The sequence below is a fragment of the Ruditapes philippinarum genome, unplaced genomic scaffold (assembly GCF_026571515.1).
Source record: "Ruditapes philippinarum isolate M1 unplaced genomic scaffold, ASM2657151v2 ctg4840_1_1_1_1, whole genome shotgun sequence".
NCBI classification, from domain to species: Eukaryota; Metazoa; Mollusca; class Bivalvia; order Venerida; family Veneridae; genus Ruditapes; species Ruditapes philippinarum.
The window spans coordinates 1-67,640 of NW_026853483.1; the positions used below are offsets into that span (position 1 = coordinate 1).

General features: G+C 33.2%; 2 protein-coding genes and 2 long non-coding RNA genes across 6 annotated transcripts; 2 read left to right on the top strand and 2 right to left on the bottom strand.

Annotated features, from left to right (window-relative positions):
• The first annotated feature begins 40,546 nt into the window (after positions 1–40,546).
• LOC132737004 (uncharacterized) lies at positions 40,547–41,811 on the top strand. Its single transcript, XM_060724232.1, has 2 exons — positions 40,547–40,848; positions 41,127–41,811. Exon 2 carries the CDS (start codon positions 41,257–41,259, stop codon positions 41,809–41,811), a length of 555 nt encoding a protein of 184 aa, XP_060580215.1. The 5' UTR covers positions 40,547–40,848; positions 41,127–41,256.
• Positions 41,812–42,673: 862 nt separating this feature from the next.
• On the top strand, positions 42,674–47,248 carry LOC132737005 (uncharacterized). Its single transcript, XM_060724234.1, has 2 exons — positions 42,674–43,106; positions 43,668–47,248. Exons 1-2 carry the CDS (start codon positions 42,716–42,718, stop codon positions 46,496–46,498), a joined length of 3,222 nt encoding a protein of 1,073 aa, XP_060580217.1. The 5' UTR covers positions 42,674–42,715; the 3' UTR covers positions 46,499–47,248.
• Positions 47,249–51,985: 4,737 nt separating this feature from the next.
• On the bottom strand, positions 51,986–56,243 carry LOC132737006 (uncharacterized). Its single transcript, XR_009626659.1, has 2 exons — positions 55,001–56,243; positions 51,986–53,825 (listed from the first exon to the last, which is right to left on the bottom strand). It is a non-coding gene; the product is annotated as an uncharacterized LOC132737006 (long non-coding RNA).
• Positions 56,244–62,143: 5,900 nt separating this feature from the next.
• On the bottom strand, positions 62,144–66,629 carry LOC132737007 (uncharacterized). 3 transcript variants are annotated; one of them, XR_009626662.1, is made up of 3 exons: positions 65,968–66,345; positions 65,123–65,713; positions 62,144–63,757 (listed from the first exon to the last, which is right to left on the bottom strand). It is a non-coding gene; the product is annotated as an uncharacterized LOC132737007 (long non-coding RNA). The 3 variants fall into 3 exon arrangements; XR_009626661.1 differs by having other exon boundaries at positions 65,123–65,246; positions 65,968–66,291; XR_009626660.1 differs by having other exon boundaries at positions 65,123–66,629.
• Positions 66,630–67,640: the final 1,011 nt, after the last annotated feature.

Consider the following 67,640-nt stretch of genomic DNA (forward strand, 5'->3'; position numbering starts at 1 on the left):
ATAGCGTTCTCTGATTTTTGAAAAACAACTTTAAAACAAGCTTTTTTGTTTTTTTAAAATTGGATATTTTTAGGAAAACTTTGTTTACCCCTTTTCAGGTTTGTTAGTCGAGATCACTTCAACGAATGTATCATACGAGTTATCTCATTAAACTAAATGTGAAACGCCAGAGTTTAGGAAGCTCTTGGGTGGTAATAGGTTTTTTAACCACATTTTTATGGTGGCTGATTGACGCCATGTCTTATTTTCGCTTCCTCGCCTCAAAACTCAAAAAATTGGCGAAAATTTCGAAAACACGAAGGGACGACGTCTCCTTGTCTTTTACTTTTTCGGAGTTAGAGGCAAAAATGCCTATTACTTTATTTATTCACAATTTTTCGTTACGTGATGATTTTATCTAAGAGAAAAACTAAAACTATCTCTCATGATAAACTTATGATTGTATTATTAAATTTAACTTTTCAATTTTATAGAATCAATTTAATTTCCTGCGCTAATCTATTCGACAAATAAACACGTCATTTGATAACATTAGCGAGTTTTTACATATGTATTTTAACATGCTTATTATAATTTTCTGTGCTTTACATATGAGGATGATTGTATAATTAAAGTAGTTTTACTCTGAGCTACGCCCCACCCTATAAAAATTACCATATGACTTCCTTCGGATAGTGATCACGTGGTCATGTTTACTACGTTGTGAATGAAATGAGTTTAGTTTGTTTATGGACAGGGCTTCCATATTTGTTACATTGGGTTTAACGTCACACCGGACACAGTATATGTGTGCAACCCGTGCCACTTCTGCAGGGTATGGTAGAATATGGCATGAAGCGAAAAACAAGAAAAAAAAGCATTTACAAGTAGTAAATTGGATTATAAGTGTTCTATTTATGGTGTTATTTAGTAAGCGTAAAGAGCGGCGTCACTTATGAATACTAACCGATTTATTGTTTGAAATCACGCCCAATGACCTCTGACATCATTATCTCAAAATACAATTTAAAGTGCGGAGTCTGGCGCATAGATATCAACAACATATAAGATGAAAATAACATTGACTTAAAACAATCCTTAAGAAAACAGCATTTCTTTCACGTTTTCAAACTGGAACATAAGACGATTTTTTAAAGTTATTCTAACCAAACATGCAATGACTGCGACTCATGTTATGGTAACTAAAAGGTCGTCTAAGAAAAGTCGGCTAAGGAATGCAGTACTTAGCCTTGATGGATATTTTACAATATTTTTCCTTTAAACAATGGTTTCTCACCGCTGCTGTTGGGTCTTGTCATATATAATATTTATATGTCTTATATGTTACTTTCTGGGAATAGAGGTTTTTCATAAATACGAATGATTTAGGAAAGCAAAGACGGTTATTGTTCTGCAATTATTTATAATAAGGGTTAAAAGATAATTGTTTTAGCGGCAGTATTTGGTAGTTATTTTCCTTCTAGATAGATTAACTATATAAAAAAGTACGTTGGTCCTCCTTCTAACCGAGTTGTTCGTTTCCGCTATATAGTTTCATGATTCAGTCTTACATTTTTCACTGTTCACATGATATTCACATGATGATTTATTTAAAAAATATGTACCTTGACTATAATTGAAATGAAAGTATGATTTACAAATATTGTTTCTCTGACATTTGCAAGCTCATTTTTATTTATCCATAGGATTTGGGATTAACATGGATTTTCTCTGTATATTCTTTCTCTATATATTTGGACATAACAATGTTCATGTTTATAATTTTAAGACAGTCAAGGCTTTCCATAGTTATTAACATGCTTATTATATTTTTGTACTTTATATCTTTTAACGACAGTGAGGATGATTGAATAAATCAACTCTTTCTAACCTGGGCTACGCTCTATCGTAATATTGCGGATATTGATCACGTGGTCAGTCTGTTTACTACGTTTATGAATGAAATAGTTTTGTTTATCTGTTTGATTGGGTTTCGCGTCATACCGAATGTAGGTCATATATGGTGACGTTGGAGGAAGACATGAATGAACTAGTTAACCGACAAAACTGTGTCAAATTATGCAATATAGCATGGAGCGAAACAAATAAAAATGCATATATATAAGTTGTTAATTAGATCTAAAGTGACATTGTGTTATTCTATTCTATTTATGGTATTCTTTAGTGAGCGTTTAGAGCGGCGTCACTCGTAATAATTAATTAAATACTTGGTAAACCTGTATTTTACAATATTTTGCCATAAAACAATGGTTTCTTATCGCTACTGCAGTTGGTCTTGTCATATGTTATATTTACGGTATGAGAGCGTTTTGATTCCTTAGAAAATGTGCTTCCAATTTGATATAAACAGCACATATTTTGATGACAAATAGTCATGCACCATCCATTCATGAAAAGCTTATAATGCTTCGTTTCCGAGGGATCACACTTTCTCTATATATTTCCTCAATAGAAATACTTTCCTACAGAAAATGCCTATTTTTAAGGTTAAAGTAGTCATAAATGCAATTACATATACCGAGTATTGTGCTAGGAGGGATTGTGAATTAATGATAAATAACTGACATGTATATAGAAATCTGACTGGTTGACTTGCTGTAATATATTCATGTTCATTTACATAATATTTAAATTTGAAATATGCCATGTCTTGCTGTAACATATTTATGTGCATTTATTATTATTATTTATTTAAATTTGACATATTCCATTCATGCTCAAGTAAATTTAATTTCAACCTACAACACGAGGGACATGATGTCCATGAGATTGCTCACCTGAATATAAAAAACTCTCGATGACAAGGAACAATTAATATTGTAACCTATTGACAAAAGCAGATATAAATCAAAATCTTAAACTGATATCACAAAGTTTCACATAATTTGTATCTGTAACAGTGCATGTGTGTAAAAACATGACTGGTTGATATTGCTTAGGGAAAACAAATTTCTCAAAGATGCGTTTCATATAAAGAAAATAAATAAATAAAAATAAAAGTTTTAAGATTTTTAACTATATACATACAAGAGGGCCATGATGGCCCTGAGGTCGCTCAACCTGATATATAGGCCCCCCCCCCAACCCCCCAACGTTGCAGAGCCAATTTAACCCAAGGGCTTTTATTTGCACAAACTTGGTAGACACCCATAAGAAGATGTTTCATGCTAAACATTTAAGCTTCTAGCTCATTGGGCTTTTTCAAAAGAAGATTTTTTTAAAGATTTTACTATACACATATAGTTAAAAACAATGACACCCCTGGGGCCGGGCCAGTTTTGACCCCAGGGCTTTTATTTGAACAAACTTTGTAGACACTTACTAGAAGATGTTTCATGCTTAATATCTAAACTCTAGCTTTTGGGTTTTTTCAAAAAGAAGAAGTTTTTGCTAAACACATATAAAGAAAAATCAAATGACCCCCCGGTTCGGGGCCAATTTTGACCCCTGGGCTTGTATTTGAACAAACTTGGTAAACACCTATTAGAACATGTTTGATGCTCAATAACTTAGCCATAACTCTTTGAGTTCTTTAAAAGAAGATTTTTTAAGTTTTTACTATATGCATATAGGGAAAATCAATGACCCCCGGGGCGGGGCCAATTTTCACCCCATGGCTTTTATTTGAAACAAACGTGGTAGACAACCATTAGAACATGTTTCACGCTAAATATCTTAGCTCTAGCTCTTTGGTTCTTTTAAAAAGAAGATTTTTTTAATTTTTTACTATATGCATATAAGGAATATCAATGACCCCCCGGGGCGGGGCCAATTTTGACCCCAGGGCTTTTATTTTAACAAACTTGGTAGACACACACTAGAAGATGTTTTATGCCAATATCTAAGCTCTAGCTCTTTGAGTTCTTTAAAAGAAGATTTTTTAAGTTTTACTATATGCATATAGGGAAAATCAATGACCCCCGGGGCGGGGCCAATTTTCACCCCAGGGCTTTTTATTGAAACAAACTTGGTAGGATCACCCATTAGAACATGTTTCATGCTAAATATCTTAGCTCTAGCTCTTTGGGTTCTTTAAAAGAAGATTTTTTAAGTTTTACTATATGCATAAAGGGAAAATCAATGACCCCCGGGCCGGGGCCAATTTTGACCCCAGGGCTTTTATTTTAACAAACTTGGTAGACACTCACTAGAAGATGTTTCATGCCAAATATCTAAGCTCTAGCTCTTTGAGTTCTTTAAAAGAAGATTTTTTAAGTTTTTACTATATGCATATAGGGAAAATCAATGACCCCCGGGGCGGGGCCAATTTTCACCCCATGGCTTTTATTTGAACAAACGTGGTAGACACCCATTAGAACATGTTTCACGCTAAATATCTTAGCTCTAGCTCTTTGGGTTCTTTAAAAGAAGATTTTTTAAGTTTTTACTATATGCATATAAGGAATATCAATGACCCCCCGGGGCGGGGCCAATTTTGACCCCAGGGCTTTTATTTTAACAAACTTGGTAGACACACACTAGAAGATGTTTTATGCCAAATATCTAAGCTCTAGCTCTTTGAGTTCTTTAAAAGAAGATTTTTAAGTTTTTACTATATGCATATAGGGAAAATCAATGACCCCCGGGGCGGGGCCAATTTTCACCCCAGGGCTTTTATTTGAACAAACTTGGTAGACACCCATTAGAACATGTTTCATGCTAAATATCTTAGCTCTAGCTCTTTGGGTTCTTTAAAAGAAGATTTTTTAAGTTTTTACTATATGCATATAGGGAAAATCAATGACCCCCCGGGGCGGGGCCAATTTTGACCCCAGGGCTTTTATTTGAACAAACTTGGTAGACACTCACTAGAAGATGTTTCATGCCAAATATCTAAGCTCTAGCTCTTATGGTTCTTTAAAAGAAGATATTTAAAGTTTTTTCGTTCGGTTGCCATGGCAACCAGAGTTTTGCATGGAATTAAATTCTTTGAACAATTTTTAAAGATGACTACCAAAGGAACATTCCTGTGAAGTTTGGATGAAATTGGCTTAGTGGTTTATGAGGAGATGTCATTTAAAGTAAAAGTTTACGTACGGACGGACGCCGGACGGACGCCGGACGAAAAGCGATCACAAAAGCTCACCCTGTCACTTTGTGACAGGTGAGCTAATAAGGAATCACCAAGGTACAAATTTGCGGACAGAAACGGCAATGGCAACACGGACATGACTGTAAAAGTTACTCTATTTTTCTTTCAAAAAGAAGGCGAGCTAAAAAGTAGCAATATTTTTTTCACATTTATTAAAACATTTTCATGCAACCTTTTTTTTTATATTTTTAAAGACATCAGAATCATAAGAAAGCACTTTGAACTTGTTACATATTAGTATTTTTTTTTATTAATATCATTTCTTTGTAATGTACAATATTAACTGACATAAACAATATAGATTGAAAACAAGTAAATAAACAACTTTAACAATATAAAAACATACATTTAAAGATTGAACTTTTCCTACACACTTGGAGTAAAATGCATCAATTTTGCATCATTTCAATGTGAATGGCAACACATTTTATACTTCCTTTTTTGTCATATTCCTGAGTCAGTCCATTTAACGTCAAAATTTATGAAAATTTTCTTCCCATTTATGGGGACTTGTATATTTTATGTGAAAAATTAAGCCAGACTTAACACTACAGACTGGAAAGCAAAGTTTCGAACACAACTTATAAGTGATCATCCTTATAGATGAAAACATAGTTTTTTTTAAAAAATACAAAAAATACATATATTTCCCCCCAAAATTGATTATTTTTCAGTATATAATATATATAAAATATTCACATTTAACGATGAAGCCAAGTCCTCCATTAAAGCTTCAGAAATCATTAATATTTACAACCGTGACAAAAAGGTAGGAAATGTAAAACCATTAAAGCAATCACAGATTTTGCAACAAATAACTAATATCAACAGTCAACGACAAAGTCTAAATTATTAGAAATATATATATACTGATGATGTATATGTACTGAATTTGTCTGTTGAAGAAAACAGAAATTATATTACCAATATTAGTTGATTGTTAGAGAGAAGTTATATAAGCATTGCTGTGAGCCCATGGGAGGCCATTAAACCGTTGCAATAGAATCTTTACATATGACCAGTGCAGACCAAGATCAGCCGGCATTTCTAAACTTTCTGATCAAGGCCTGCACTGTTCCCAATTCAGTAAGTTCATATTTTGAAAATGTCCTCAAAAATGAAGAATGGTTTTGTCAAGATTAAAAAGATGGAGAGAGACCAGTAACAAGTAACTTTACTAACACCAGTTATGTAATAGATATTACATAAATTGTTTAAATTAAAAGGTTAGACACTTTTCTTTAACTGTAACTATTCCTTGTATTTTTAAAAATGTTAAAAAAGACAAACAAAAAATTACCAATTAAAATGAACAGAAAGTATTTCATTTTTTTCTGGGGACACCATTTTCATATCTTTATATTTACTGGTATATTTCCAACCAGCCACTCCCTAATACTGTCCCCTTTGTACATAAATATATAAAAAAAAAATTTTTTTCATTCCCTTTAAAATATATATCCAATTGACTTCCATTCGGTTCTTTTTACAAACGTATTAGAGAAAAAATCTAAAACATCTACATACAAATTAAAATACATTTCACAATACTTAATGTATATGATATCCAACAGTGAACCTTTTGATAAAATTATATTTGTTGACAGAAATGGGTTAGTGACCACTTACTTTTTTTACAAGTTAGTCACTATACTATTCTAAAGTACATGTATTAGGATGTTCATTTGAATATAAACAAAAAACGAACTAATTATAATGTATGAAACAGTACACATTTAAGTACAGGTCGAAACAAAAATGTAAGGATGTTTATTTCTTATATATATGTAAAACAATAATATACACTTATATATGAATGATATGGCAAAAGCACAGAAAACAATAAAAAACAAAAATAATTTCATTTACCACAGTAATTAAATAAAGTAAAAAAAACAACTTATGACTGACTTTGATCTGTTTCGTTCTTGGTAGTGAAACATGTGGTGGATTATTATAATTTGTGTAACATTTTGCCTTCAGCTTTCGTGTGTCTTTTATTGTATTCTTCAGTAACCGACATTATAATTATGACACTTAATAAAAGTACTTTTAAAACAGATATGTCATTGTTGTTTCCACTAGTTTCGAGCTTGCGTAAATTATATCATGATAACAAGACATTTCTTGCAACTTCACTTGATTAACATGTCGTGAGGTCAACGAAAGCTGGAAGGTTATATCAGAGAAACATATATCAAACAAAGCTGATAACAATTATTTGTTACGTACAATCTCCAACAACAAGAAAATTGTTTCATATTGAAAAAAAAACATACATAGCTTAGACCTTAAAGTATAGATGTGTAACTTTGCATTCCCTTGCTCAAAACACTTTGAATGTATTTATTATAAAGGAAATCAAAGTCATTTCAATAAATGTAATTAATCTTACATTTTTACAATGTTGAAAATTCATGTTAAAAATATTTTTTCATAAATAGCTTTGAAATACACTTAATTTAACAACTCTAGTATAAAGATGTCATAGTGGTATAAAGGATATATTTTCACCTTTTAAGCAATTAAGACAGGTTATCAATGTCCTCGTCTTTTTTCCCTAACAAGCTATACATGATTGTCTTTTGGCATAAATTGCTAATATAGCTTAAGGCTGAATTAATATGACAACTTTTTATCAACTTATATTGGTAATTCTCATATTTTAAATTAGTTAAATATTTATACATGCGAAAAAGAATATGAATTAAGACTGCAAACATTGTCAGTTAAACTTGAAATATGTAAGTTGAATTCCAATTATTCATTTTAGGGTCAATAATGTATATATTATTTATAGAGTAAGACTCTTCAAACTTATTTTTTTTCTTTTTGTTTTTCATTTTTATATGAATGACACAAAGTACACAAAAGAATCTGAGTGCTTTAATTTTGAAGCATGTACTTCTGCACTTTTTGAAAGAACATCACTTAATAAATTCTGCTTTAATAAATAATTCATACTCTAAACATCCTTGTTGCTGATAATCAAGAAGTCATAGTCACTTAAGATCAATTCAAATATTTTGTTTTTAAAGATAATTTTACTCAAACCAAGAGGCTACACTCCATGCTCGTATTTTTCTCCCACAACTCGGACAGTGGAGCAGTTGAAGAAGGCAATTTTGGCACAATATCAGGTGACCACAGTCCCTTATAACAGCGTCACGGATATTACTCTTACACATCAAACACTTGACTTCATCTGGCAGTTGCTCTCCTAATCTTTGTGGGATAGCTGCAACTTCATTCTGTAACATAACTACATTTTGATGTGGCTCTCTTAATCCTTGAAGTTGAGCTCTATCTTCATTCTGTAATATAACTGTTAAGCAACTTGCTTTCAATTATTGTAAATTGTTTTAAATTATTAAAAAAAGGTTTTTCTTTGACCTAAGGGACATGATTTATTTTACCTTTGAAGGCGTGATGTTACATGCCAAATATCTAAGCTCTCATCATTGAATTTCCTTAGAAGTAGTTTTTCGAAACATTTTTACTATGCAAATAATTAACAGATCCCAAGTACGGATAATTTTTACCAAAGTGACATGACTTACATAACTCTTACATGCCATGTATCAACGTATCAAAGTTAAGCTCTGTATATTGCAGTTTCAAAAAAGAAGAATGAAATGTATTTTCCTATACAAGTCTATATTAACTAAATGTCCCCAGGAACATGACCAGTTTTAACTCCAGGGGCACAGTAATAATGATAATTTATATAAACTTGTACAAGAGCACAAGGTGATCCTCCTTCATGCAAAGTTCTAAGCTCCGGGAATTCCATTTTTTTCAGAAGTTTTTAAAGACGTTTTTAGAAAAATACAAGTCTTTGTAAACTAAGGGACTCAAGGACTGGGCTATTTGACCAATGGGGCGTTACTTAATGTAACCCAATTTATATTCGCGAATAAAAATTTTCGCGTTTTGCCGAGGTGGGATATATTCGCGATTATTTATTTCAGCGTTTTCTTGATTTCCGAAAAAAATATTCGCGGATTGGAAAGTCCGATGGGGCCCAAAGTGATGGGGCTGGCTGTAGGAGACAATTCAGAGCTCTTCCAGCTCGGCTGGAAAAAAGCTGAACTTCTAAAATAAGTGCGAGTACTTTGTATGCATATACTTAGTATAGAAGTGTAAATATGAAGAAACTTAAATCTGACACATGCTCCGTATAGTTCCCTATACGGAACGTGATTGACAATAGCCGTACTAGTATTACATAGACTGTTTTAAAATGTGGATGTTTATTTTGATTGCTATATTGACATAGAGTTCTTTTGATATTTATGAAATAGTAGTAGTTTACTTAGTTTGTGTTTTTATTGCTTTATGGCATAATCATAACAATTCATTACTTCATAACAGGTGCCCGTAAACATCGAATATGTCCGGTCAAGTAGCTTTCCATGAACAACGTCTAAACTTCAATTTATTCGCGAAATCGTGCGGACTTATTCGCGCAAACAAATATTCGCTCTTCGTGGCCATCCGCGAATAAAGCGAATGTTAATTGGTCGCGAATATTTGTTGGGTTACAGTTAATAACTTTTGTTCTATGACACTTGGCAATGATACATGCCAAATATATCAGCTTTGGCCATTGCAATTTCACAAAAGACGACTTAAATAAATGTGTATTTCCTGTGTAAGCCTATTTAAATTAAGAAACACAAGGACCAATCTTGACCCCAGAGGCATGATATATAGAGGACCACATTGTAATTCAATTGTAGTCTTTGGCATATTTTAGCAAGACGGCAATAATGGTCCTTAACCACTCTCCATGGAATATGGATCCAGTTACTTAGACATTCCTACGTTCCATGCAAGATATCTAAGCTAAAGCCTTTATAATTTTAGTCATGATATTTTAAGATTGTTCGTAATACATGTAAGGTAAACCCATGACCCCCTTGGGCGCGATCATTTTTGACATCATGAGTATTAATTGACCAAACTTGGTAGATGTCTATTACACGATGTTTCATGCCAAATATCTAAGCTCTAGTATTATAGTTTCAAAGGAGGTGATTTTTGAAGATTTCTCTATCATACATCTGTAGGCAAACCATGTCCTCCTTTGCAGGGACAGTTTTGTCCTCAAGGCTGTTATTCAAATAAGTTTGGAAGAGGTCTACTACCTGATGTTTCATGCCACTAATCTGTTTAACTCGATTTATCTAAGCTAGCGCGGAGGAAGGTAGTCTAGTACTGGTGTAACTCTCCAGGAACGATTGTTAGGAAATTACCCGCCTATATGACTGAAATACTGTTGGGAAAAGGCGTAAAATGAAACAAACAAACAAACATCTAAGCTCTTGCTTAAATTGCTCCTGAGATGATTTTTTAAGATTTTACTATATACATTAAAGGAAAATCCATGACCCCCTTGGTGGGACCAATTTTGTCCCAAAGGTTTCATTTGAACAAGCTTGGAAGAGGTCCACTACATGTTCAAGCAAATCATCTTTTATAGTTTTAGGGATGATTTCTTAAGATTTTGCTACAAAAATGTACATATTTATACAATGTACATATAAGGGCAGGGCCAATTTCGAACCCAGAGTTATTATTTGTGAAAGCTTAGTAGATAAAGTTCGTGCCAAATATCTAAGCTCTAATCTGTATGACACCAGCGTTCATGGTTTTCAAAGAATTCAAAATACTTAAAATGGAAAACCAATGACACCCTCAAGTGGGACAACTTTTGACCCCAAGGCTTTTGTAGAGGGCCACTACAAACTATTTCATTCCGTAAATAATAGTATTAGGTGAATGTGGTCGTCTACCTTTATGCTCAATTTACTACATTAAATGCATCAAATATTGGTGTAAACTTTTACAGATGCCAGTGACGCGTTATCCAAGAAGCTGTTACAATATGTTAAAGTTGCAAGACAATATAGGGAGAAAAAACTGGGTTACACATGTACGCGAACTTTTATACAAATACGGATATGGTTATGTTTGGATAAGCCAAGATATGGGAGATTTTAATATGTTTATATTTTCTTTTAAACAACGTATTGCTGACTGTTTGGAACAAAATTGGTCTGACGACATCCATTCCTCTACTTGATGTGATACATATACTACATTTAAATCTTTATTGAATGTTGAACAATATTTAACTATGGAACTGACATTTCTTTTTAGGAAATCACTTGCGCGTTTCAGATGTTCAAATCATAGGTTAAACATACAAATTGGGCGCCATTATGGTATTGAGAGATCAGTTAGAACATGTCCATGCTGTTTTATTAATAGTAGCCGTGTAGTTATTGAAAATGAATATCATGCCTTTTTTTATTTGCCCCAAGTTTGATAGTATAAGACAACAATATCTGTTTAATTGGATAAGGGAAGACTAGAACCAGTTAATTTCTCATTCTTAATGAAAACCGAACATCTTCCTACATTAAAAAGTTTAGCATTGTATGTAACCAAACTTATGACTAATATTGATAAGAATTGATTGGTTTCAAATATTAATTTTTTTCCTTGACAATTACATGAATGTCTATTGTATAGTGTTTCATAACAAAAGTCTGATTTTCTTTTCTTTTTTCATGCATTAATAGGACTAGTTTTTGTATATTTTTTTTCATTTTCGGAACTTGATCCTACGTGTTGTGGTAATAAGTTTATTCTCTACCTTGTTGTTATGGAATATGCTATTATTTTGTATTTCATAACTTGTGACACAATCAGATGTACACGTATCTTTTTGTTATTATATTGTGTATTGGGGCTGATGGCCTAGAATTACATTACAATAAACTTGAAACTTGAACTTGTAGAGGGCATCCAAGGCTCATTCCTCTGAAGTTTTGTTTTAAATAACAAGTGGTTTACAACAGACACCAGACTAACTGCCATCATGGGAGCTCACCTCTAAGAATTTTGAGCTAAGGTGATCTAATTACAGATCAGAGAGGATGTAAGACTGCAGAATTAAAATAGTTCAATGCTTTAGCTTTCAAAATCATTAAAACAGCTGTAAATATAATACAGAAATCCAAATATTATGTAAAAAGTACCTTCGAGATATTGATTTTGTCTTAAATTGATGTTTAAATTGTCCTGTCTGAGTGATATAATTGGTCCTTGTGCATAATTGCTGTTTCCACTATATTCTTCTTGGTCTCTGTCTGCTTCCCCATTGTCGCCCGTCTCTTGTCTTATTATGCTGCGGGATTGATCGTCTCCATCTCCACTATTTGGTACCTGTAAAAGTATTTAGGAAAACAAATGTAGCACTGTCTTATTTGTTATAGTTATAGATTATCAAGTAATTAAAGAATACATGCATAAGTATTTATTATATAACAATTTATTTTAACAATTTGATATAACGGACATTTTCATACTACAACAAAAACGCTCAATTAAGACCACCATCGGGACAGGAGCAAACTGGTCTTAATTGCGGGGTGGTCTTTGTGGATATTCTTATCATTGCTTACACGTCTATTTAAGACATTTTGTATACACAAACAATAAGTATTGTATATCAACCTTCTAATACAATATTAAAGTATGATAATTATAATATAAATTCTGATGGGGGAAAACACATTTCTGAAGAAATTTAATATCTAACCTTATTTCATACAATATCCCAATAATAACAGTTTTTGAGATCTTGTGAAATAAGAATGTTATTCCTAAGAGCATTCAACTAGATGATAACAACTTAACAACACGTTTAAGATCTTGGTAGGTGTTGATTTTATTATCTGTGGTCTCAAATAGTTGGGTCAAATAAAGAACAAAACAAATAATTTGGACTGAATCTGGTGGTCTTTAAAATGAATAAGCGAGGTGGTCTTAATTCTGGATCATGTTACCGTTGACATAAAGAACAGAAAATTCCGTTCTTTAAAAAATGGTCTAAAACCCCTGGTTTAATTTCGGGTGGTCTAAAAATTCTACTGTATTTTTGGGTTTTCCTAAAAAATTTTTGAAGTAGATAATCGACCAAAGATTCCCAGGTTGTCAAAAATAAATATTTATCAAAAATAAATTTTAAATTGGTTAGAGCGGCTCAAAATTAAGCATTTTATCAAATTGTTCTGCTTGCTAATGAACAATTACCTATAGTTAATGTCATTCAAATTGTTAAATTGTAATTATCATAAGTTTTTCCATTGAAAAATTATCGATCATCACGGCTTTAAATCCCAGATAGCATCTACGTTCAAATGGTCAGTTTTCATTGTTTTTAATGCCCCCTGAAGGGTGAGCATAAAATCGCCACTTTGTCCGTCCGTCTGTACGTCCGTCCGTCCGCTATTCTTGTCCGGGACCACAAGAGGTATATGAAACTTTGTAGGTGGATAGATCTAATTGAGTAGGTGTGCAGTGCACAAGAACCGTAACTCGGCCGTGCCTAATTTTTGAATAATTGCCCTTTGTTTGTTTTTACACTTTGAACATTGTCCGGGACATAACTCTTAAACTATAAAAGATATCAACATGAAACTTTGTAGGTAGATAGATTTCATTGTGTAGAAGTGCAGTGCTAAAGAACTATAACTCTGTCTTGCCTTATTTTGGAGTTATTGTCCTTTATTCTTTTTTACACCTAAAAATTGTCCGGGACATTACTCTAAATTTATAACAGATATCAGCATGAAACTTTGTAGATAGATAGGTCTCATTTGGTAGAAATGCAGTGTTGAAGAACCATTACTCTGTCTTGCCTTATTTTGGGAGTTATTGCCCTTTGTTCATTCTTACACTTTGAACTTTGTCCGGGACATAACTCTAAAACTGTTAGAGAAATCAACATGAAACTTTATACGTAGATAGATCTCATAAAGTAGATGTGCAGTGCTAAAGAACCATAACTCTGTCTTGCCTTTTTAAGTTATTGCCCTTTGTTTGTTTTTACTTTCTGACTTTTATCCGGGACATGACTCTCAAACTGTAAGAGAATATCAACATATACCTATGTTTGTAGATCTCATTGAATAGTACTACAATGCTCAAAAACCTAAACACAGCCTTGTCTAATTTTGGAGTTATTGCCATTTGTTCATTTTTACACTTTCAATTTTACCTAGGAAATAACTCTGAAGCTATAAGAGATATCATCACGAAACTGTATAGGTAGATATGTCTCAATGTATAGAAGTGCAATGCAAGAAGCCATAACTCTGCCTAATTTTGGAGTTATTGCCCTTTGTTCATTTTTTTATTCTTTCCTGTGTCCGAAACCTTTCCGGGGAGCATCATCCGGTTCTTGCTTTGTAAAGTCTTCTTCTAGTTTGCATACTCATTAATTCAGTTACGTTTTAAGTGCCGTACGGCTAGCCTCTACAGATTGTATAGGCTATAAATTTTGACTAGAATTACGGGCCTATGCAGTCCTGCTTGCCACTTCCTTAAACGTTCCATCGCTTTTATCTTTATGGGTAAAAAGAGCCAAACTCATTTTACGTCGCAGATTAAACCATATATGCACTTCGTGGAAAAAAAGTTTTATTGATCGACCACCCGTTTTGATCACAGGTGGCAGTATCAGTGTTTGGACACCCCACCCCTATCTGCCTAGATCTGGACCTCTACTATAACCCTGAAAAAATTCAACACTCTAATTTAGGCTTATAATAAGGTACCAAATACAAAACTATCGATAAAATTATGAAAAAAATTTCCACTATCAAAATTATAGTTACAGAAAGGTGAAAATCCTACTATATGGGGGCAGGGGACCTAAAAGTGAACAATTTTGTATTTCAGTGTGGCCAGACACACAATTCCAAATATTTCAAAATCTGTTCCACATGCAGATAACCAGTTGCACAGCATTATTCAAGAATATATGATATACATTGAAGAAAATAATAGTTTAATACTTAAAAAAATGACTGACAGAAATTTATATTTACCCCCACCCAGCCAAAATCACACCTAAAATATACCAATATGGGCAATCTTCATGAAGGTGCAGCATCCGCCCGATTCCTTTAAAAATATCACTTACACACAGTGAAAGAAATGGCATTTTCAAAAATGACCAATAAAGTGTCTGTCATACGTTTAGATTTTTCACAAAATTTATCCGGAATTTCTTACTTGTTTGGCGTCAACTGTCAAGGCTTGATTTTTAACTTTTTCACCTCTATTCGGAGAGTAAGCTACCAAAATGTTTAGTTTCGGGTAAAAAAACAAAAATACTTCTCTTTTCCTACACACAAACAAGAAAGAATTACAATGACAGAGAAATATCAGAAGTTTCCAGTACCTCCAAAACACCATGTCTGAGTTATTAAAAAAACTGACAGTGGCAATCATTCGGATATGTCCCCTGCCCCCTATGTTCATTTGCCAAACAATGTGGAACACGGGAAATCGTCGTTTCGGCGACTGAGGCGTTTCCTGCAGCATTTTGCTGCATTATTCATTAACATCAATACAAAGAACTAGATTTCCACAGCTTACTTAATTCAAGTCCAGCGATATCAATATTCTATAGATTTTTTTTCTGTTTCACTGTATTTTTGACTTGTCGCTGCCATTTTGGATTTTGATACCTGTGTGATATACGCGACGTCCAATTAGGCTCATCCAATCAGATCGCGTATTACAACCCAGGTGTCAGACTGCAAAATGGCTACGACAAGTAAAAAAATAATCGATTATTTGATCGACTTTTGCCACGATTTTATGAACCTTTATCTAAAACACAGGCACTCGGCACGCGTTGGGAAGGTGTTAAAAGTAGTTCTATAAAAAATATTGTATATATCACTGTCGGGTACGTGAAACGGTGCAGATTTTCCGTTATACGGTGCTTCCATCCAATATGGAGGAAGGTAAACAACAAGAAGGTACGTGTCATTTATTTTCTATGTATTTAGACAAATCCGTTTTATATTGTAAAAGAACAGTATTTGAATTACCTTAAGGTCTTCAGCGTACCCGTTTATATATTATGAGATGACGTGAACGCTGAAGACAGCCCCGTAGGGAAAGTCAACCAATAATCGTGCCATCGAACATGCCATGAAGTAAAGTGAAGCATACCTTGATAAAACTATACATAATCTGTTTATAAGCCAAGGATGGACATATGAAACTCTTATTACGAACATAGACTACGTAATAGTTTCCGACAGGTAAAAGTTTCGGCACTTGGCCGCCATATTGTCAAAATGTTTGACCACGTGAATCTTACGAGATTGACCTTTACGAACCCATGTGCTTCCAATATTTTTTAAATTACTTTTTAAAGATATTTAAAAAAGTTGATTTACTGACTTTTGTATTCATATTTAATTTAAATTTAAAATAATGAAAATAAATAAAAACATTATCTTGAATAAAAATATTGAAATCATGTCAACATAATTTTAGTGTCCAACTTTATTTGTCATCCAATGAAAACGCTGAATTTCTTAAAAATTCTGTGCGTTAATTTTCATAGAAGTACAAAAGTCGATACTATATCAAATGCCGTCCATAGTCCACTTCTATTTTTCATAGTACTTCATAGAACCGCATAGTGACGTAATAAAGTGAATGATAAGAGGCCAAATAAAACTTGACACTAGATTTGTTAGTATTCATCCGTGCTGTTCTACAGAAATTAGAAACATTCTCCTGTCGCTATCGCTCCCGTCGGAGAAGTTTTTAATTTCTGTAGAACAGCGCGGATGAACACTAACATAAATTATACATAGTACACGACTCTATTCTAATCGATATCCGCGAATGACGTCATACGAGGTATCGCGTGGAACCTAAATGTCATGGCCGACTGTAGTCGGCGAAATTGATTTTTTACAGTTAAATAGGCAATTAAATGACGGTATTAATATTTTGATAATTTAATTGGTATAGAACAATGTTAAAAATAATTGTTTTCTCGTAAAATGCATAAGAAATGATTGGGTCAAGTGTATTTGCAAGTGAAAAATAAGGTTAAATCAACTCATGTTATTCTGGTTAGGTTTCGTAACGGTTCTAATCCAAAACTTGAATGCCGCATCAGATGAAAAACAAAAATGTTAAATAGCGGCTTATAAAGTTTTGGAAGCCAGAACTATATTTGAATATAACGTAAAAATAAATTCACTATAAGATCGATAAGTTCACAATATATATTACATATGATATATATATATTTTACTTAAAACTTTTGTTAATAAATGTACATGAAATTTGAAACGAGAGAAGTGTTAAATTTTAGAGTCAATCTCCGTACAAGAGACACTTATATTGAAAAGAAAACTCTTTTTTATTACAGTAAATGTATAAAATCATCTGTACAATTTAAACATTTGTTCTTTCAATTTGTAATGTTGAAATTTGACTACTTTCTGTTTCGTCTCGACGACGGTGCAGACACCTAGCAACGGTGCGGACATTCACGACAGTGTATATAATATATAGACAAGGGGTTGAACACGCCAAATCGGCCGAATGTCATGTAAGAAATATCCTTTATGGTATTTTAGAATTTTTACAACGGCCGATTAGATTCCGAGAATTTAGATTTTAACTATAAAATGACCAATGAAATGTTTTACATATAATCCTTGCTTCTCTTTAAATTTTACAGGGGAGAGAACTAGAATAAGAACATTACGTCCTCTTGAGTCTATATAAATTACCAGCCTAATATTGACCGGGTGATATTCATTTCGAGGATGATACATCGAAATAACGTGACGTCACATTAGGCTATATGGTAAAACGTTTACGTAAGGTATAATAAAATTGATATCTATGTTCAATAATGGCATCATTGGATACTAATAACATTTATAATGAACGTTAGGAGTTATTAAGTCCTACGTAAGTTTAACAAATTCCTAATTATGTATTTTAGCTGCTACGAAGGAGTTGGCCTTTTATATAAATATTATAAATGTGCACCAGGACGAACAAAAAAAAAGAAACTAAATTGAGTCTTATATACTCATAAAAAGTACTTGAAAATATTTGTCATGATGTATAATTTTATTAAGATGCGGTCTAACGAGAAGCTCCGCCTATGATCAAAATATAACAATAGCCGCCGACATGTCCAGGACATTTGAACCTTTCAGAAGGTCTTGTCCAAAAGCTTATTTTGTCCAAGAAGGAAAATAATCAAATGTTAAATTACCAAGTTAAAGCCAATTATAGCAAAGTTTAGTGGAAATTCAATAATTAGACCTTCAAGGTCAATGTTATACACGAGTCAAGGTCAATTCAGTTTTATATACAGAAATCTTGAACTTAAAGATGTTGTATCTTAATAAGAAGATAATCTATAAGTAAATAACAAATTTATAGTAAGATACAGCAAAAACAAGAGAATTTCATTAACTTTATCATGATGGTCAAGGCCAATTAAATGTCACAGTCACATCTAAATTATTCAATTTGTTTGTTTGGTGTCAAGTCTTCTTTTGTTCAAGTATCAATCAAACACGTTCATAAATAACAAAATTATGACAATTGAACCAAAATAAGATAATTTGACCTTGAAGGTCAAGGTCATCTAAAGCTCAAGGTCAATGGAGTTCAATTTTTCAGAAAGGCTTGTCCAAAAGATTGTTTTGTCCAAGAATGAAGAAAATCTTTTTACTCATAACAAAGTTACAGTCAATTATAGCAAAAGTAAGTGAAAAATGATAATTTGACCAATAAATGAACCAATGTCAATTTGAGTTTGACATACATAAACGTTTTATCCTAAAGCATGTTTTGTTTCGATATGAAGATAATCCATTCATTAAAACAAATTTATATTAATAGCCAGTGAAAGCAAACATAATTTTCAATTTTTTGACCTTCAAGGTCAAGGCCATATATTAGTGAAGGTCAAGCTCTGTCTTGTTACTTGAAGGTCCTCCTAGAAAATTGTAATGTTCAAGTTTTAAGACAGTCTATTCAAAAATATTTAAGTTAGCCACTAATAGCAAACAGAAAAAATATAGCAAATTTAGATATTTAACCTTGAAGAAAAATATGCCAACACCGAAGTGAGGTACTGGGCAACTGCCACACGACAGACTGTCACAAATTTCTTTGTGAAGGATAATAATCTGGAAAACTACACCATCAGATGTCGGAAAAGAAGATCAAACCCCGTGTCGTCGTTTTTGAAGCGACTTTTTCTCATACATAAATCATGCAATTTTATATGATAGTTCACCATGTAAAAAGAGAAAAGCATTCAATATTATAAATAATTACCAAATTATAAATCAGTAAAAGCAAAATAATTTACATTGTCGGTCCAGTTACTGTGACGAATTAAACATTGTACTGTATTTCGATTTAAGAAAGCAGTGTTCAGTAAATGTACATATTTCCGGTTTATTGTGCACAAAACAAAATCCGTTAGGTCAACAATAATAAATATGTAGTTTAACACTGTAAAAACTGGTACATTTGTAAGTATGAACTGTTTTAAACATTTCAACAGTTTTAACAAATTAAACATAATCACGTAATAGGTTTTATAAGTTTTGTTTAGTGATTTTCAGTGGCTGACTTCTAACAGATGGGGCGCAGGAAACTGTCACAGTATCTGAGAACAATGACTTTTGTGCAAAAAGACAAGTTAACCCAGCTGTCCAAATTTTACCATGAAAATGAACGGCCTTTTGATTGCATCAGGGCTGAATCTCTTACAAATTATGCACTTTTCAGCATCAGTTATTTCATCCTCAGGACTTAAGCTGTCCTCTACATGCTTAATTGTTTCCTCGATTTTTCTTAAACCAGATGTGCTTGTCACTGAAATTTTTACTTGTACAGGCCTCTTTGGTGTTTTGTTGGTTTCAGACACATTTGATTCTGACTTTTGGATTTTCGTGTTTTTTTTTTTTTTTTGTTTTTTTTTTTAAATGAATCAACAATGTCATCCTCAGTTATATGTTTACCTCCTCCTTCTTTGGTTAGATTTTTTCCTTTATTTTTGCAGCTGCATCATGTTCAAGGACTTTGCATCCTTTCCCTAAAAGGAAAGTTTCAACCTTTTTTTCAAAACGTGTCAGTGCTTGGTGGATCATGACTACTAAAAAAGAAGTGGCTTTGACATTTTGCTCATCTCAGAAATTACGGTACATATTATAAGGATATATATTTCTGAATGAAGCTAAAATGTTAGAATAAGTAAGTGTGCTTGTATAGACATAGTATGCAATACAACAAACATCAAATTTTGTTATTACACAGTCTCTTAATTCACGTAAGTATTTGTGACAAGCAGCATTCCAAATTATTTGGAAGAGACATTAAGTACCATGACATAGTTTATCAATTTAAGTGACTTTACTATACATTAATCTCATCAATGTTTATTAATGTTCTTAAGTGATGTGCATTTACATGTGTTTGGAGGATCCCGATAAAATTTCTGTTTTGCATCACAGTCAAATCGGATAAAGGACTGAAAACTAAACATGCATTATATCATGAGTTCTGACTTTTTTCCTGTTTCAACAACAATTAAATTGACTTTTTTATTTGCTGATACATACGTTTCAACATTTTTTACACCAATTATTCTCTAGGTCCGTGATCGAAAGGGGTAATTCTTAAACAATCGTCCTTTCTATGTTTTTCTTTTATTTCAATCTTGTTTACAAAGCTATAAAGCTATTTTATATCATTTTCTACTCTTTACCTTAAACTAAATCGGAATTGTCTATGAACTTATATATTTCTATGCTTCGCGATGCTCTTTTTGCCTAAGGCAGATTGCTCATGCACTAGAAAATACTACTTCCGGTCGACTTTTCATAGCGACGGACCGCATCGCAAAAAGGTCTATTAAGTTATTGTCAACTGTCTGTTTTGTAAGCAATATCAAGTGCACTGTGTTTCTTCAATGTTAAGTCAGACCACCGTGCAAGGGAATCATATAGCCACTGATCTGTAAGAGGATTCATGATATTTTCTTGTCAACCAAAAATAAATAGCACAATCAGTTGCCAAGTTCATGTTTTCTTGTCAGCTATTCGTCTATTACCAATTTCAGTCATTATTTGTAAATGGTTTGCCTTATGTTCCTTTGAGAATAGTGGTTGAACCCTTGACTTGACAACATAAACACTAACTTTACCACAAGGTCCGTCTTGCCAGGTCCTGTAGGGAACATAAAGTTTTTATAACCTTTTCTTACAGACATTCCATCATTTTTGACAGCAAGTAAGGCTCTGTTAGGTTGCCAGGGCTATATGAACTATATGACCCTCTTTTAAATACAGCTTTTAGCTTCAATACTCTATGGAAAAATGCGAAAAGACACTTTACGAACATAACAGGACAAATATAACTTTAAAGTTAAAACAGATGTATTTTGTAAACCTAACCTTTTTTTCGAAGTATACTATAAAATTAATTGCGTTGTTAGGCCCTGGAAAATATCCGTGCAGCAGGTGGTATGTAAATATTGATGAAAATTAATATTAACTTTAATATTTTTTTGTGTTTATGAATGAACAGATTTGATATAAGGAAAAAAAGATATCAACTTAAAATTATTGATTTAAACCTTTCGAATCTCCACTTTGAGTAGGTTTTATATTTCTGATATCTTGGTCACTACATATGGTAAACAATCGATGCGTGCGCATAGCGGTGTCGTTGACGGGCTATATTTAGCATTATATACATATATCATTTATTCTATATTTGGCTTACCTATTCATTTTGAAAATCAAAGCACAAATTCTTAAAAAATGTATTGAATTTTAAATAAATGTTTAAAAGATGAAAACTTACCCTGCGATTGACCTATTTTTCCAGTTATGCTTCAAATCTGGTGCAGCGGAATTCACATATAATTTTTACCGATGCTCATTTTTGCGATACATATTGGGGTTCCACCCCGTGTACGTACACAGAACAAAAAACTCCGGAACATAATATTATTTTGCTATTCTAAGTGTTAAGCAATAATCTTGTGCCTGCACCATTCGGTTTTAAGGCAATAAATTACCATATTTATTTCATACCAACATTTTGAAAGTTTTTTTTCTTTTATATTCAAACAATTAATTTTGCATCAGATATACATGTATAGCTTTATACACTTTAAAGAAAGAACGCATAATAAAATTGAAAACAGTACATATAGAATAGCAAAAAAGTATCTGATATTACAAAATTTATCAGGCACGAAAAAAAAAGAAGGGCTAGGCTCTGCCTCTTTATTTCCTTGCAAAACTGATATTTTTTTGTAATATCAGACACTGGCTAGCATGGTAATCACTTTACTTCTGTATACGTACTTTCCCGGACAGAGCTTAAAAGATACCCTGCTGATATTTGAGTAAACTATATTTGTTGCAGAATATAACAATATATAGTAAATATGTCTTATTCAAAGAAGGTTTAACCATGTAATGGAATATGCATGCGTTCCTTATTGCGGATCAAGTATAAAGTTGGACCTTTAAAAAAGTGTTAGTTTTTAATGACACAATAGTATGTCCACTTAAATTTTGTAAGATCTAAGTATAACATATTTACTTTTTGTGAAGTCATTTACATGTTTATTTCATATTTACAAAAAGACTCCGTAGAAATTATTAGTATTTTCAAATATCAAATTTGAGCATAAAATATTTCTTTAATGATATGTTCTCTTTTTTTCAAAGATAAAAGTACATACCTTCAAATTTGCATCCATAATTTATTTATACAGTCTTCGTCTGGACTAAACGGGATGTCCTCGCAAAATCCCGAAACGTGTACGCTCTCATACGTAGTAGTATGCAACTTAATACTTGATCCATACTGAGGAAGGATGTATATTCAATTACATGGTTAAACTACGGGTTTCATATTTTAAATAGGAATCAGTCCACAGTTATTTGCCTTTCGTTGACCACAATAAGGAAGTAAATCCGCATAAAGTTTAATGCCAGAAATAAATGAATAATTGAATGAAAGAGATAGAAAAAGGACATTTTCTGACAGAATTCATTTCAAATAGTGGGCAAATGCCGAATTTGATCCAGATTTTATATGAGTAAGTATTTTTTTGTGTTTTTCTACATGACAGAACTCACATGGTTCCGGCTAATTACTGAAAACTGTCAGACTGATGTATTTTGGACTGAAATGCTGTGAAAAAATGATGGATGACCCCTAGTTTGCTATAGCTGGAATTATTTATCTTGGATGATACTGTAAGCACTTGATTGGAGAGTTAGTAAAATTGCCACAGGGTTTAATGTCTATATAGAACATTTAGTGAAATTAATTTTGACCTGAGGCCTGATTGGGTAATGCATTACCATCACTTTGAAGAGTATTCAAATAGGCTAGAATCACTTGCCAACTACATTGAAATTGAGGAGCGTGGGTTCAAACCACAGAACGGGCACTTTTTTCTTTCTTTCTTTTTTTTTTCTTTTAAACATTATTCATGTATCTCTCTCATCCCTTATGGAAGAAAAAAGGATTTGATTTCAAATATATAATTTTTGTACGTATTTATTAGCTAAATAATACCAAAATTTATAGCAAATATGATACCAGATATTTTCAAAATTTGATAAAACAAAACTACACGGTAAAAGTATTTTATATTTCGCATGATCAACCAATATACCTTTAAGAAAATTTAGGCAAACTTTGAAAACTCAAACTCGCCCTCCTTCTGTCGTATTTTTGCTTTTTTGCCTAGAAAAAAAAGCGAAAACACGAGTAGAAGACAAAATCCAACTTGTTGCCACTTCGTGTTTTCGAAGTTTGAGACAAAGAAGCGAAAATACGACATGGCGTAAATCAGCCTTCATTATTTTCAACATTGTGTTAAAATGCCTGGGACATGTGATAAACACATGCTTATAAAATTAAAAAATATAAACTATGTAAATTATAAGCGAAAACTCATGCATTGTTCAGACTTCGATTTTTTTAATAACGTTACATCGAGATCTGTATTTTTTTACCATGTTATTTTCCAGTTGTCCCCGAAAGGTAAAATAATGGCCATTAATGTGCAGCATTTTTTCGTCTTACCAAAGCAACACATATCTTAAAGACTAGGGGAGGTAGAACTCTTAAAATGGCGCAAAAATGAACAAACACCGACCTGTATGTCTTGATTTCCCCTATAGCATGTTCAACTGAATCTTAATATTTCTGAATAAGCCTGCTGATCATTTCATCAGCATTTTTCTTTTCTCTCGAACGTTAGTTTGCTTTGATACTCGTATATGGGGTCATAAAGGGATTCTCATCTTCTAAAAGAACCCATTTCCTTTGAAACTACTTCGTGAATGTGACGTCAGCAGAGACAGCAGTGATGGTAACTACGGTTTGTATATGTACCGGCTTGAAAAATGCCTTCTGGGTCATTGGTTGAAAAATTAGCATGGTACGTAATAAAGTATATGAATTAAGAAACTTGTGTTGATGTTGTTGTTGTTTTTTTTTCTGTTCATTTTATAGATTATGTTTACATTGCATACATCTGTTATATGTTTTATTGAAATACTATAACAAGCATATGTATTTACGAGTCATTCTATATTTTCCCATATTTTCGCAACATTTTCAGTTTGCATATCTTTGATTTTTAGATGTTCTATGAGGGATGAAATTTGTTTGTGGTTAAGATAAGGGATATTTCCAAATGATGAAAAAATATTTTTGCAAGCTTAAAATGTCTTTATTATGTCAGAAACGCATTGTCTATGGCCTGACTACTTCTGTAACACTTTTATACTTAACAGCTAGAAATAAGATACTGTGTCTACAGATGCAAAACATGCATCATTGAACAGGTTGGGTATTATTCTTTTCAAAGAATAATTAATTCATAATAAAAAGGTACAAAATATGAATTTAAGATGATAAATACACCTGGATGTTTAAAACATAAATATTTAGAGTATTTGAATTTATATAATTATAACCTACCGCATTTGATGTATTTTTTATTGTCTTAAATTGTAAAGATCATCTGAATGTTATGAACTGTTACTTCATTACCATCTGATAAGACCTTGGTAAAATAAAAAAGTCGTTTTTTTATGTGCTGTACATTACATGAGTGATAGGTACTGTTACAGGAAAGGCACTTCTGTTACAGCAGTAGCAAAAAAAAAGCATGCACTTTTATATATCTTACGATAAAATGTCACCTGAAATCTATTATGTGGTGTTTGATTATCATCTGACGAGATCGTTGTCAAATGATATGTGACATCTTGTTACATGGGTGACATTTAGTTACAGGAAAGACTATTCGGTTACAGAAGTGATATAAAAATATGCATGCATTTTACTTCCGAGGAAAGACAATTCGGTTACAGCAGTGAGCATTGTACTTCACAATTTCAACAAACTTATGTTAAATTTATTTATACAAGAAGATACTAAATGTAACATTCATCTTTTGTCAAACTCCAAGTTTATTGTCACAGTTATTCTATAAATAAGTATTTCTTAAATGCTAATAAATGATTGAATTCGTGGTAAAAGAAGATAGCTGAGAAAGTTTATGTGGAAAAGACATTAATGAATGTTAAAATTTAGAACTTAACATTGCACAAAAAGTATTAAGAATAGGTTAGTGTTTGTTAGTCAGTTTTAATGAAATTACTTTTGAATCTTTACATAGAGTGGGTTTGGAACCCTCATTTAACTGACAATTTGGTGTTGATTAAATGTACCAAAAAAAATAATAAAATGGAACAATCACATTGGACAAAAATACTTTAAACCACTCAATGGATTATCAAAGTCTTCTTAATCAATTTTGTTCTTTTTTGTTAAAATTATCAACAACCTTAAGATGCTAGGACTACTTTTATTCACTGCCTTTCTAATATAGCCGACAACATTACCTTTTACATAGGCATCGCTCTTATAAATTGATCATGTTTCTTTGACTGCCTTAGTACCTTCTATTGTCTTACTTCTATCTGTTAATTTACTACCTTGTGCTGACTTACTTTTTACTTCTGCCTGACTACTTTTTCCTGACCTACTTCTTCTGCCTGGCTTCTTTCTGCTGCCTTACTAATACTTTCTTTTGCCTGACTACTTTCTGCTGAATTACTACTTTCTTCTGCCTGACTACTTTCTGCTACCTTACTACTAATTTCTTTCGCCTTACTACTTTATGTTGACTTACTACTTTCTTTTGCCTGACTTCTTCCTGTCATGCTGCCTTACTACTTTTATCTGCACTGTCACAGTTATTCTATTAATAAGTATTTCTTAAATGCTAATAAATGATTGAATTCGTGGTAAAAGAAGGTAGCTGAGAAAGTTTATGTGGAAAAGACATTTATGAATGTTAAAATTTAGAACATAACATTGCACAAAAAGTATTAAGAATAGGTTAGTGTTTGTTAGTCAGTTTTAATGAAATTACTTTTGAATCTTTACATAGAGTGGGTTTGGAACCCTCATTTAACTGACAATTTGGTGTTGATTAAATGTACCAAAAAAAATAATAAAATGGAACAATCACATTGGACAAAAATACTTTAAACCACTCAATGGATTATCAAAGTCTTCTTAATCAATTTTGTTCTTTTTTGTTAAAATTATCAACAACCTTAAGATGCTAGGACTACTTTTATTCACTGCCTTTCTAATAATAGCCGACAACATTACCTTTTACATAGGCATCGCTCTTATAAATTGATCATGTTTCTTTGACTGCCTTAGTACCTTCTATTGTCTTACTTCTATCTGTTAATTTACTACCTTGTGCTGATTTACTTTTTACTTCTGCCTGACTACTTTTTCCTGACCTACTTCTTCTGCCTGGCTTCTTTCTGCTGCCTTACTAATACTTTCTTTTGCCTGACTACTTTCTGCTGAATTACTACTTTCTTCTGCCTGACTACTTTCTGCTACCTTACTACTAATTTCTTTCGCCTTACTACTTTATGTTGACTTACTACTTTCTTTTGCCTGACTTCTTCCTGTCATGCTGCCTTACTACTTTTATCTGCACTGTCACAGTTATTCTATTAATAAGTATTTCTTAAATGCTAATAAATGATTGAATTCGTGGTAAAAGAAGGTAGCTGAGAAAGTTTATGTGGAAAAGACATTTATGAATGTTAAAATTTAGAACATAACATTGCACAAAAAGTATTAAGAATAGGTTAGTGTTTGTTAGTCAGTTTTAATGAAATTACTTTTGAATCTTTACATAGAGTGGGTTTGGAACCCTCATTTAACTGACAATTTGGTGTTGATTAAATGTACCAAAAAAAATAATAAAATGGAACAATCACATTGGACAAAAATACTTTAAACCACTCAATGGATTATCAAAGTCTTCTTAATCAATTTTGTTCTTTTTTGTTAAAATTATCAACAACCTTAAGATGCTAGGACTACTTTTATTCACTGCCTTTCTAATATAGCCGACAACATTACCTTTTACATAGGCATCGCTCTTATAAATTGATCATGTTTCTTTGACTGCCTTAGTACCTTCTATTGTCTTACTTCTATCTGTTAACTTACTACCTTGTGCTGATTTACTTTTTACTTCTGCCTGACTACTTTTTCCTGACCTACTTCTTCTGCCTGGCTTCTTTCTGCTGCCTTACTAATACTTTCTTTTGCCTGACTACTTTCTGCTGACTTACTACTTTCTTCTGCCTGACTACTTTCTGCTACCTTACTACTAATTTCTTTCGCCTTACTACTTTATGTTGACTTACTACTTTCTTTTGCCTGACTTCTTCCTGTCATGCTGCCTTCCTTACTACTTTTATCTGCTGCCTTACTATTCTACAAATCCTTTCTGCTGACTTTATGCTGTAATGACCTACTTCTTTTTGCTGGCTTACAACATTTAAGACTTAAAACTTACCTTCAGATTTTCTAACTAATTCCATCTGACTTACCTTCTGTCTACTGACTAACTACATTTTTCAGACTTACCTCTTAAGCTTCTGACATAAATTTCAGCTACACTTTTTAATGACTTACTACTTACTATTGACCTTATTAATAACTACCACTTCACTTACTACATTCTGCCGACATAAACGTTTTGATCTAGTTGAGTTACAATTTTGGACTAACAACTTTCTAATGACCCGCAACTTTCATCCTGAACTACTACTTTTTTGGGAGAGGACACTCATAAGCTTTATAGCTTTCTGCCCAATCCCAAAGTGCACTATGTAAATATTGTTCACTTGTCTAATGTTTTGTTGGATAAATATGTTTAAACCAAAGAGCTATCACTTTCTACTGACTTACAATTTCCGTCTGATTTAGAACCTTCTGCTAACTAACCATATTCTGTAACCACTATGGGCGAGGACAGAAACTTTCAATTTAAAGGAACATGGATGAACGTTTTAATCAAACTGAGCCTGCAAAAGATTTAAATATTCTTTAGCGATCCTATTTCTCAAGACTTCAATTTATACTGAAACACAATAGTGTAATTGATAAATTAGGTAAATAAATCTATAAAACAAATGGTTTTCTTTTGAAAAAATCTGCAATTATAGTCAAAGTTTGAATAACATCCATATAGAAAAAAATATAATGGAAGCAGAAGTTAAAAGTTTCATTTAGTTTGCAAAATCACTTACTAACAATTTTCTTTGATACTAAACGCTTGTACTGTAACATATTTGTCACTCCTGTAACAATGTTTAGTCTAGGATAAGCAACCTAACAAATATCTCTGAGAAATCAATAAATTAGTACTAAAACACTTACAAAGGATATGGTCAATGTTGGCCTCTTCTTATGATAAGGTATCACAATAATAACATGATTAATTACTGTAACACATTTTGTCACTTCTGTAACATAAATTATGCAATATGAGTATCGTTTTATATTGCATGTTTTAAAAAGTAAATCATTATTTCTAGTGCATATTTTGAAAACAAAACTTTAAAAGTTTATATAGTAAAGGCTTTTTCTTCAAATTACACTTTTGAATTAATTGATAATTGTTTGAAGAGATACTATGCTAAAATTTCATATTTGAAAATATTTATGATTGCTACACAGTCTCTTTGAAAATATAAAATAAACATGTCATAGTAGATATGTTGTGTTTAAAATTCTACACACTATAGGTTGTTACAATATGAATATATACTTTCATTAAAAATCAAAGTGCTGAAGGCACTGCAGTTGGGACGTATGAAGGATCAAATAACAATTTTTTCTATTTCGGGGCAGATAATTCAATGAGTGAAGGGTGTTGCCGGTTGATAAATATAAAGTGCACAATTCAGTAAATGAACAGTAGTTGATACAATTATTCTATGACACACATGTTCAAATATAATATTTAGGTTACATGTACGTGTAGGTCCATCACAAACCGTTATTGGCCTTTTTTGACAAGAGCAACAAGTGAAAATAGAGCTACCAGAGGAAACTGCAAGCTTGACTATTTTAACACATGACATTATAAAGGGAGACAAAGCTATGAAAAAATAATCAATTGTGATATATATCAAATTTTCTGTATCAGTATCAAGTAAACACTCAAATGGTCAATATTTTTTGCATCACATTATATGAATGTGACCATGTCATTAGAACTTATAATGGCCTTTGTTTACTGCAATTCTCATGCTAATCTCTTTCACTGTATAACGTTTATAAAGTTTCAATCAAATTCCTTCAATATTTTAATCCTCTCTCAGAACAGTATCATGAAATATATACGGAGATAATTCAAAAACTAAGTAATGTAGAATTTTGGTTATTTGACACAAGACTTCTGCTCACTAGTCTCTACAACTGTATTTAGTTTGAGTGTGGTATCATTGAAAAGATTTACTCCAGACAACCATTTTTTTAAAAGTTGTTGTACATGAATTTTAAGAGATGATAATTGTAAAATTAAGCTAGAAACTAGAACTCCGCGAGTCGGATGTGTCGCCTTGTGAACAATGTAGTTTAGGAGAAATGGCCAGGACAAAAATGAAGTATGAAAAATAACAAAGGGCAATAACTAAAAAAATAATAAGTTCAGAGCAGCAGTTTCTGAACACTGCACTTCTTATCAATAAGATCTATCATACTATGATGGTTCAAGTCCATAGCTTTCATACTTGAGGAGAAATGACCAGGACAAAAATAAAGAAAGAAAATCAACAAAGGGCAATAACTCAAAAAATAAGAAATGCAGAGTACCAGTTCTTGTGCACTGCACTTCTTCTTAATGAGATCTATCATCCTTATAATGAAGTTTCAAGTCCATAGCTTTTATACTTAAGGAGAAATGGCCCGGACAAAATTAAAGTATGAAAATAAACAAAGGGCAATAACTAAAAAAATAAGAAATGCAGAGTAACAGTTCTTGTGCACTGCACTTCTTCTTAATGAGACCTATCATCCTATGAAGTTTCAAGTCCATGGCTTTTATTCATTAGGAGAAATGGCACGGACAAAAATAAAATATGAAAATTAACAAAGGGCAATAACTCAAAAATTAGGAAGTACAGAGTACTGGTTCTTGTGCACTGCACTTCTTCTTAATGAGATCTATCATCCTATGAAGTATCAAGTCCATAGCTTTTTTAGTTGAAGAGAAATGGCCCGGACAAAATTAAAGTATGAAAATTAACAAAGGGCAATAACTCAAAAAATAAGAACTGCAGAGTACAGGTCCTTGTGCACTGCACTTCGGGTTATTAAAAGAAGCATGCATACCAAGTTTGAAGTCAATCAGACTTATAGTGACTGAGTTATGCTCCGGACAAGCTTTAGGGGACGCCGACAACGACACAGACGCCGCCGACAAAAGTAACCCTATTATGTCACCTTTTCAAGGCGACACAAAAATTAGGGTTCTTTGAAAAAACACTTTCTTTCACTTGATTATTTTCGCTGTGTAAAAGTTTAATCAAATTTCATCAACTCTTTTCCAGTATTTCTCTGGACAAGCATAATTAAGTACATGTATAATAAAGGTAGATAATTAAATAAGAGGGCCATGATGGCTCTGAGGTTGCTCACCTGTATATACCCCCCCCCCCCCCCACCCTGCAGGGCCAGTTTTAACCCAAGGGCTTTTGTTTGAACAAACTTGGAAGACATCCATAAGAAGATGATTCATGCTAAACATCAAAGCTCTAGTTTATTGGGTTTTTTTAAAGAAGATTTTTTAAGTTTTTACTAACACATACTATTAAAAACAATGACAACCCTGGAGCAGGGCCAGTTTTGACCCCAGGGCTTTTATTTGAACAAACTTTGTAGACACTCACTAGAAGATGTTTCAACTTATAATATAAGCTCTAGCTATTTGGGTTCTTTAAAAAAGATTTTTGAAGTTTTTACTATATGCATATAGGGAAAATCAATGATCCCCTGGGGCAGGGCCAATTTTGACCCCGGGGCTTTTATTTGAATAAACTTGGTAGACACTCATTAGAAGATGTTCATGCTAAATATCTTAGCTCTAGCTCTTTGGGTTCTTTAAAAGAAGATTTTTAAGTTTTTACTATTTGCATTTAAAGAAAATTAATGACCCCCTGGGGCAGGACCAATTTTGACCCCAGGGCTTTTATTTTAACAATCTTTGTAAACACTCACAGGGTGTTCACTAGCCATGAAATCCTGAGGGTCATTGACTAAGTTTTACCGACTACAAGGCCAAATCCCCATGATTTTAACAAAATTTGACCCTCCAGCTATAATCCTGAAGGGTCAAAGTGTCATTTCAAGGGTCAAACGGACACCCTGACTCACTAGAAGATATTTCATGCTAAATATCTTAGCTCTAGCTCTTTTAGTTCCTTAAAAGAAGATTTTTTAAAGTTTTTACTATATGCATTTAAAGAAAATTAATGACCCCCTGGGGCAGGACCAATTTTGACCCCGGGCCTTTTATTTGAACAAACTTGGTAAACACTCATTAGATGATGTTTCATGCTTAATATCTTAGCTCTAGCTCTATGGGTTCCATAAAAGAAGATTTTATAAAGTTTTTACTATATGCACATAGGGAAAATCAATGACCCCTGGGGTGGGGCCAATTTTGACCCCAGGGCTTTTATTTAAAAAACTTGGTAGACACTCACTAAAGGATGTTTCAAGCCAAATATCTAAGCTCTAGCTCTTAGGGGTTTTTTTAAAGATGATATTTAAAGTTTTTTTCTTTCGGTTCCCATGGCAACCAGAGTTCAGCATGGAATTAAATTCTTTGCACAATTTTTAAAGGTGACAGCCAAAGGAACATTCTTGTGAAGTTTGGACGAAATTAGCGTAGTGGTTTATGAGGAGATGTCATTTAAAGTAAAAGTTTACGGCCGGACGAAAAGGGATCACAAAAGCTTGACCTGTCACTTTGTGACAGGTGAGCTAAAAACTAAGGAATGGAGTTATGGTTCTTTGACACATTGGAAAATTCGAGTCGTTCAAGTTGATGTAGATTCAGTGATAGTTTGGAATAAGCATTTTTAACTTAAGGAATATAATTAAAACATGAAGCAAGGTAGACTTATGTTTCTTGAACATTGCACTTCCTCTTAAAAGTCTCTATCACTTTGTGAAGTTTACATAAAATCCCTTCAATACATATCTAGTTATATTCATATTTCGGACAAGAGTGTGAAGGACAAATGTCTTCCTAAGTACAGACTATGTTTTTTTTCCTTTATCAACTAAAATCTCAAAAACACCATTAAAAACATATTTTCCTCCCATGAGCATCCTTTTTCCCCAAAAGTACAAGTCTGTATGGAATGAACACAGATATTTATCCAGAATATTACTTGAGTCCATACCGACAGATGGTTAAGACCGCAACTATATTCTCTCCCTTTCAGGAGCATAAATTATAATAACATGCTAAATCTCTGTATAGTTCTATATCAGATACCAGTATGATGAACCTTACTTTTGTACCATTTAAGTTATAGCAAAATTCAGCTTTCATTGACATACAGAAATGGGTCAGCCTTTAGTCCCCTCTTAATGAACATAGAAGGGGACTAATAACAACAATTTATTCTCATAGTTTCAATTCTCAGGTTTATTACTTATCATTACACCAGGCAAGCTAAGATACATGTTAAAACCACAGGCACTATATACCACATTTACCCATATATACGCTCAAAATACTATATATAAAGAATAAAGGTCCCTAACGAGAGAAAAATATCATGCAAAACAAACAAGAACTGTTCGGTAAAAATACACCAGATCACTATTTTATCTTTGTGGTTGTCTCTAGGAATAATGTATCCTATCATAAACACTTTTTACTTCATCGAAATCCTACAAAATGCTCCAAAATACGAGCAAGTTTCCAAATTTCACTGAAATGTCATTGCATGTCGTTTTCGACGTCCAAGCGATGCGTGTAAACAAAGGTGAATTCTGGTCAATTTCTACAAGATCAACGAATAACTGTTAAGATTTCGACATACTTTCTTTAAGGCAACTTGTATACAGTCAAACTGCGATATCTTTACTTCACAACTGTCCGACGATAACACTAACAAGCTAAAAAATTAAAAATAATTGACAGCTCCGTTCCAGAAAGCAAGCATTTCCTACATTACCGCACTGAATATAAGGTAAAGTAATGATTGGTTAAGCGGAAAATCCGAGTTTTAACATTTTCCTTCAACACAATGTTCATGACTGGCCTTTACTATTGACAGGGGATTCAATTCAGACTAGCCCTCTAAAATACTCCAACTAGTCCAAAGTGTTAATGGTGCCTATACAGTTATGATCACTACATCTGGAAACTGGAGATTCCCACTGAGTGTGATGCTTATCTTCATTCGCTTGACAGTGACACATGTCCACCTTAAAAAAAAGCAATAAAAATTATATGAAGTGCAATAATTTGCAAAAAAATGCATATCTTATTTGTCTCTTCTTACATTTATAATGCAGAGCACTAGATTTGTGTGTCTGTCATACAAAATGACTTTCAATAATACTATTTAAATATATTTGAAATACAATTTCTTTAATAAATACTCATAGTAATACTAAATTCCTTTTTTGTGATATTTTTTCTGACACATAAGTGCAGACAGTACATTGTGTACACCGGTCTTACTGACCTGTGTGAAACCATTCTAAGCATGATGCCAAGAAAATTTTGGACTTATGAGAGGCTGTAAATGACCCCAGATTGATCATAAGGTAATGTGTAACCAACGCTGAAAAGCATTTGACTATATCTCAATCCATTGAGAAGTGGCATCACTTTGAAATCAATTTTGATTGAAAAAATTGAGGCAAAATAGTGATTTTGGGCAATTTTGAGATGTCCCCTCGTTGCCATGGTAACAGAAAATTTAAGCCTGAGCATGTTGTTGCAAGGGCAATGGTCCAGTCAACATTTGTGCCAAGTTTGATTAGTGTTGAAGCAGTTTTTATAGTATTATAGCAATTTGAACTTGTAACGGGAGACTTTTCAATGGAAACAGCCATTTTTCACAAAATGCTCATGAAGTAATGGGTTAAGAAATTTTGCATCTTGATTGGGAAAAATATTTAGTATCATGTACAAAGTTGTTAATCCAACAAATTGTATATCATTCAAAGCATAAAAAATACATAAAAAATACATAAAAAATTGACAATGGAATGTGTTTTTGAACATCATCTGTCTGGTACCATATTGGATTGAAATGGAATGAAGAAAAATTGTCAGCTTTGATAACAGAATTTTGACTTATGATTTTTTTCTAAACTTGGAAAAGAAAAAAAGCATATTTGGCATTATTATAATGGGTCTGTTAATCTGACCCGTGGTGACACTGGTAAAAATGCATGTTTTCATTATTTTTTTTTGGAAAACAGTTTGGTTTGTGAAATATACATTAAATATTATATAAGTACCTGTTGTTTGTAATAATCTTCTAGTCTTTCTTTAATCTTATACTGTACTTTTTTCTAGCTACATGTACCAGCCTTTCCAAGTGAATATTAAAGTAAATAATCTTTTATTTCCCTGAAAATATCAATTTAGAGATTTCATTTTCAAAATCATCCAATACTACTCTCTTAGTGTGTGTATATACAGAGACATATAAATACATTTTATGTATTTTAACGTCTCTGGTATATACAATGTATATATGTGTCTATACAATGTATATATATGTTTACACTATAATATGATTGTGTACAGCATGTAATGACATAATTAAAATTTGAAAAATTTATGATAATAAAATATTAATAATATTTCTTCATATTACTCCACAGTATTACCACTAAAATAGAAAATGTTCTATCATTTTATTATGATATCTATTTTTTACATGTAGATTTGTGAAAAAAATGTGAATATCAGTAGTGTCAAAAATTGTTAAATCATATAAAATGTCTAATTAACACTGATAAATTACTTCAACCATGTATTGAGAACAGGTATAGATCATTTCCAACAGTCTTGCTGTTGTGTTGACATTTTCGCGACATGGTTGTGTGTCTGCCTTGTAATCAAGAGGTCTGGGGTTCAAATCCCTTTAAGAGCCTGAAGATTTTTCAGGTTAACAATTATCAAGGTGGCAGTGATTTTTTTTTTCAACTTTCAAAACAACCTGTGGCTTTATAAATGGGAAACTATAGCTTGATTAATCAGAAAAGAGGAAAAATTTCAACCACTGAAAATGGAATTTACCCATACATTTAAAAAAAGTGTAATTCAATTTAAAGGGGTTCCATTGAGGTATTTTGTCATGATGGGACTGAAATATTTTTTCCAGATAAATGTACCATTTGATGAATGTTTAGAACACTAATCTTTGTACAAACCTTTAGATCATTTGCGCACTTCGTTTTTCCAGAATAATTATTCAAATTGTAAAAAGATGACCCAAAATGAAATGGCTAGACTTTAAATAGATATATATGCCTTGTTCTCATATTTTCGGGGGTTCTCATATTTTCGTGGCGTCATGTCCAGTTGTGAATGACAGCTTGTGCGATTGATTGGACTCTCCAAAAAAGCATCAAGTTTTCGCCGACACTTATTTCTATAAATTACTACCATAAGAATTCGTACTAAACATATTAAACACATAAATATAAATCTGTCAATGTCATTACAATTATAATTTTTCTTTTCTCATTTCTATACGTTATTTTCAACTACACAGCAACAAAAAAGAACAAAACACGTATCTTCGCCTTAAAATTCATCACCGGAACTTATACCTAACTTAAACCAATGTCCCGAAATATATTGAGTGCAGTATAGAATTTGTGCGCGCGCAACGTAATTACCGAAACGAGGCCATCCAATCAAAATCCCCGAAAATATGAGACAGCTTCCGAGCGACACAGACTACCGATAGTGAAAGTAGAAAGATTAGTATTTCTTACTGAAATAGTTTATTTTCGTATTTTAAACGGTTCCTTTTTTGTTTGTCATAGTTTTTACTCACTGTTGATGTTTTTTGTCTTCCATTTTCTATAAATTTAAAAACGGTGGCTTTAATTTAAAACATTAAACCCCCGAAAATACGGGTCAACGGCATATATAATAATTTATAAATTAAAGGTCAAAATAAAATTATTCTGAAATATTCAAGAATGTGCCCCATTCGGTAGAGACGTAACGGCCGTGACAAGACCAAAAAATTGTAGGCGTATATGCCGGTTTTCCTGTAAAGGCAGACATCTGTGTAATATCAATTTGTAAAATCTGTCGGTTTTGCAATCTAAGTATGATCGAAATGTCTTGGCCCACTTGGGTACGAAAGACTCGAGATCTCCAAATTACTTCGAAATTATTTACGAAAGTTTTAGTCCTCGGAAACAAATTGGCATCAATAAATAAACATAATATTATTAGTCATCAAATTCATAACATATTTTGCTTTATAACATACCTTATGAGCTTAACAGGCTGATAATTATGCTCGTGAAGTAGGTCGAAAAATATACCGGAAGTTGTCGCATTCATTTAACCTAATTATCGGCTAATTCAGAGACGAATAGATTATCTACATCTCTGGCTAATTCTATTTCAATATCCACTTTGCAATTATAAACTACAAAATTTATCCGATAAATAATGTCTTTTTCAAAAATTCTGGAATATAATACAAAAAAATGTGATGATAAGGCGGATGAGTAAGTTAAATATTGCAAGCCGTCAATACTATGACCCAATTAATTTACTATCCCATTCATAGAATTATGTGACCTTTCAAATTATATCCGCTACGTTTCTAATACCGTAATTCAAGCTCAATTGCGCATTATTTTCAAAAAATAAATTTCTTGTCTCCACTTCTGTTCGCAATAAATCGAAGTTTTCAGAAATTCAGAGCACTATTTTTCACTCGCGGCGGTTATGCGTCGGTCATGGTCGGGTGATCACTATGAATTCAGCTTACGTTGATATGTTAGAATACAATATAGCATTTAGAGTGGCGATGAAACGTCACAGCAGTGGGCGTTACCCTGTATGGTTGGAAATTTCGGGTTTGTAAGTGCACTAGTTGGGACTACGTCCCAACTAAAAACTGGCAGTTTTTAGGAACGCAGCTTCCAATACATAATTTATTCATTCTTATATTCAAATTGGACATATTCGGTAAGAATTACATAGATTTCAATAAATTACTTTGATAAAATATTTACCCAAGATTTATCATAGTATATCTTTAAATATATCTATTGTAACTTATTTGGTCACTACTGTCGGTACGAATAAAATTTTCACGCGTTTCGTCCAAGTATAGCGTGAAAATATTGTCTTAACGATGCGTATACACAATATTGTAATGGCCAGTTTTTGTAATGTATATAGTATCTGCACGTGTTAAGCGTGCGATATCGTGTTAGTATATATAGGGGTTTTACAGTAGGTTTAATTCAGTCTACCGGACACTAGCGCATTGTTCAGTCGGTTTTATCCAATTTTTGATATTTGCTGTGCGGACCACGTGGCATTAGAGATGGAAGAAAATCAATTATTGACTAGGATGGAGGCTCTTGTTTCAAATAAGTTGGCTGCTTTTGAAACGAAGATTTGTGAAACGCAGAAACAGCTTGTTGAGGCTCAGATAGCTAAATTTCAACAGAGCTTTGTTTCCAATGACAATTATCAATTTCGAAAGAAAGGAAATGAGGAGCAGTTTAAGATTAATTTCAAAGTGCTGGGCAGTCTACGTGAGGCAGAGGGTCAGCTTAGTGACATGGCAGCTGAGGGTTCGTCAAAAGCAGAGGCAGTTCGGCAGAAAGTTGTCGAAGGTATGAGCACTCTCATTCACCGTCAAAAACTAATTATGTTAGCTGACTCAACTGATTTGGGCTGGAGGGTTGTAAATGAATACGAGGCACACCCGCTAGCCGAAGATTCGGATGATGAAAAGAAGATCTATCGAGCCCAGCTACATGCGGACCGTAAAGCCAATCAGGAAAGACGGGCCAGGACTAAGCGGAATGCTCCATATGTAGTTTCGGCAACCAGTTCACAATCGGCCGTGACGTCACCTTCAGGCTCACGTATTCAGACGATAGGTCGAAAACCGGGCTTGTGTTTTCGTTGTGGGAAACCAGGGCATTGGCAGGCGGACTGTAAGATGAGATCTACGGAGGTACAGGATGCTAAAGCGTCTCAGATAAGTAGATTTTATGTAAATCCTGTTTCATTGTTGAATAATTGGTCAAATAAGAAAGTTTTTGATAGTAGATCAAGAGAGAACAATGAAAAGGTTCTATCTCCAGTTGGCAAACTGCGGGAAAATATTTCCCATTGGGAAAAAGCAGGCGCAAGTAGCTTTGTATTAGAGGTTATAAAAGAAGGCTTTAAGCTGCCTTTGAAAGTTTTACCTGAGAAAAAAGTTTTAAAAAATAATAAGTCTGCGCTGGAAAATCGTATTTTTGTTTTGGAAGAAATTAGAAAATTATTAGTCAAGGGGTGTATCACAGAGGTTACAACTGCCCCACATGTAGTTAATCCTTTAACCGTTGCTTTTAGCAGGTCCGGGAAGCCCCGTTTGGTATTAGATTGTAGACACGTGAATCTTGATTTGTTCAAATATAAATGTACATTTGAAGATCAATCGGTAGCAAAATCATTATTTTCTACAGGAAATTACTTATTTACATTTGATTTAAGGTATGCTTACCACCATATTGAGATATTCAGAAACCATCGAACTTTTTTAGGGTTTTCATGGGAAGAAGATGGTATAAAAACATTTTACATATTTAATGTATTGCCTTTTGGTATATGTGTAGCAGGGTATATCTTTACAAAAGTATTAAGGGAAGTTGTTAAGTATTGGCGCTCTACGGGCCATAGGATTGTACTTTTTCTAGATGATGGTATGGGAGGGGACGTTTCCTTTCAAAAATCTTCTGTTTTGAGTGATTTTATTAGACATGACTTGCAGGCATTTGGGTTTTTATTAGCAGACGATAAATGTTTTTTGGTACCTTCTCAAACTGTCGTCTGGCTTGGTTTTGTTTGGGATACACAATTAGGCAATATATCTGTTACAGATGAAAGAATAAAACGTTTTGAGATTTTGTTATGTTCTATTATTAAGAATGTGAGTGAGGGTACAACTTTAATTCATGCACGAAAGTTGGCGTGCCTCATTGGCCAGTTAATGTCTATGAAAAGTGTTGTAGGACAGATAGTGAGACTGAGGTCACGTGCTATGTATGCATGTTTGAATCAAATGGCGAGCTGGAATGCTCTTGTTTCTATAAATGCTGATGCTTTATCAGAAATGTTGTTCTGGAAGGAACATATTAAAAAATTGAATTTTTGCGATATAGATAATGCAGTTAATTCGTGTATGTACGAGAGTACAGTGTTCACCGATGCAAGTGACGTCGGTTTTGGGGGCTATATAGAGGGTGTGACCGATAGCGAGGTCACCGGAAGTTGGTCCGAGTCCGAGAGTATGACTAGCTCCACGTGGAGAGAACTTGAGAGTGTAAACAGGATGCTATTAAGTAATCTTAATGGTCTAAAGGGGAAATCTGTTATATGGAAGACTGATAATAAAAACGTACCGGTTATTCTCAGTACTGGTAGTTCTAAGCCGCATTTGCAAAAAATTGCTTTGAATGTAGATGAAATTTGCAGAAGAAGTGAAATCATTTTACTGCCTGAATGGGTACCTAGGTCGATAAATACAGAGGCAGATTTTTTGAGCAGGTGCTGTGATAGCGATGACTGGGCGGTGCTTGATTGGATATTTTTTGCACTTGAACAGAAATGGGGGCACCACTCTATTGATAGGTTTGCTTGCGACTTTAATACGAAGTGTCAGGCTTTTAATTCGAGATTTTGGTGTCCTAATACAAGCGGTATAAATGCTTTTAAACAAACATGGACGGGCCATGTGAATTGGTTGGTTCCACCACCTAGGCTTATCATTAAATGCATAGAAAAAGCTATTTCAGATAGGTGTACTTGTACGCTGATTGTTCCCATTTGGAGATCTGCAAATTATTGGCCGTTAATATTTCCGAACGGAAAAGATTATGCTTCGTTTATTAAAGACAGTGTAAGAATTATAGTTCTTAATTGTAAATTTATTTATTATAATCACATAATTTTCATAGTTTGATTTTTTCGATAGTATTTACTATTAAAAACATTGTTTGACTCTTTCAATTTAACATAGCTTCACTATTTCCGCCAAACGTAACGTCTTATTTTGTTTCCCGTAAAAAGACGTCATTAAATTGTTTTACGGTGACGTCATTAACCGTTACTTTGATATGTTGTTTTGCCTTGGGCGGAAGTGCTTAAATTGTTGATGTGTTTTGTTTATTGATGTTTTCCAATGGAAAGTAGATCATAATCGGTAAGCAAGTTATTAATTATGTATGAATTTTAATAGTAAATTCAATATTGTTTAAATGATGATGAACTTTACAATATTTGCCGTGAATTAAATTATAAACGGAATTATTCGCGGAAATATAAAATAACAATATTATTTTAATAGATTTAAGTCTATAATTGTAAAGGTGATATCGTATATTTATGATTTGTATTAGCATTATTATTTTAGACAATTTATTGTATTTTATTTTAAATGCGTTGTAATCAGTATTTAGTTTGTTTATTTATTATTTTCAGAGAATCGCATTGTTGTATCACATTGATATATTATTCCATGAATGAGAATAAAGAAAAGTGTTGAAATCTGCGCATTCTTGACTATTTTTAACGGAAAACATCTACAATTCTCGATTTTACTGTGACGAAAATGCCGTCAACAAATAGTGCGGAAACTTGTAATCAGGAGTTTGTCAGTTTGAAGAGATCAAGAAGTGCAAATGGCGCTCAACTGACGAAACTATACAATGAACTTGAAAAGAGCATGATGTCCTACAATAATATAGAAGAGGTAAAACTACTGAACAATAAGTTATGTGAACGCTTTGAACATTTCAAATCAGTGCATTTACAATGTTTAGATTTGTGCGCGCAACCGGAAGTTGTTGCAGACTTGGAAGCGAACTTTGAGAGCTGTTTAAAGAACTTTGAAGAATTCAGGGAAAGATTTTCTCAGTGGATCGCGGGAGCTATTGGACCGCAAGATGGAGAAAATATTCCTATAGAAAATGACGCAGAGTCAAATGTCAGCCATGGAAGTTCACGTACTTCAGTCTCGTCGCGCCGGAAATTACAAAGTGCTAAAGCAAAGCGTTTAATAGCAGAACACAAATTAAAACAACTTAAAAAGAAACAAGAACTTGAACGAGCTCGCCGGGATCTTGAAATGAAACAACTGGATCCAGTTGTTCAAAACCTTGGTTAGTGTTAACCAGTGGTTAAATTCATTATCCGCTGGTTAAATTTTGTCTGCTGGATAGATTCTGTTGCTCAAAACTTATCCAACGGATAAAATGCGTTATCCAGCGGTTAACTTTAACCAGTCCTATGACCACCGGATAATGCCCTTAACCAGTGGTTAGTCATCATCATTAAAACAGTAAAAATCATTAAAACTTGTTTAAAACCAGATTTTTCTTACAAATATATGTTTATTTTTCTTAACTAGAACATTTCATATGAAATGCATAGGATTAAATTGAAACATTTCTAAAAAAGTGCTTTTAGAACCCTTTTTCAATCTAAATTTGTTGTTGTTGTAGTTCAGAAAATTCAGTTAAACAGTCATAACTTTCTTATTTTTTAATAAAACATACAAGTGTCAGTACTCATTTTCTTAGTTAGAACATTACCCATCTAATGGAAGTAATTTCAATTCAAAATTTGAAAAAAAGTTGTTTTTGAATTTTTTCTTATGTGTGTCTAAGGGAAAAATAAATCTATCAATACTTTAAGGCCTCTGATATACTTTTTGTTTAATTCCAAAAACAAGAAAGCACAAAACATGCAAAATTATTTTTTGGGAGCTTTTTGATTCTAATAAATTTATTATTCATAAAAAAATCAGCCATTTTGTTTCCAGAATCACTAACCAACCCTGTTGCATTGTGGTACTTAACCAGTGGATAAATACGCTATCCACTGGTTAGGTAGCCAGTGTACTATCCAACTATTGAACAATGAAATTTTATTCACTGGATAGCTGGCCGCTGGTTAAGGATTTAGCCAGTGGATAAGCTATCCATTGGTTAATTTTAACCAATGTTTTGAACAACCCGGTCCAGTTGTTAGATCAGCAGTCGAAATTAGAAGAAGCCGAGATAGAAGAAATGGTGTGGTTAGAAACAACACAGGAAGAAACCGGGGTCATTTCTAACAATCAAAATGCTCAGCCTGACGTACAAAATGATATGACTAATCATATTCAGGTGAACAACCGTACGGATTCTGTGAGAAATATAAATTTGACACAGCCCAGACCGGAAATGAACAGATCGTGTATACCGGAAGTTGACAGTGAGACATCAAACATAGACAGATCATTTCAAAGATTGGCGTCAGCACTCCATGAAGGATTCAACTTACCGAAGCCAGAACTATTGACATTTGATGGGAAGCCTGAAGGATACTGCAAATTTATCAAAAACTTTGAAACAAACATTGAAAGCAGAATAAGTGACAATAATTTAAAGCTAAGTTATCTCATTCAGTATTGTACAGGTAAGGCAAAATCTAGTATAGAAGATTGTGTTTTGTTAGAACCGGAAGAAGGTTATAAACGTGCTAGGTCAATATTATTGTCTAGATTTGGCAGACCACATTTAATTGCAAGGTCTTACATTGATAACTTGGTAAATGGTGCTCAGATTAAAGCGTCCGATGTTGAAGGGCTATCTAAATTATCTTTAGAGATGCAGAAATGTGAAATTACACTTTCTCAGTTAGGATTTTCCTCTGATATTGATAATACAGAAAATTTAAGATGCATTGTTAGGCGGCTCCCAACACATATAAGGGTAAAATGGGTAGAAGTAGCACATAATATAAATGAGTCAGGTAGAGTGCCGCGCTTTTCAGATTTGTCTAAATTTGTAGACGAAAAATCACGTATCGGTAACTCCATGTATAGCTATGATCTTTGTAAAAACAATGATTTTATCAAGAAAGAAACCAGAAACAGTTCTGGCAAATATTACAGTAATGATAGACCAAAGGTTACTACTCTAAATACACATACTGAAGAAAACGGTCATGAAAGTAGTAAATGCATTTGTTGTTCAGGTAACTGTGCAGAGTTATCACTGTGTAACAAGTTCAAGTCAATGAGTCTCAATGATCGTTATAAACTGGTAAGATCACTTAAATTGTGTTACAATTGTTTAAAAGGTAAACATTTTACAAACAAGTGTAGAAAACCAAAAATATGTAATGTTACTAATTGTAATGTCAAACACCACATTTTATTACATAGTTGGGTAAAACCCGATAATGGCCACACAGCAGTGCAGTCGTCGTGTAACTGTGCAGCAACAGAAGGTTCTACTGTAAAAAATTGTCTGGGTATTATTCCTGTAATAGTTAGGGGTGGGGACGGTAGTTCTTGTCAGACATATGCCCTGCTAGATGATGGGGCCGATAAAACCTTATGTGATGAAAGATTGTTACGGAGCCTGAATATAACCGGTAAGCCCGTCACATTCCGGATGTCTACGGCAAACTCACGTGAAGGTATTATACATGGTCAGGAGGCCGACTTAGATATTCAACCTATCGATGGAAATGAAAGTATTACCCTAAGAAAAGTCTGGTCAGTAAAGTCATTACCGATATCAACTCGATCTGCAGCTAAATATGCAGATATCCGAAACTTACCGTACTTATCCGGTATAAATATTCCAGATATAGACACTATTGACGTTATGATGTTAATAGGGACGGATTCACCTATTGCACATATACCGCTAGAAGTGAAATTCGGAAATAGCGATGAACCGTACGCGATACGCACTCGTCTTGGATGGGCTATACGCGGTCCAGTCCCAACTATGAAAGAATCCAACGATATTAATATAAATTTCTTTGAGTCACGTGACATGTTGTTACAGCAACAAATTGATCGTTTGTGGACAGCTGACTTTAATGATAAATCACAAGTGAAGAGTTGCATGTCTGTAGAAGATAAAAATGCTATGAAATCCATGGAGTCAACTTTAACTCGCGAGGATGGTCATTACAAGCTTGGTCTTCCTTGGCGTGATGGAAATTCATCATTCGTAAATAATATACCGCTTGCTCAAGCCAGATTACAGCAGTTGAAGCGCAAGTTGTCAAGTGACAATAATTTGCATGATATGTACAGAACTACTGTAAATGGTTACATTGCAAATGGATATTCATCGGATGTAGATCACATGGTATCAGAGAAAACGCGTGTTTGGTATACGCCGCATCATCCAGTAACAAATGTATACAACGCTTCTGAGACAGACAAATTAGATGTTTGGCTGCATGGACCAACATTTCTTAGTAAAGGTAGGGAACACTGGCCTAAGTATTCAGGTAATAATATCCCGGAAGTGAGTGAAGATGATGTCGAGGTTAAGAGAGAAATTGCTATTAACGTTACCACTTGTGATACTATTGGGAAGATAATTGAATACTACTCTGATTGGTTCAAACTTAGACGTGCAGTGGCATGGTTTTTGAGATACAAGGATTATTGCAAACAGCGATATCTGCATCATGATGTAGTGGTTGAAAAAGGTAATCTCACCTTGTCTGAACTTAAGACATCTTCTCACGCAGTTGTGAAATACGTTCAGATGGAATGCTTTGCCGAAGAGGTAATAAACTTGCAAACAGGAACTCATGTTAAAGGTGAAAGTCCGATAGCTTCATTAAATTCAATACTTAAAGATGGTTTAATACGTACAAAAGGACACATTATTTACCATGATGAAACGAAATGTCAAATCATTCTACCGAAACGGCATCATTTAACTACTTTAATGATACGTTTTTACCACGAAAGTCAAGGTCACGTCGGAGTACAACAAGTTTTAGCAGCTACACGAACAAGATACTGGATAATAAATGGACATAGCGCTGTCAAACAGGTAGTAAGGAATTGTGTACCATGTAAACGCAAGAACAATCCGCTTTGTAAGCAACAGATGGGACCGTTACTTGATGAGCAAATCACACCAGATAAACCACCGTTTTCATTTATCGGCATAGACTTTTTTGGTCCTTTGATGGTAAAATCAGGAAAGTCACAAGTAAAGAGATATGGGTGTATTTTTTCTTGTTTAACATCAAGGGCCGTCCATTTAGAAGTTACTCATAGTTTGAGTACAGATTCGTTTATCGCCGCATTGCAACGATTTATTAGCCGGAGAGGTCTACCGGAAAAGGTATATAGTGACAACGGAACCAATCTAGTAAGTGGAGATTGTGAATTACGCAAGTCCTTACGAGAGTGGAATCAATCCGAAATTGGACAATTCATGTTGCAGCGGGAAATCGAATGGAACTTTAACCCTCCGTCAGCTAGTCACATGGGCGGTATATGGGAACGGATGATACGATCGACACGTGCAATTTTGAGATCGTTAGTCAAAGAGCAGCTTCTGACAGATGAACAACTTCTTACTGTTGTAACAGAGGTTGAAAAAATACTTAATGATAGACCCATTACCCGAGTAAGCGATGACCCAAAAGACCCCCCAGTTTTAACTCCAAGCATGATTTTATTACTAAAGTCCAATACATGTATTCCACGTGGCATTTTTAGAAAAGAAGATACATATGCAAAGAGAAGGTGGAGACAGGCTCAGTATCTTGCTGATATATTCTGGAAACGATGGATTCGGGAATATATACCTACCCTACAATCTCGACAAAAATGGCTGAGACCACAAAGAGATATCCGTGAGGGCGATATTGTACTCGTGGCTCAGGAAAACATACCAAGGGGGCAGTGGCCGTTGGGCAGGGTTGTAACTATAAATGTGGGTCGGGACGGGCATACACGAAGCTGTGTGGTCAAAACTAGTATGTCACAATTCTTAAGACCAATAACTAAACTTTGCCTACTAGAATGTTCTATTTAAGTAAAGGTATACATTACAATAAGCTATTGTTTGTATAAGATGAAATCGTAACGTTTCATGGTGGGGAGTGTAAGAATTATAGTTCTTAATTGTAAATTTATTTATTATAATCACATAATTTTCATAGTTTGATTTTTTCGATAGTTTTACTATTAAAAACATTGTTTGACTCTTTCAATTTAACATAGCTTCACTATTTCCGCCAAACGTAACGTCTTATTTTGTTTCCCGTAAAGAGACGTCATTAAATTGTTTACGGTGACGTCATTAACCGTTACTTTGATATGTTGTTTTGCCTTGGGCGGAAGTGCTTAAATTGTTGATGTGTTTAGTTTATTGATGTTTTCCAATGGAAAGTAGATCATAATCGGTAAGCAAGTTATTAATTATGTATGAATTTTAATAGTAAATTCAATATTGTTTAAATGATGATGAACTTTACAATATTTGCCGTGAATTAAATTATAAACGGAATTATTCGCGGAAATATAAAATAACAATATTATTTTAATAGATTTAAGTCTATAATTGTAAAGGTGATATCGTATATTCATGATTTGTATTAGCATTATTATTTTAGACAATTTATTGTATTTTATTTTAAATGCGTTGTAATTAGTATTTAGTTTGTTTATTTATTATTTTCAGAGAATCGCATTGTTGTATCACATTGATATATTATTCCATGAATGAGAATAAAGAAAAGTGTTGAAATCTGCGCATTCTTGACTATTTTTAACGGAAAACATCTACAGACAGTTTTCAGTTCAAGCCTGGCGTGTTGACTAGGCGTGGTAGGGGTAGGAACGGTATTTTTGATGGGAGGCCTTTAAAATTTGGGTTGATGGCGTTAAGAATAGAAACAGGTGTTTAATTTCGTTTTAATTTTTCAGGTTTGAAAATAGAAGAGGCTATCATCGACAACATATATGAGGCAGGTGTATCTCCAGAAGGTTTTGGTGACTTACCTCGTAAAATGGCTGGACAGCTATCGAATTCCCGTAGTGATAATACAAACGTTAAATATTTGTCATATTTTAAAAAGTGGGAAAATTTCATCAAAGAAAAGGGAGGAAACTCTGTACCTGCGTCACCTATACACATAGCTTTATATTTGACTGATCTTTTGGATAAAATGAATTCGGCTAGTGTTATTTCAGCGACTGTATATAGCATTAAATGGGCACATGGTTTAAAGGGACTTCCGGATCCCAGTGACAATTTGTTTGTTAAAAATTTATTAGATTCTGCGAAACGAACTCACGTTAAAGTAGTTAACATAAATAAGCCTTTAAATGCAGAAGTATTGATACGCATTTGTAACGAATTTGAAAATTCTAGAGATATTTTAATTATAAGAGATTTATGTATGATTCTTTTAGGTTTTTCGGGTTTTCTGAGATTTGATGAACTTAGTTCACTGAAATGTAATGATGTAAAATTTTTTGAAGATTATATGTCTCTTAAAATTTCAAAATGTAAAACTGATCAATATCGTTTAGGTAGCGAAGTTGTTATTTCCAAAGGCAAAACCGTTGCATGTCCTTTTAACATGTTAAAACGTTATTTGTTAATTACTGAACAAGATGTTTCTGATGAAAAGTTTTTATTAAGACCTTGTTTTAGATCAGGAAATATTTGTAAATTGATTTACAAGAATAAGCCGTTAAGTTATACAAGGGCTAGAGAGTGCATTTTAGAAAGGTTACGTCCTTTTACAGGTAATTTAAATATTGGCTTGCACTCGCTTAGATCCGGTGGAGCTACCGTAGCTGCTAATGCCGGGGTAAATGATAGGTGTTGGAAGCGTCATGGTCGGTGGAAGTCCGATAGTAGTAAAGATGGCTATGTTGCGGATTCTTTGTCTAGACGACTTGAGGTTTCTAAGATGCTTCTTCTTTAATTGACTCGGACACTTATAAACGCTACGTGAACGTAAAGCCCTTTATTTTTAATGTCTACATGCTTGTCCGGCAAAGCATTTATGAGTTTGTTTTTATATTGGTCCTTTATTAAGGTTATTGTAAAGAGTGAAGGAAAGACTAAAATTTTCACGCGTTTCGTCCAAGTATAGCGTGAAAATATTGTCTTAACGATGCGTATACACAATATTGTAATGGTCAGTTTTTGTAATGTATATAGTATCTGCACGTGTTATGCGTGCGATATCGTGTTAGTATATATAGGGGTTTTACAGTAGGTTTAATTCAGTCTACCGGACACTAGCGCATTGTTCAGTCGGTTTTATCCAATTTTTCTTTTAAGTATAATATTATGACTTAAGGTCAAGGATTGGATATCTATATTGATTATCTGCTGCAATTATTGATAAAAAAAATTAAAAAAAAATTTAAAGTTTATATCAGGCATCATTTTACGCTATTGTAGACAAACATATGGAGCTTAAATATTTATTTTATCAATTTAGATTGATCAGATTGGTTTATGTTGCATTTTCTTTTTAATGTTATATTATATGTATAATGTTCAGAAAAAAAAATGAGATAATAAGCAGGTTAGATGTATGTAAGAGTGAGTCCCAACACTCAGCGGTGTGACATTTGACAAATGGGAACAGGTTTCCAGAGTAAATTTCTTTCAAAAGTAAAAGTTTTTTATCTCTGGTTTTTCCTGGGCGAGTCAACCGTGATCATTATTAGAGTATTGTGAAATTTGTGAATGGTTTTGTATCATGAGAAATAACAATCATTTGTTGATTCATATGTCTATATTTTGTTGTCGAATGATGAGCCACGTGATCTAACAATACATGCTTGTCCGGCAAAGCATTTATGAGTTTGTTTTATATTGGTCCTTTATTAAGGTTATTGTAAAGAGTGAAGGAAAGACAGTGACTGTTACATGAGTGACAAATTCAATGTAAATCTCAGTAAAAGTTATAACAATATATCCCTACATAGATGTGAATCGTTCTTAATGACTTATATTATATATTTTACAAAATTCTGATTGGGATTGTAAAGGCAGAGCCGTGTGTTATTATTCAGAGACTTCTCTGTATATTAGAGGCTTTGTTTATTCATAATAGGTAGGGATCATTATGATTATGTTAAAATGACTGACATAAAATTTAGGGACAGATTTCATTTTTGTTTTTAAATAATACAAAAAAAACAGAAATGTAAATGGTGTTTATCATCATATTTGACAGGGTTATACATTAAATAAAGCATAAAAGGAATTTCTACAGTTCAATTGTCAATAGATTTGTTAAATTTTCACAAATACTGTTATTTTTGTATAGGGACAGCACTAATAATTTTATTATTACCCCTCACTTTTTTCGTAATGCTAATTTCCCATAGGCCTCTGGGAGTTATTTTTACTGTTAATGCAAGTGTACCACGTGACTAAGAATTTTGTACTGTTACATAGGTAACAGTTTTTTTAAGAGGTCACATGGTCTATTTCCTAAATAAAATGAAATAAAATGGCCTCCATTTTTTTCTCGACTCATTCTTATTTTCAACGTTAAACCCCGATAGGACATCAATTTCTCCTCTGAAGTCCCTATGACACTCATAAAATTTAGTTGTTTGCACCCTGGAGTGCTTTTCGCGTATAAAATACCTTTTTGCTGAATAGTCAAAAAGTGAACATCCGTTTTCAACGGAAGTAATTGCATTGTAAATAATTATGTGTCAAACTGGAACATGCAGACGATTTAAGCATGCAACAAAGGATTATTTAACAAATTTAATCAGTGAATGATGGACATAGGATATCATCGTTATTTTGTCAAAAAACCATGCTAAGAATATTCTGGAAACAGACGGATCAGATTTCACAGATCATAACCGTGTAAATGGGTTAGTGTTTTGTTTCCTAAATAAAACCTAGCTTATTGTATGTTTATGATTTGTAGATATCATCACTTGCTTAAAGAATAAAAGAAAAAGAAAACTTCTCAAGTAGGCCTACAGTAAAGTACACTTTAAACTTAAAATGTAAGGACAGGTTAGTTATTGTTACTCTTGGTTTATTTTTGTTACAGTTAGATTAAGTTGACAATTTCAGATCATCTCAGTACTTTTGTCCGGGGTAATAAAATAAATCACACATGGGTTTGTGAGTAACAGTAAAAATATCATCCCTCGTAAAATTACTGTTACCCGAGGCGCAGTATTTTCCTCGGGATGATATTTTTACTGTTACCCACAAACCCATGTGTAATTTATATATTGTCACTTCTGATAAATTTTTGAAGGTTTTATATAACCGTTAAAAACTGTAAATTGTTGAAATTATGAGATTTCAGCTGAACATTTCATGTCCATTTGCATTTTCAGTAAAAATCTCTTACATATACAAAGTTTTTGCCTGGTGCGAAAATATAGAATCACTCTATACATGTACAAATGCTCATATTTTCCGCACATTTATGTATTGTCCAGGTCAAGCAAATATAACTGGCAAGACGAACTTGTTTGGTATGAGATAAAAAAAACAACACTTAGGTTGAATGAAATAGGGCATTTATTAAATGCCATAAATGACAAATGTTACATAATAACAAACATGACAAATGGTATACATAATAACAAACATGGCATGTATATATTTGTATCGAAATAACCAAACTGGGAGGTAAAAACCGCCAGATTATGATAACATTGTAATGTAATTCAAATAGATTACAATCTTAACAAAAGTTATGTAAGATGACAAAGTTGAACCAAAAACCATCTACATAAATATAATAAAATGGATTGCTGATCAAAAACAATTGACCAGAAAAAATAAATATTTTCCAAATCGTGGTCGACTCGCCCAGGAAAAACCATAGTTTGGAAACCTGTGCCCTTTTATCTTGTGTCTAGTACCACTTGATGTAGGGCTCCATCCTTGGAAAATATTTTAAACATTCTATACATTAATAAGTGTATTACATATGACTAGATCATAAGTATTTATGACAACAAATAGAAAAATATTTGAAAGAGATAATATAACATCGACTAGTTTTATAAATCTTTGCATGAACAATATACATAATATTATATACATATATATAGTGTATATCATGAATAGTTGCACAAAAAATTGAGATAAACAATAAGTGAAACAACTGATTCATTAAGAATAAATGAAATGGTATTTATATCAACATCAAAAATTGAAAGAGGAGGATGGAGTTGGAGGAGGTGGATTTTAGTAAACAGAAAGGCGAGAATCATTCCTCGCCAAAATTATTTCTTTGTGATAGATCTAATGTAATCATTGGTTAATTAACATCACATGATTTAAGTCTTGATATCGATTGGCTAAGACGTACTTGGCTAAAACCTGACCCGTAATGGCTAAAACCTGACCCGTAATATTCTGTACAGTAATGAGAATAGGGACAGAACAATGACATAAATTATTTTATGTGGGCATAAAATCTATTTTATGTATTGTCCAGGTCAAGCAAATATAACTGGCAAGACGAACTTGTTTGGTATGAGATAAAACACAACACTTAGGTTGAATGAAATAGGGCATTTATTAAATGCCATAAATGACAAATGTTACATAATAACAAACATGACAAATGTTACATAATAACAAACATGGCATGTATATATTTGTATCGAAATAACCAAACTGGGAGGTAAAAACCGCCACAAAGGGAACCCTCGCCACCCAGAGAGACTTGACTAGGGATGAGCTTGAACTGTAATAAGGATTGAAACAGAGGGGCTAAATTTGCCGAAGTTACCATTAATTTAATCAAGTCATGTTAGGACAAAAATGTTACGACAAATCATATATCTAATGACAATATTATAATATGTGTAGAATTAATGTCTAACATTTAAATGGATCCTGACTGGTTCTTTAAATATATGTGGACTGCAGCCTTAAACTGTCAGGCACATTACAGGATATGCTATTGTAAACCAGCAACTGAGTTAATAGACCAAATAATTAGCTGTGAAAATACTTATAACAATTACATTATATATGTATTATTGAGACATCCGACAGTATGCATTATCAGGGCTGTTTCAACGTCTAACTGGTTGTAACAAATAGAGGTAGCATGAATCAAATTTATAGAAGTTTCAAATTATGTGTAATGGAAAAATTTTACAAGATATACTAGTCATCAATGACAATGAAACTAGAAAAAATTCTTTTTAAATTAGAAATTAGGAATGGACTATTATTGTATCAGCAACCAGATATCCTTCAATGGTGAACAGCCAAAATTGCATGGCCATGGCTTCCAAGTTGCAGTCATCAAACTTAGCACAGGCCCCTAGCCTGTGAAACTTAGTTCATGAAGTGAAAAATATACAAAAATTTAGTTAAATATATAGTAGTATGAATTCAAAACTGGAATTTGGGCTAGTAGATTGTAAATTAAAATCTTTAATGCATAGACTGGAGTATGTCAACAGTGCGTGGCACCTTAGACATTTAAACATACACATCTCCTATGTAAGGTATGTGACATGTTGAATTTCAGTTAGTATCTTCAATTTGCGTAAGCCCTAGCGGATATGCCAATTCTTTCGAATCATTTATTCCTTAAACCTTTAAAATGCATTAGACCAAAATAGATGTAAATGTCAATTTGTTCGCTATACGTTTTTCCAATTATCAGGTAAGACCTAATGTAGAATTGAAATCAAAATTGTAAAATATCTAATTAAACCTTATTTATGCATTTGATCTAAATACATGTGAGTCTGACGTGTCTAATGTTAACTTGTTCATTATATGATTGTTGCATGAAAAATATAAATTAATGTATAAATTAAGGGTAAATAGAAAAAGTTTCTATACAAGACTAGACTCTTCCAAAAAATTATAAAGTAACAAGACCTTTGAACAAGATGTGAATGTAAACATTTCTACAATAATACATAAAAACCTTCAGTACAAATGTACTTATAACATTTACATAAATCCATTCAACTAGTGATATTAATATCATGCAGTAGCATGAACTCAATCTGAAATTATATGTATGATTAATTATGAAACCTGCAGCCTTGTACTGTCAGATTTATAAAACCTTAATGAAGCCAAATTGTGCATATCTGCCACAAGGTATACATGAATAGGAATACCGTCATACACATTATTATGGCACGAAAGAAATAAACTTCGGCCTTGCACCATCAGCAAGGAGAAAACTGCAGCCTTGAACTGTCAGTTATTTGAAAGATTGTAATGACACTCAGTTTGCAGTAATTCACTGTCTTTTTTTTATAATATCTAAAGAACTGCTGCCTTATACCGACAGATCATAAATTACCAAAATAAAAGTGGAAAACTGTAACCTACAGTATGTCCAACGTACTGCAGCCTTGAACTGTCAGTAATTTGAAAGATTGTAATGGCACTCAGTTTGCTGTAATTCACTGCTTTTTCTATATATAAAGATCTGCTGCCTTATACCGACAGATCTTAAATTACGAAAAATTAAAGTGTAAAACTGTAACCTAGATTAATTAAAAACTTATGTATTTAAGACATGATGTGGAAATCTCCCGCGGCCTTTTATAAAGGCTGTTCCTGACTAGATATTGGACATTTTTCTTGCGCGGGCTAGTAGGGTTCCCATACATGATTAATTTGAAAAAGAACTTCTGGCATGATGTGACAATGTATCTATGTACAATTAAAATCCAATTTCATATCAAATTAAAGCATCAGCCGTGCAGAATGGATAAAATAAACTAAGCCAAGCTGACAAGACAGTACATAATTTGAGACTTGAAAACAAATTGCAAAGCATTTAAACTAAGCAATGCACACTATTAAAATTTATGAATGAAGGCAAATCGCGTCAACTAAGCAATGCCTAATACAGCAATGGTATGCTGAAATAATATCAAGGCGTGTAAACTAAGCCAAGCTGACCAGTACAGACAAACAAATGGCAAAGCGTGTCAACTAAGCAATGCCTAATACAGCAATGGTATGCTGAAATAATAGCAAGGCGTGTAAACTAAGCCAAGCCGACCAGTACAGACAAACAAATGGCAAAGCGTGTCAACTAAGCAATGCCTAATACAGCAATGGTATGCTGAAATAATAGCAAGGCGTGTAAACTAAGCCAAGCTGACCAGTACAGACAAACAAATGGCAAAGCGTGTCAACTAAGCAATGCCTAATACAGCAATGATATGCTGAAATAATAGCAAGGCGTGTAAACTAAGCCAAGCTGACAAGTACAGACAAACAAATGGCAAAGCGTGTAAACTAAGCAATGCCTAGTACAATAATGGTATGTTGAAAGAATAGCAAGGCGTGTAACTAAACCAAGTTGACAAGACAAGTACAGAATCTACTTGAAGGGTGTACTGTGTAGGTTTTTGAGAAGAAGCTATGACGGTTGCCATGAATATAATTTTTTTTTTCTTGCATAATGAATATTTACCTTGGTTTATAAAAGGTGTAATTATAAGCTTAGCAAGCATAATGAATATTTAACTTGGTTTATAAAAGGTGTAATTATTAGCTTAGCAATCTGAATACCATTACTTCTTATGTTATTTCAACTGTCTTGGGCAATAAATATGAATTTCCTTGAAGCTGTGTAAAACATGTATGCCAACATCAGTTTATTCATTATCTGACTCAACCTTGAAACCTATGAAACATGTAATGAAAGGCTGCTAATGTACTGATGAAAGCATTGTCTTAGGTCCCAGGTCCGCTTGCACTATTAATTCAACGATAATGATTGCTCCCTCGACTAGTCTTGGTTTTTGCAGGATTTACTGGACATTCTTGGTGTTTGGCTTTTCCTTGTTGAGGACCTGAATAACAGGTGTAAGGAGAATTTGTGGCCGTTTCATCTGAAAAATATGAATTATTTTGTCATTAAGGTAGACTAAATGTATGAAATGTAATTGATTATTAAATTAATTCTGACTACATTGTGCGTGATCCATAAGCATAATCATGCAAACATGGACTATAGACTAAACCATGTATAATAGAACCTGTAAACTAACTCACACGAAATGTAAACTCAACTATGTGTGAAAAAATAAGCGAGAACTGAAAACTATATCAAGCAGACATGATCATAGACTAAACCATGTATAATAGGATAATTATGTGTGAACTATAAACTAAATCACACTCGCACTGACTGTAAACTAAACCATGTGTGAAAAAATAAGTGTGAACTGTAAATTAAATCACGCAGACATGGGCTTTAAACTAAACCATGTACCATAGGATATGTGTGAACTATAAACTGAATCACACTCACATGGACTGTAAACTAAACCATGTGTAAATAGGCGTGAACTGTAAACTAAATCACGCAGACATGGACTATAAACTAAGCCATGTATAATATGATAAGTGTGAACTGTAAACTAAAGCACACTCACATGGACTGTAAACTAAACCATGTGTAAATAGGCGTGAACTGTAAACTAAATCACGCAGACATGGACTATAAACTAAGCCATGTATAATATGATAAGTGTGAACTGTAAAGTAAATCACACTCACATGGACTGTAAACTAAACCATGTGTAGAAAATAGGCGTGAACTGTAAACTAAATCACGCAGACATTGTCTATAAACTTAAGCAATGTATAATTGGATATGCGAGAACTCTAAACTCAATCACACTCACCAGGAGTGTAAACTAAACCATGTGTAGAAAATATGTGTGTAAACTAAACCATGTGTATTATCGGTAAACTAAATCACTAAGACATGGTCTATAACCGGAGCCATGTATCATGGGATGTGTGCGAATTGTAATCATTGGTTAATTAACATCACATGATTTAAGTCTTGATATCGATTGGCTAAGACGTACTTGGCTAAAACCTGACCCGTAATGGCTAAAACCTGACCCGTAATATTCTGTACAGTAATGAGAATAGGGACAGAACAATGACATAAATTATTTTATGTGGGCATAAAATCTATTTTATGTTTTGAGAAAATCCCCCATTTTCATATTGTAACAAAGGCGTCTTCTCTTCTAATATTTCAAAATTACCTGCCACTATGCGCACGCATTTTTTGTTTACAATAGGGACCCAGATATCAGAAATGAAAAACCTATTCAAAATGCAGATTCGAAAGGTATAAATTAATAAATTTGAGTTCGTAGATGATGATAATATCAATGTTTGCAATTCCCAAACATGTCCATTCATAAACATCAATAATATCAAAGTTAAAATGTTTAAATACCGCCTGCTGCAAAGGATATTTCGGTGCCTTCCAGGCGGAAGTAGTTAAGTTTATAGTATACTACGAAAAAAAAGTTTGATTTTACAAAAACACCTGTTCTTATATCATACATCACTAATTGACTTTAAATTGGAACGTTATATTTGCCATGTTAAGTGTGTTATATGTCTTGCATGATGTATTTTCTTCTGTTATATAGAGTATTGAAGCTGTAAGATGGTCATATAGGTCTTATAAACCTTATAAACCTTACAAGTTACAATTAAGAGCCTTTCTTGCTGTCAGAAATGATGGAATGTGTCTGTAAGTATAGCCTATAAAACATAAGTGTTCCCTACAGTTCCTTACAATACAGAACTAATGGTAAAGTTAGTGCTGATGTTGTCAAACTATTCTCAGAGGAACATTAGGCTAGAACTCAAAGTGCAAAAAAAGCAGATGGTTAATAATTACTTTATTGAACTAAATCGTATTCTAGTAAAATACAATATTGAAGACAAACCTCATTTGGTATTATGTAGATGGAAAAAGCCATGAGTTCAGAACGCAAACCCCAAAGTTGTTGCTTGTAAATTCAACAAAACACAAGCTGTTACTTCTGGCAAGGGTTTACTGAATACCCTTGTGTGTTGTGTAAGTAGCATTGGCAAACTTATTCGACGATTCTTTGTCTTCTCAGGTGTAAGGATGCTTGATAACTTAATGGAATGTTCTATTCCATATTATGATGGAACCATGAAGTACAATGGTCAGTCTAACACTGAGGGTTTCTGCAAATATATGCAGTATCACCTGCAAAAATGTCTACAAACTAGAGATGAAAATACCCATGTTCTAGTCCGATATGATGGACATAATATGATACTATCCATGTGTCATTGGGTCTTATTTAATGGACAAAATATCAAAACATAATTTATTTGTGTTCTCATCTGCTCCAGCTTTTAGTTGTTTTGGTCTTTTCCAAATAGCTTAGAATGCTTCTTGCTGAATATTGAGGCTGTGTGGTAACAATGTTTAATGTTTGTCGTATTCTCTGCCACGTCTATGCAAGGGTAACGACCCAATATTATCATAAATAATATTAATAAATAAACGAAGTTTAGGGGTGTATATAGGAGTCAGATTGTCGGTCGGTCGGTCGGTCGGTCGGTCGGTCTCTTTCATGGTTTCCGGACGATAACTAGAGTCTGGGTTGAGGTAGTTCTGGCTTCCATAACTTTATATGTCGCTTTTATTTTGACGTTGCGACAGTAAAGTTATGGGTCAACCCTATTTGCAAAGGCTTCCAGAATTTGACAGTTCGTGCGCCGTACATAAAACCTTTTAAAATCACCATTATTAATCAAATTTGGGTCAAATAAAAATACCATTTGATAAACAAATCAATTTTGAACCAATTCATGTTTTGTTTTTAAATGAAACTTCAATGACATTGTGAACCCAACTATTTTTAGAGAAATATGTAGAGAATGTTTACCAATATGGAGTCTGCTTTCAAATGAGATCTCGCGGGACTTCATGTTTTGGAAATTCTAGCATCTATTTTTAGTAACGGACCGTACACTATTTTTACAATAACACAATATAGACTGAAGGGTCCCAAATATATCTAACTACCTGTATTAAAATAGCTTTTGTCCAGATCACGCAAATTTATTGAATTACAGCATGACATAAAAATGTCACGGTTCTGGTTGACTTTCGATACGGGGTTGGCTTCAGCGAACAGGTCTAGCAATACTATAAAACTTGTTCGCTGAAGTATCTTTAGCTAGGGTTGAGGTATTGTAATCAAACACGAATTATAGCGACCTTATGTAGAAACCTCCGTTGGTATTGCATGTGGACCCTCTTTGGGTCAAGGTCAAGATCACCGTTACTAAAAATAGAAAAAAGACCACTGTTTTTTCAAAAAGTCAAAGTTGCTGGTGGGTGAAATAATCACATTCAGTGATAGGTTAAGTATAATTATGTTGTAAGCCTATAATACAGGTGGTGCCAAAGCTCAGTTGGTAAGACCAACTGACTGTCACTCCTGAGGTCCTGGGTTCGATCCTGGCCGGTAACATCCTTGGGATGTTTCAGTTTCAGAGACACTTTCATTGTTTCCCACTTACCTAGAGGTGTACTGGCAAAAAATCTAGGTAACCCTTTCATGTATCAGTGGTAAACATTGGGCATGTGATCTATTCAATAAGAGCTAGGAACTGGTTCCCGGATTCCCTTGAATCTCATAGCTGTCTCTCAATCCAATGTATACCTGCTAAGTGTAATCGTAAAGATTTTGAAGCAGTATTATGTAGATGTAGATATAAAGTACGCATGAATAACTATGTGTATTGTGAAATATATGTATTTTGATGGTAGAAGTTACAATGCACTTTTTTTTATAGTATCCCACCCACTTCTATACAGGTAAGTGTACCTCGCTATATTTTGTGTACATGCATACTTTTGTCAATATGTTTTTAACACCATTCTGATGTTACTGCTGAAAAGTTTCTTATGTCATTGTTTTATGTTGTTTAACTTTGATAACTTCTTTACATTAATACATTTGTTAAAGTGTTTATACGCCTCGATTGTAATTTGACATTAGCATGGCCCAGAGCCATAGATAGCATTTCTCTAAAATTTTCTTTTACTCTTTCCTACATAATAACTGACGAGCAACTGTCAACTCATTCAAAAAACCTTATTCTGAATTTCTAATTGATTTATAAAAAAAGTTCATGAAAACCTTGTAACAGACAACCAAATAAAGTGGATAGATAATAGTGAATTATATATATCAAATGCATCATTTGCTGCTGGCTACTTTATAAATTACAGGTTAATATACTTGGACAGGGCATGGGTGTATAGTAGTCAACAGGTTGTCTATAAATAAGAAGGGAAATTATATAAAATATCTTTAGCACTCCAAGGATAGTAAACAGGACTCATTCAAATACTCTAGAATGTGTACCATTAAAAGTCTGAGGTGTCGAATGCTTGTGAGTAATAATTTGCCGGCACAGCCTGGGGAAAGACCAGGAGCCTTGAACATTTTGGGGTCATAGTTCACCGGAATTGGTGAAGTGAATTCTACATTTTTTGGCCGTTCGGCCATGTCTGAAATTGATAGAAGTTGACAGTTGCTTTAGCAACAATGTGTTTAATATTCTTCACAAAATGATATTGTATTAGACTGTCTATATTTACTTGTGGATTTTAACTATTACTAGTATTTTTAATTAATCATTTAATATCCATTCAAGTCTACCTTCAGTTTTACAGCACTAAACACCAATCTATTGGGGTTCAAAAACATTTCAGAACACAAATAAAACATAATGACTGGCCAGCAAAGTCTCCAGACCTTGATCCAATTTAACATGCCAAGGGCATGCTGCAGACCGCAATATCTGCACGGCCAGTCCAGCCAACTACGGTTCCAGAGCTTCAATTAACAGGCACTTCTGGACAAGTGGGCTCGTAACCCACCACACAGCATTATAGCAGTAATCCAATCAAGTGGCCACCACACTTGATACCAAAGCCCACTTCGGGCACCGTCCTCATTTTTTTCAAGAAAAAAGGCAAAAGGCCTAATCTTTTTTACGTTATATTTAATTAATTATTGCATCAACCAAGTTTCAACTGCTGTTCCGCTTCAACACTTTGTCGGCTTATTTCTTTTCGGCGCAAAACCGATGTCAAATTAACAAATTTTCAGGATCACAGCAAATATTCTAACGTTTCAACATAATGTAAGGAATGAATACAATCTTAGAAGTGGTTTTTAACAAATTTTGGGTAGTATACATCTATATTTCTTTTTCTGAATGTTTTTTTCTCTATTAAATAATTATATTTTATAGTTAAATTACTATTTGGGACGTCTGTGGCCGAGTGAATAAGGTACATGTATTTGGCTTCAAACCCCTTGCTCCTGTCTTCTATAATGCGTGGAGGCACACGTGAGGTTTTCCTTAACCAGTAAAGCTCCAAGTCGACTTCTTAAATTACTACCAATTAAACCAACTAATTTACGTTATCTGATATGCAGTCTTACTGTGTTTCCTCCCTTGTTCGACTTGTTTTCCGTGACAATTTATAGTTTATCGCAGTGTAAAGACGCGTTGAATGTATGCGTCACACTATAAAAATTGTATGAAAGTCACTGTAAAAGTGTTTCTTTTTCGCTGTAAACAGGTCTTATTTTTAGTATGTTATTGAAACAGAATACTATATTCGTGTACATTCGATACTAAATTTATTGAACTAGTTGAATGAAAAGACATTATGCTCGTTCGCCAGAGGTTTGCATATGGTTTTATCGAACTCGTTCATTGAATTTAGTATTGAACCCACACTCATTCAATATCCTCTATATAGTGATCATCATATCGCTGTGAATTATTAAATCTTAGCCTGCTGAATTTGCATTACGGATCTCTTTGATACTGAGCTACTGACAGTAGAGTGCCTTCCTGGTCTGGCTCTATACGGATTGTCAGATCGAGCTGATCAAAGATCGTCTTGTAGAAACAGGTCACGAGAATCTTAAGTGATGCCATCCTTTCGCAAAATATTATATATCCATTTACTATTGCCAAACGTTATTTGAATGGACTTCACTTAAAACGACTTTTAATTAAATTTTGGGGCATCATGGCCCTTTGTGAAGCCGACAACTTCATTCATGTTCTGCTGTCAAGCCACAGTTTGCACAACCCAGGACTAAAATTGAAACGAACCCAGTGAGCGGCAACATTGTGCTACAACTCAAACTCAGATCTGACCTTAAAATTATTTACACAAATGTATCCGATTTTAAGTCATGACCGACTTTGAAATATGGGCGTTGGATAATCACAACGATTCTCTGACCAAAGAAATTGTCTACATCCCAGTCATATATAGTGGCCAGGCAATTTTTATTCAAATATCGCATTTTTAAACCTCCAGATTATTTTTTAATCAATTCTTGTGTTATTTACTTTGAATAAAAATAATTTCACAGCTCGAAGATATTTAATGATGTGTACGACAGATTCCAGAGCGTCTTGATAAACAAGGAGTTAGGGAAGACGTATAAAATTCCTGGTAGGTGTTCAAAAACCGCTTCGCTCCATTGTCATTCACAACAATGGCCTCGTAGAGGTTGAGAAATTGTCTGGCCTATAAGCAGGCATGGATTGACTGCACTTTATCTGTAATCATCAACATTATCATTGTCCTCGGAACAATATATCGCACAGCATGTACGCCATTCAGCTTATTCACATGTGTGATATTAGGCATTAGACGGCTACAATCTGTTAACAACTTCCACACATATATATTCGTCACGTGCATTACATAGTGTTGTTATTTTCAATTATTTTTCTTGACACATAGCTCGCTTCCATAACATCTTTTTTTTATCTCTCTTACAGTGGGGATAAAACAAAAACAATACTTAAGCATAACAATATGATTTTTTTTATTGAAGGTTAAAAATCAAAGTTGGCAATATCCAGGAAGAATGCAGTGAAGGCCAAGCTATCTACGTAAGTTCCGAAGACATAATATACAACATCTCCCTATACACCGAACATCTCCGAACAAGTTTAGTAAACTAAACTGTTTACCGATAATAAAAATGATTACACAATTGTCTATGACACAAAAAAAGTTAAAATTGGTACCAATTTTTAATACAAAATAGTTTGCAATTTACACAGTAAATAAATTTCTGTAAATGATATAAATGAAGATCTTAATATTTGGGCTACAAGTCATTTTTTACACGAAAAAATGATCAAAATAACTTCTATAACAGAACATACACCTTAAGAATGGGGAGATGTTGAAGGTGATGAGCGGAATGGCAGAAGGGGGCTGGATATTGCCATATTTATTTTCTCTTCAATATACAGATGGTTCAGTGTATCATGATGGTAAATGATGCGTGTTTCTTTTTTTATTATCAAGCTTGATGTTAAATACGCTTCAGATAATTTTAGTAAGTCCACTGCGGACCTTATTATAACAATATCTTTTGCCACTCAGGCTCGACACACTTCAACATTGTTAACCCAAATGGCTCCCACATTCTCATTAACATAGCCAAAATTTATTGAGGCTACTTATCATTCGAAACCCTTTTAACACATATCCCTATAAAGCCTTCAATATGACTTGACATCTATTCACATATGGCGTAAAGACAAAGTCAATATAAAAGGACACGTGCGTAAGGAGCGGTGCAGTACCGACAGTTTCCACAACAAGATGTTCTCAGTAAACCGGCAGCTGCTGCAGTTAAAACCGAAAGTTTCCGCAAAATGAAACCTGGTGTATGTCAGAAGCAAGTAACCCCAAAAAGATTTGGCTGAATATAGTCAATCTTTTAATTACATACATACATACATACATACATACATACATACATACATACATACATACATACAATGTTTGTGGTTAAGGCAGGAGACGTTTTCCGTAATAAAAAAAATATTTGTTCAAAGTTATATGTCTGTTAATACATTGTATCATTTAGTAAATATAGCGACTATTTAAAATCCATTTGCTGAATTCTCTGTGCATATGAAAGAAAAAAAGAACACCCACTTAGACCTAACAGTAACATAGCAACACGAAGAGCCTTAAATAAAAAACAGTAAATGAAAGAAAGACCACTGTTGCTTATAATTCTTTCCTGTGATATTGCGGAAAACACACAGATACACATAAATTTACAATACTATATAAGCCGTAAAGCATGTATCAATTACTCTACATCTGTCCTTAAAAATATACAAATAACATTATTAAAGTCTGAAACTTATAAATAAACTTTTCATATTCCATTAAAAAATCACTTCAGCTTTTGTCCGAAAGTTAACATTTTGCATAGAATGTTTTTTTTTTCCATCATCAATAACAGCGAAACAGGGCTTTGTAGAAATGTAAATGAAGTGTATTTTTCTTGTTGTCTGACAAAAGTTGATGTTCTCACATGCCAGCTAACTCAGCAAATGTTTGATCCAATTCGTCACTAATCGCCTTGTACTTCTCCTTTTCAGCAAGTAATTCATCTGAAACAAAAAAACAAATCGAGTGTGAAACCAAAATACAAGCAAAAAACTTTAAACGTCTGTACGATTGAACATTAACGGAAACTGAAGTGCATTAATTGAAACATCTTTTAATTAGAAATTTGAAATACAGCAAATTATTTAGAAAGAAAACTCTTTGACAATGAATAATTTACAAAACTACACGCAATTGTTATTTCATTATTTATAAAGAATTATATACTAGTATATCTAGGAGTTATATAACTAGAAGAACTTCATATCAGTTAATTATAAAATTGAAATACATCAAATTAGTTAACTATAAACTTGACAGAATATACTGTAAATGCATTTTAAATAAAATAGGAACTTAATAGTTCACTGAATGGGGCAGCAACAAAGACATGGAGATTAGAATGAATTTTTATAGAGCCTTTTACATATACAGTTATGTTTGTTACTAAAAGTACGAATAGTAACGATGTAGTGAGAAATCTGAATGTTTTCAATATATAACCACACATACTCTCATATGGGATTTGACAATTTCGATGTGTAAGATCGTTAACAAGAATGTACTTTTGGATCATTCAAAAATTCAATTTCAAATCAATAAATAATAATATGAAATTTGATAACTATCAGTACTACATCCTTGTATTATTTATGAAATGGGCTCGCTTATTATTATATTTGGAAATGAATCCGTGATAATTCAACGGATTTTAGTACGATGGAAATAAACTTGTCGAGATGGTCAGCCTGGCAGTAAAGGAAGAATTTTCCATAACCTATAAAATCTTAAGAGGAAGCAATACAAGTCAAATAACATTTTAGACAGTCCCGTTATTCTTTTATAGGTTTATTGAATACCAAAAAGGAAAGACTATTCATGTTAGTAATCATTGTTATTATTACACAATGCAAGAAAACAACAACAACCATCATCTAGTCTAATAAATAATATCAAAACCATTCTTTTGTTAACCAAATGCAAGTATTATTTTCCCTGAAAATTTTTCACTCCTTTTTTGCCAACGATTTTGTACTTTTGTAAATTTTGAAATCTTTCATATTTTCTGTCACCTCAAAAATGCTTTTGATTTACATATACTTAGCTTGCCGGATATTACAACTTTTAGAAATTGAAACTGCTTAAAAGAAAAAAGCTTAATTCATGACGAAATGTCCCTAACAACTTGTAAACTTCTTTTAAAATATAAAATTGAGTCGTGTTTAACAAGTACTTGCAACCTTTTTTTACATCCATATAACATTTTCATTATCATTATTAGATTATACATAATAATTATATATTTGATACACGAAGATTGATGATTTTAAATGAATTCATGACCTAATTAGTAAAGGCAGATTAGTTACCTTTAAATATAAAATGATGAAATAATGGAATGGGTACATGCTCACATATTATCAAGATCAGCAAATGTGTTCTCCAATTCCATTTTTATTTGCTCATGACTTTCCATCAATTAGTCGTATTTCCCTGAAATAGCGCCATGCATAGTAAGAAAACACTACCCACACTGCACTTTACTGATATGTAACAACATTAAAATCGAATGCATCAAAACAATACTCCTGCATACAGTCGCACGCACACACGGTGCAATCTTTTGAGGAGCTACTAACGAGATATCATCTATCAAGTATTTTATATATAATTTTAGTCTCAATCATTTCAATACACTCAATTACTTATCGTGATGTAATGCGAACAAAAATATCTTTTAACCCTTGTGATTTGGATCACAAGACATCACAAGCACTATAAAGTCCTTGTAGAGAAATTACTCCTCAAAAGTGAAATTGGTGACCATCCCTTATGTAAAACCATTTGTTCCAACAGTGTGGTGATGCCAGACATACTTTAGAAACCTTCTACAGCGAGTAAGGCAAAGTCAAGCTCATTTTCCACAATTCTAATGTCTTCACGTACTTTATCACATCTCTCTGCATGATTCAAGCATATGATCATGTGATTTTAATCATGTAACACACGCACATATTTTTTCTTATGAAAAAGAATGGGGTTTGCTTTTGCTAATCGGACGTTACAAATTCAGTTTGTATATTGAATTTGAAATCAGTTCAATCTTGCATCTAATGCAGTTCTAGTCTTAAGATATATCTTAGAACATTCTTTTTAAATAGACATTAAGATACCGAAATAAATGAGAAATCATTTGATAAATATTTAAACATACTTTCACAATGATCTACTTCCGCGAGTAGCCGTGTGTTTTCTCGTTCAGCATCCTCCAAACGACGCTCTTTCTGGTAGGGAAACACAAATTACATGCAATTAAAACACAAACAAGTCATTCATTCTTGAATATCTTCGTAACTATATATGCTCAAACATCCAGAAATAAGATTACTCTGGAAATTCATTTTAAATGTCATTGTCTTTGAGCTTATAAGCCTTGATCTTATGTTCTGATTAAGGAATTTTATAGCAAAGACAAGTTTTCAAATTCCCAACATCAATGTTATTTTTGGATGTTCCTTTTAAATATAACTACAAGAATATCAAAATGCAGCACACGGTCAAACGTATAAAGTTAGCTATTTTATAAACTAACCACGTTTATTGGTGACAGAATGGCTGTGTCAAGTGCTGTGTGGCAGCCGTAAAAAGTTGCCCCGTACTTCACTTCAGTGTTGTTATATTTTCTGGTCCTTCGGGATCATTGATGCCAGCCCTATTAAGTGTTGAGAATTGAGTACCGCTCAAGCCGGTGCTAGGGGGCGTGAGGGATGTTGCACTTATTCATTATTCCTCATGTACAGACTCAATCAAACCGAGTCTGCAATTCTTATGTAATTTTGTTGTGATTAATGCTTCCGAGGGATCACTTTGTTTCCAGAATTCAGTGTCAGACAATGCAAAGTTGTTGAAATTTTTGAAATTTTGTTAGGATATTTTCTAAATACTGTACATATTTTAACCAATATAAAACGTATACATTTCAGTTCAGATTCTGAACGAACGACTTTGCAATTTTTCCTTAAATTTCCTGAAACAAAAGAACAAATTCATGCAAGGAAATAACAAAACAGGAAACAAAACAAAACACTGTTTGTCTATTGATGCATATTGTCTGAAAAATAAAAACAAATTTTCAACATGCTGTTAGTTTTTTTCTACAGACATTGGCACATAGGCTTGGATGAAATAATTTCCACAATTCTAATATATTTATTTACCATCTGTAGCAAGGTTTGTTAAAAATTAGATTTTTCTTCAAAATTCATCTCGAGGGTACTTTAATACTCTAATTTTGTGTTCCATTTTTGTGTAACTTGTTTATTATACAAGATGCACAAATAACATAAATTAAAAATTTTCTTTTACCCTTTCCTTCATATAACTGACGAGCAACTGTCAACTCATTCAAAAAACCTTATGCTGAATTTCTAATTATTTTATAATTAAGTTTTAATATGTAAACCTTGTAACAGACAACCAAATAAAGTGGATAGATAATAGTGAATTATATATATCAAATGCATCATTTGCTGCTGGCTACTTTATAAAATACAGGTTAATATACTTGGACAGGGCATGGGTGTGTGGTAGTCAACAGGTTGTCTATAAATAAGAAGGGAAATTATATAAAATATCTTTGGCAAACCGAGGATAGTAAACAGGACTCATTCAAAAACTTAGAATGTGTACCATTAATAAAAGTCTGAGGTGTCAAATGCTTGTGAGTAATAATTTGCCGGCCTAGATGATGTAAGTTCACCGGAATGGGTGAAGTGAATTCTACATTTTGGCCGTTCTTGATAGAAGTTGACAGTTGCTTTTGCAACAATGTGTTTGTTCAATATTCTTCACAAAATGAAGTTAAAAAGATGTTATTAGAATGTCTGT

Coding starts and splice junctions, on each gene's coding strand:
- LOC132737005 (XM_060724234.1), top strand. CDS start 42,716: ATGGTGTGGTTAGAAACAACACAGGAAGAAACCGGGGTCATTTCTAAC. Junction 43,107..43,667: donor TCTCATTCAGTATTGTACAG/GTAAGGCAAAAT, acceptor TTTGTTGTTCAG/GTAACTGTGCAGAGTTATCA.
- LOC132737004 (XM_060724232.1), top strand. CDS start 41,257: ATGCCGTCAACAAATAGTGCGGAAACTTGTAATCAGGAGTTTGTCAGT.